This window comes from Lipophrys pholis, assembly GCF_963383615.2.
Source record: "Lipophrys pholis genome assembly, chromosome: 21".
In the NCBI taxonomy this organism is placed as follows: domain Eukaryota; kingdom Metazoa; phylum Chordata; class Actinopteri; order Blenniiformes; family Blenniidae; genus Lipophrys; species Lipophrys pholis.
Window position 1 is genome coordinate 24,197,480 of NC_137649.1, and position 68,491 is coordinate 24,265,970.

General features: G+C 50.9%; 5 protein-coding genes across 7 annotated transcripts in view; 2 read left to right on the forward strand and 3 right to left on the reverse strand.

Moving 5' to 3' along the window:
- Positions 1-11,339, reverse strand: part of gpr31 (G protein-coupled receptor 31) — an 11,970-nt gene extending 631 nt beyond the window's left edge. Inside the window, exons 1-5 of the mRNA XM_080490171.1 lie at positions 10,177-11,339; positions 6,608-7,060; positions 2,614-2,843; positions 1,667-2,072; positions 1-1,241 (exon numbers count right to left, since the gene is read on the reverse strand). The exon at positions 1-1,241 is cut by the window's left edge and continues 631 nt beyond it. Of these exons, the coding sequence (XP_080346297.1) occupies positions 792-1,241; positions 1,667-2,072; positions 2,614-2,843; positions 6,608-7,060; positions 10,177-10,725 (2,088 nt within the window). The 5' untranslated portion in view covers positions 10,726-11,339 and the 3' untranslated portion in view covers positions 1-791. The remainder of the gene's footprint in view (positions 1,242-1,666; positions 2,073-2,613; positions 2,844-6,607; positions 7,061-10,176) is intronic.
- A 2,932-nt stretch (positions 11,340-14,271) lies between these two features.
- LOC308126406 (astacin-like metalloprotease toxin 5) lies at positions 14,272-17,391 on the reverse strand. The gene is made up of 13 exons (XM_080490790.1): positions 17,029-17,391; positions 16,381-16,429; positions 16,008-16,058; positions 15,886-15,936; positions 15,735-15,782; positions 15,614-15,664; positions 15,502-15,548; positions 15,358-15,427; positions 15,175-15,289; positions 14,820-14,992; positions 14,655-14,736; positions 14,405-14,526; positions 14,272-14,323 (listed from the first exon to the last, which is right to left on the reverse strand). The coding sequence occupies exons 2-13, from the start codon at positions 16,424-16,426 to the stop codon at positions 14,277-14,279; spliced, it is 903 nt and encodes a 300-aa protein (XP_080346916.1). The 5' UTR covers positions 16,427-16,429; positions 17,029-17,391; the 3' UTR covers positions 14,272-14,276.
- igf2r (insulin-like growth factor 2 receptor) lies at positions 17,107-45,107 on the forward strand (the record flags this gene model as incomplete). 3 transcript variants are annotated; one of them, XR_013936440.1, is made up of 52 exons in its annotated part: positions 17,107-17,240; positions 18,941-19,080; positions 19,288-19,406; positions 20,166-20,264; positions 20,389-20,521; positions 20,759-20,870; positions 21,096-21,204; positions 21,629-21,788; positions 21,983-22,172; positions 22,257-22,360; positions 22,790-22,954; positions 23,214-23,354; positions 23,437-23,592; positions 23,671-23,808; positions 24,284-24,434; positions 24,510-24,678; positions 24,768-24,883; positions 25,093-25,252; positions 25,479-25,655; positions 25,757-25,852; positions 25,934-26,035; positions 26,362-26,524; positions 26,598-26,774; positions 26,871-27,017; positions 27,297-27,475; positions 27,774-27,861; positions 28,397-28,612; positions 28,843-28,973; positions 29,057-29,160; positions 29,494-29,627; positions 29,736-29,932; positions 30,083-30,209; positions 30,340-30,468; positions 31,000-31,162; positions 31,295-31,403; positions 31,599-31,680; positions 31,779-31,912; positions 31,998-32,147; positions 32,668-32,826; positions 33,124-33,334; positions 33,717-33,869; positions 34,426-34,660; positions 34,745-34,884; positions 39,071-39,188; positions 39,295-39,441; positions 40,244-40,428; positions 40,644-40,830; positions 40,931-41,077; positions 41,147-41,216; positions 41,642-41,914; positions 42,007-43,912; positions 44,017-45,105. XR_013936440.1 is itself a non-coding variant. In XM_080490788.1 (51 exons), 51 exons carry the CDS (start codon positions 17,107-17,109, stop codon positions 42,166-42,168), a joined length of 7,488 nt encoding a protein of 2,495 aa, XP_080346914.1. In that variant the 3' UTR covers positions 42,169-45,107. The 3 variants fall into 3 exon arrangements, 2 of the variants coding, with proteins under 2 accessions (XP_080346914.1, XP_080346915.1); XM_080490788.1 differs by having other exon boundaries at positions 42,007-45,107; XM_080490789.1 differs by lacking the exon at positions 44,017-45,105 and having other exon boundaries at positions 41,642-41,918; positions 42,013-42,139.
- A 639-nt stretch (positions 45,108-45,746) lies between these two features.
- Positions 45,747-53,920, forward strand: slc22a2 (solute carrier family 22 member 2). The gene is made up of 11 exons (XM_080491186.1): positions 45,747-46,184; positions 46,317-46,420; positions 46,950-47,104; positions 47,856-48,024; positions 48,112-48,226; positions 48,300-48,400; positions 49,335-49,549; positions 50,559-50,667; positions 50,903-51,015; positions 51,107-51,206; positions 53,725-53,920. Exons 1-11 carry the CDS (start codon positions 45,777-45,779, stop codon positions 53,831-53,833), a joined length of 1,698 nt encoding a protein of 565 aa, XP_080347312.1. The 5' UTR covers positions 45,747-45,776; the 3' UTR covers positions 53,834-53,920.
- A 1,594-nt stretch (positions 53,921-55,514) lies between these two features.
- plg (plasminogen) overlaps positions 55,515-68,491 on the reverse strand; it is a 13,718-nt gene continuing 741 nt past the window's right edge. Inside the window, exons 2-19 of the mRNA XM_080490049.1 lie at positions 67,046-67,181; positions 66,867-66,973; positions 66,114-66,228; positions 65,889-66,028; positions 65,434-65,554; positions 65,220-65,338; positions 64,822-64,984; positions 64,632-64,756; positions 63,474-63,636; positions 62,882-63,063; positions 62,586-62,734; positions 61,250-61,343; positions 60,724-60,850; positions 59,252-59,326; positions 59,032-59,172; positions 57,121-57,227; positions 56,902-57,047; positions 55,515-55,854 (exon numbers count right to left, since the gene is read on the reverse strand). Coding sequence (XP_080346175.1) covers positions 55,693-55,854; positions 56,902-57,047; positions 57,121-57,227; positions 59,032-59,172; positions 59,252-59,326; positions 60,724-60,850; positions 61,250-61,343; positions 62,586-62,734; positions 62,882-63,063; positions 63,474-63,636; positions 64,632-64,756; positions 64,822-64,984; positions 65,220-65,338; positions 65,434-65,554; positions 65,889-66,028; positions 66,114-66,228; positions 66,867-66,973; positions 67,046-67,181 — 2,372 coding nt within the window. The 3' untranslated portion in view covers positions 55,515-55,692. The remainder of the gene's footprint in view (positions 55,855-56,901; positions 57,048-57,120; positions 57,228-59,031; positions 59,173-59,251; positions 59,327-60,723; positions 60,851-61,249; positions 61,344-62,585; positions 62,735-62,881; positions 63,064-63,473; positions 63,637-64,631; positions 64,757-64,821; positions 64,985-65,219; positions 65,339-65,433; positions 65,555-65,888; positions 66,029-66,113; positions 66,229-66,866; positions 66,974-67,045; positions 67,182-68,491) is intronic.

Consider the following 68,491-nt stretch of genomic DNA (forward strand, 5'->3'; position numbering starts at 1 on the left):
TCACGTCGCATCTCGACATACATCGTCTCACGCCAATGCTTAGCATCTTAGCAAACATGCTAACGACCTTAGCAAGTGAGTTAGCGTGCATGTTGTCGCTTGTCAACGGTCTCGAACTGTAATCAGAGTACTTTCAGGCCGTATTTATAATGTCATTACTTTGGCATGTTTGCTAACAAAAAGCTAAACTGAATCGGAGTCGGGTACGGTTAGTACGGTTAGTACGGTTAGTACGGCTAGTACGGTTAGTACGGTTAGCATTTTCCCAAACACGCGACCATAACGGGAACTTCTGCGTCCGTCAAAAGTGACGTATATTATGAAATGAAACCATCGACATAAAATAAGTAAAGTTCTGTGTTTCCCAGCTAACGCGCATGCTAACTGACTAGCGTTGTCTCCGTTGGCGGACTTGAAGACGCTGCAGCTACCTCAGAACAAAGTTTAGAATTTTGTTAGCTAACAAGTTTGCTGCGCGAGTCAAAGATTTCACTCGCGTTGGGAATTAATCCCGCCGGTGGTTATCTGGGCACGTACAGAGCATGTTAGCGGTCCGCTCTGAAAACGCTCAACTTGAGGGGGTTAGCATGAGAAAGAGGATTTGTAGATCATTTCTACAGCCGTGAAATGAGATAAGATCTGTGTCTGTGAAGCGGCGAAGGACGTGTGGCGGCGTGTGGCGGCGTGTGTCCGCCGGCTTCAGGCGTCATTTCCTGGAGTCGTTATCAGATGTTCGCCTGGGCGCAGCGGCCGCTGTGACACAGGTGATGCTATCAGGCTTCTAGAGAAAGTCATTTTTCCACAAAGGGCAGCGAGGCCGTCCTGGCACCAGACGTGGTGGTGGCGGTGGCGGTTGCGGTGGCGGTCAGCCGCCGGTGGAGGAAGGCGGGGCAGAAGGTGGACAGGTATGCGTCTTTGAAGCCCGAGTTGCAGAAGCAGTAGACGAGCGGGTCGAGGAGGCAGTCGGTGTAGGACAGCACCATGAGGCCGTCGTACACCTGCACCGCCACCACCTCCACCCCCTCGCAGCCGCCCAGCCGCACGCCCAGCAGCGCCGCACGCGCCACCGCACACGGCAGGAAGCAGACGGAGAACACCACCACCACCGAGGTGACGGCGCACATGGCACGCCGCAGCTTGGTCTTGTCGCCCACCGTCTTCCTCCGGAGCCGGCCCACGATGTGCACAGTGACGTAGACCAGGACCACGAACGGAACCACGATCTGGGTGAAGAACACCGCCTGGAACCACACACACACCGAGTCGTCATGCTCAACTCTGAGCTAATGCTAACAGTGACTAGCTGTAGCAACTTCATTGTTCACCTGTGACACAAAACAACTGTTAGCATTAGCAAGAGCTGTGAAAGCTAATGCTAATGTGAAAGCTGATGTAAAAGGAAATGCTACTGTGAATATGCTAATGTGACAGCTAGTGCTAATGTGAAAACTAATGCTAATGTGAAAACTAATGCCAATGTGACAGTGAGTGCCACATGTCTAAAAGTAGAATGAGCCAAAAAACCTATCTGCATTTTCAGTTAACGCTAATGCTAACGCTAAGGCTAACGGTCAAGGTGAGCTCTGGGAGTAGTCCAGGTCCAGGTCCAGGTCCAGGTCCAGGTCCAGGTCCTGTGCAGTGTGGTGAGGACTCAAAGCGTGGTTACCTCTCTGAAGGTGTCGGTGACGTCGTGGTAGTACGTCTCGTTGTCTCGCCCGTGGCTGTTGCAGCACTCGAAGGTGGTGACCATGGTGGGGACGGTGAGCGGCAGCAGCAGCAGCCAGATGAGCACGGAGATCTGCGGTGTCTTCTTCAGGACGCGTACGAAGTTGCGGCGGCCAAGGTGCACCACGTTGAAGTAGCGGTCCAGGGACAGCATGATGAGGAAGGCGATGCTGGCGCCGCGGTTCAGGAACAGCATGAAGTGCAGCGCGCGGCACACCAGGTGGTTGCTGCTTCGCCGCACGGCGTGCTGGTAGTGAAAGATCTTGATGGGCAGGCAGGCCACCAGCATGAAGTCGGCCACCACGATGTTGAACAGGAAGACGCTGTTGTTCCTCCAGAACTTGAATCTGGAAGCAGAGAAAACGTCATTCAAGAAAGTTCGTCTTTGTCTTCTGTGCAACAGCTGTGTGGCAGCTGTGTGGCCAGTGTGTGGCAGCTGTGCAACAGCTGTGTGGCAGCTGTGCAACAGCTGTGTGGCAGCTGTGTGGCCAGTGTGTGGCAGCTGTGTGACAGCTGTGTGGCAGCTGTATGGCAGCTGTGTGGCTGGTGTGTGGCTGGTGTGTGGCCAGTGTGTGGCAGCTGTATGGCAGCTGTATGGCAGCTGTGTGGCAGGTGTGTGGCTGGTGTGTGGCAGCTGTGTGGCAGCTGTGTGGCCAGTGTGTGGCAGCTGTGTGGCTGGTGTGTGGCAGCTGTATGGCAGCTGTGTGGCAGGTGTGTGGCAGCTGTGTGACAGCTGTGTGGCAGGTGTGTGGCTGGTGTGTGGCCAGTGTGTGGCAGCTGTGTGGCAGCTGTGTGGCCAGTGTGTGGCAGCTGTGTGGCAGCTGTATGGCAGCTGTGTGGCCAGTGTGTGGCAGCTGTGTGGCCAGTGTGTGGCAGCTGGAGTCTCACCTGAAGATGAAGACGTAGAGGACGGACAGGTTGAGCGGCAGACCCAGAGTAAACTCCAGCACCATGATCCAGGACAGAGCCTGGTAGGTCACCTGGTTAGGGGTTCGGCAGTGGTCCGGGTTTTCCAGGGTCCCCAGGGTCACCGGGGTCACCGGGGTCAGCAGGGTCATCATGTTGGCTTCCATTGGCAGCTCGTCAGGACGAGCATCACCCTGCTCACTCTCCTCACTCTGCAGAGAGACAGCCGCCGGCGGCGAGGCTGTGAGGGGGTTTATAGTGAGGAGGAGGAGGAGGAGGGGGCGGGGCCTCAGCTCTTCCTCTCCCACTCTCACTCTGATTTACAGCAACTCGTAAACATTTGAAAAGCCTCTTCACACATTTCACCTCATTACAAATATATTTTATTGGATTTGACGCAGCAACACAAGCAGAACGATTCAGCCCAGCTGTTCTATGACGGGCTCCCGTTTCCACGGCAACATGCTGTCAACGTTGTGGAAAGGGGACATGAGTCTTTCTCCCTTGAACTCTCGTCACGTCAACACCAAACTCTGGAACGAAAACGTAAAAAAATGTCGCGCTTGTTGTATGAACAGAAACTTTTTCTGGAATTTAAATACGTTCTTTCACTTTAAGGGTTTCCGAGGAAACGGACAAAGTTTTTCAAAACGTGGTGTGAATACGGAACATGTCAGAAACAAAAACCTAAAAACACTGAGTTTAAATCTCTGGATAGTCAGAGTCTCTCTGGACAGTCGGAGTCTCTCTGGACAGTTGGAGTCTCTCTGGACAGTCGGAGTCTCTCTGGACAGTTGGAGTCTCTCTGGACAGTTGGAGTCTCTCTGGACAGTCAGAGTCTCTCTGGACAGTCGGAGTCTCTCTGGACAGTCTGAGTCTCCCTGGACAGTCGGAGTCTCTGGACAGTCAGAGTCTCTCTGGACAGTCGGAGTCTCTGGACAGTCAGAGTCTCTCTGGACAGTCGGAGTCTCTCTGGACAGTCTGAGTCTCCCTGGACAGTCGGAGTCTCTCTGGACAGTCGGAGTCTCTGGACAGTCGGAGTCTCTCTGGACAGTCGGAGTCTCTCTGGACAGTCGGAGTCTCTGGACAGTTGGAGTCTCTCTGGACAGTCAGAGTCTCTCTGGACAGTCTGAGTCTCTCTGGACAGTCGGAGTCTCTGGAAGCCTCAGCTCTTCCAGCTGTGCTGGATGTTGTGAAATTCCTCCACATGAAGCCGTCATGTCTGCACACGTCCAGTGTTTTGCTGGGAACACGTCCAGAACCCCCCCCCCCCCCCCCCCCCCCCCCCCCCCCCCCCCCCCCCCACACACACACACACACACACACACACACACACACGGTGAAAGTCCAAACTGAAGATGGTACATTAAAGACGAAACTTGTCAGTCATCAACGTTTAGAAAAAAAAAATAAAAACACTTTTAAAAACATTCCTGTGGCGTTTTGAGGATTTTAGATAAATATTATCTCAGAATGTCGAAGGTTTATTACTTCTAACCTAAACTCCTCCTCTGAGTGTCAGTGAGTCCTGTTCTAACTCTGTGTGTGTGTGTGTGTGTGTGTGTGTGTGTGTGTGTGTGTGTGTGTGTGTGTGTGTGTGTGTGTCCAAGCTGTTATCTCGATGGAGGTGAAGCTGCTTCCTCTTTCACACTCCTACATTTCAGAGAAACTCAGATTACAACATTGATTTAATGAACTGCATCCTCTGTGTGTGTGTGTGTGTGTGTGTGTGTGTGTGTGTGTGTGTGTGTGTGTGTGTGTGTGTGTGTGTTGGTTACATACATTTCATTACTTTCTCCCTAACCCCACAAAGTAATGAAGTATCCTGTGACGTGTGTGGTCCAGCAGGGGGAGCCAGAGTTCCCTGCTGTTCATTACATCATCATTTGAAGTAACTGTAACTTAATAAACTCCTGAGAAATTACTTTGCTCGTTACTTAAAATAGAAAGTAACTTGCGACTTTGTGAAGTATCTCCTACTACTGGTGGTTACAGGGTTAGAGCTACAAGGTTAGAGTAACTAGTGGTTACAAGGTTAGAGCTACAGGGTTAGAGCTACTAGTGGTTACAGGGTTAGAGCTACAAGGTTAGAGCTACAGGCTTATAGCTACAAGTTTAGAGCTACAGGGTTAGAGCTACTAGTGGTTACAAGGTTAGAGCTACAGGGTTATAGCTACTAGTGGTTACAGGGTTAGAGCTACAAGGTTAGAGCTACTAGTGGTTACAAGGTTAGAGCTACTAGTGGTTACAGGGTTAGAGCTACAGGGTTAGAGCTACAGGCTTAGAGCTACAAGGTTAGAGCTACTAGTGGTTACAGGGTTAGAGCTAAAGGGTTAGAGCTACTGGTGGTTACAGAGTTAGAGCTACAGGGGTAGAGTTAGAAGGTTAGAGCTACAGGGTAGAGTTAGAAGGTTAGAGCTACAGGGGTAGAGTTAGAAGGTTAGAGCTACAGGGGTAGAGTTAGAAGGTTAGAGCTACAGGGGTAGAGTAAGGTTAGCCCTACATGAGGAAAAGTCAGACACTGTTGTTACGTTCAGAATATTTTGGTTTTTGGTCTGAATGAAAACAAGTTTGTACAAAACCTGTTTATCTCTGTGACGATCGCTCAACCTGCCATGTCAGGAATGTAGGAGCAGGAGGAGGAGGAGGAGCAGGAGGAGGAGAGGGAGGAAGAGGAGGAGGAGGAGCAGGAGGAGGAGGAGGAGGAGAGGGAGGAGGAGGAAGAGGAGGAGAGGGAGGAGGAGGAGGAGCAGGAGGAGGAGAGGGAGGAGGAGAGGGAGGAAGAGGAGGAGGAGGAGCAGGAGGAGGAGGAGGAGGAGAGGGAGGAGGAGGAAGAGGAGGAGGAGGAGTAGAGGAAGGAGGAGGAGGAGAGGGAGGAGCAGGAGGAGTAGAGGGAGGAGCAGGAGGAGGAGGAGGAGGAGCAGGAGGAGTAGAGGGAGGAGGAGGAGGAGAGGGAGGAGAGGTAGGAGCAGGAGGAGGAGAGGGAGGAGCAGGAGTAGAGGGAGGAGGAGGAGGAGAGGGAGGAGAGGGAGGAGCAGGAGGAGGAGAGGGAGGAGCAGGAGGAGGAGAGGGGGAGGAGCAGGAGGAGTAGAGGGAGGAGCAGGAGGAGTAGAGGGAGGAGGAGGAGGAGAGGGAGGAGCAGGAGGAGTAGAGGGAGGAGCAGGAGGAGGAGAAAGAAGAGGAGGAGGAGAGACACACACACACACACACACAGTGATTTTGAACTTTGACCTCTGTGAGGAATTTTTACTCCAAAGTGAAAAACAGATGTTCTTCAGCTTTTCCTGCAGGGAAAATATCTCCGCTAAAAATAATCTGGTTATTGTTCGTCTCGTCTTCATCTCCGGCTCGCAGCTCGGACTCATACCGCCGCCGCCGCCGCCGCTCCCACAGACGGTCCATGTTAGCTAACCAAAACAAGCCCTCCTCAAACGTGCTGAGTCACCAAAAGTTTTAGGATTTACTCGATGAACTGAAATTAAGTTGGTTTAATTTTCAAATTCTTTTAAATATGTATGAGTCATTTCATTATTTACAGATATTTGACAACTTTTTTTAAATGAAAGGTTTGTAAAATTTACAATGAACGCTGAGTCATGTTATCCTGTACGAACTGTTGTCGTCAAGAAATGACGAAACAAAACATTTTGAGTTCTTCTCGGCAAACCCCCAAAAAGTGCTGCGTCATGTTTTCTCCTGGACAAACTAATGACGTAACAAATGAACCACAAAACATTTAGAGTTCCACTTTAGCAAAAAAAAGTGCTGAGTCATGTATTCCTGTCTGTGATCGTCACAACTTAAAAGCAGAACAAAAAGGATTTGGAGTTATTTGAAGAATCAAGATTTGATGGAGTTTCACTTTAAATGTGCAGAGTCATGTTTTCCCAGGGCCTTGGAGGTTCTTAGGGGGTCTGAACGGTTCTCAGGGGGTCTCAGAGGGTTTTGGCCTGCCCTCCCGCTGTCCTCAGATGACGGCGTTGCGCGTTGCCGGTTGAGTGTTCCCCGTGGAGCTGTCGAGCGGCGCCGGCTCGCCCTTGGCCAGGAAGGGGAAGTAGTTGGAGATGTAGAGCCCCTTGAACTTGGTGCTGCAGAAGCAGTAGACCAGCGGGTCCAGCAGGCAGTCCACGTAGGACAGGACCATGAGGCCGTCGAAGGCCACCGCCGCCTTGTCCTGGCTTGGCTCGCTCAGCTCCTGCACCCGCACCACCAGCAGCACCACCCGGGCCACGGTGCACGGCAGGAAGCAGAAGGAGAAGACCACCATGACGGAGGTGACCAGGAAGACGGCCCGCCGCAGCTTGGTCTTGTCGCCGACGCTCTTCTGCTTGAGCCGCTTCACGATGTGGACCGTGCAGTAGACCAGGACCACGAAGGGGATGATGATCTGCGTGAAGAAGACCGCCTCCCGCATACTGTCCACCACATCCTGCAAAACACACCACCACACCGGCTCGGTTACAACCTGCTCCGGGACGCCGTGACTCAGCAGTTTTCACGTCACCGGACATTTCTGTACGGTGAAAACTGCCGAGTCGTGGTGTCCAGAACACCACGACTCGGCTGTTCACATATCACCTGTGACTTTTCTGCAGAATAAAAACTACCGAGTCGTGGTGTCAGGGAGCGTCTCCATGGCAACACAGGCTGATCTCCTCCAGGAGGCGCCCGTCTCATCCACTATGTATGGGACATTTTTTCGTAGTTTTACGGGATTTATTCGGAAGCGGTTCACCGTTAACGTCTCAAAATGGAATGGCTTTGTCCTTGAACGTTGACACATCATCCTGAGAGTAGTTTTTGCGAAAAGTTGGTGAAATACATACATAGAAACCAATAACAACAGCACCAACTAGTGGACCAACAGGTAAACTACGTAGTTTTCACTGTTCCTACAGTTGCCATGGAAACGTGAAACTTTTCTGGAATGAAAACACAGAGACGAGGTGTTTCGACTTGAATGGTTGCCATGTGAACCGGCTCAGTGGTTCTGGAAGCTGCTAGAACCTCTCAGGAGGGGAAACGCGGATCACGTGTTCTGGATATTTCTGGTCTCTACCCTCATAGTTCTGTCTCAGCAGATTGAAATGAGCTGGAATGTAATCTCACACTACAAATATGCTAAATATGTGAAAGAAGAAAACAAAGTGAGACTGGTGAGAGGAACCGGTGAGAAGAACCGGTGAGAGGAACCGGTGAGAGGAACCGGTGAGAGGAACCGGTGAGAGGAACCGCTGCAACTGGAGCAGAAACTCCAGAAAAGAGAGAGGAAAGGGAGAAAAGTGTCAAACTGGTGCAGAGCAGCTGAAACGAAATCAGGAATGTAAAGTCTGGGGAACAAGCAAACCCTGAAGCTCGGAGCCTGAAGGGAACATGGGTACTCGAGTATCTGGAGGAACTGCAGAATGTGTCCTGGATGTGATATCTGGTCCAACATCCAGTGGATTTAAAATCCAAAGAAAACAAAACCGGTAGAAGCTGCAAATGTTCACGTTTCCTTCAGAATAAACAGTTTCCAGGCGAGAGGCGGAGCCACAAATCAAATCCCACAAAACCTTCCGTTGTTCCTTCAGGGAGGAAAAATTCTGCAGCAAGAAGCGAAATACTGAGCAAATAATCCCAACTGACGAGTCTCAGGACCACCAGGGCCTCACAAGACCACCAGGGCCCCACAAGACCACCAGGGCCTCACAAGACCCGTCTGGTCCAGTTGGGTCCTCTCACTTTCTGGCAGGTCCTGATTGGTCCCCCTTGTAAACGAGATGTGTCATCTCAAGGAGCTTTCCTTACAATAAATTCAAATTCAAACAGGATGCTAAATGCTAAATGCTAGATGCTAGATGCTAAATTAGATGCTAGATGCTTGATAGTGGATGCCAGATGCTGAATTCTAACTGCTAGATGCTAGATGCTAAATGCTAACTGCTAAATTCTAACTGCTAGATGCTAAATGCTAGATGCTTGATACCAGATGCTAAATGCTAACTGCTAGATGCTAAATGCTAAATGCTAGATGCTTGATAGTGGATGCCAGATGCTGAATTCTAACTGCTAGATGCTAAATGCTAAATGCTAGATGCTTGATAGTGGATGCCAGATGCTGAATTCTAACTGCTAGATGCTAAATGCTAAATGCTAGATGCTTGATAGTGGATGCCAGATGCTGAATTCTAACTGCTAAATTCTAACTGCTAGATGCTAAATGCTAACTGCTAAATTCTAACTGCTAGATGCTAAATGCTAGATGCTTGATACCAGATGCTAAATGCTAACTGCTAGATGCTAAATGCTAAATGCTAGATGCTTGATAGTGGATGCCAGATGCTGAATTCTAACTGCTAGATGCTAAATGCTAAATGCTAGATGCTTGATAGTGGATGCCAGATGCTGAATTCTAACTGCTAGATGCTAAATGCTAAATGCTAGATGCTTGATAGTGGATGCCAGATGCTGAATTCTAACTGCTAAATTCTAACTGCTAGATGCTAAATGCTAGATGCTTGATACCAGATGCTATATGCTAACTGCTAGATGCTAGATGCTCCTGCAGCAGCAGCCGATACGCCGGCGGTATCAGGAGGATGGTAACGGCAGGTCATTCATACCTGCGGCAGTAAAACTGTAGAACACCAGAACAACCTGAAAGTGTTGTGTGTCTTTGTACTTTGCTGGTTGTGTATTGTTGTACTGATGTTCGCGGTGGAGTATTCATCTCTTCGGTCAGGTGTTTTCTAGATTTGGCTTCGTGGTGTTTTGAACGTTTTTGCTCCCAGAGTGTTCGATGTTTTACTTCCTGAGTTTGGTTTTATTCTGCACCTTTTGTCTCGCTGCTGCTGCAACAATGTGAATTCCTCCGATGTGAGATGAAGAAAGTAAAGTAGAGTAGAGTAGAGTAGAGTAGAGTAGAGTAAAGTAGAGTAAAGTAGAGTAGAGTAAAGTAGAGTAAATCTTGACTGAGGAGCAGCAGCAGTGTTGGAGGAAGTGTTGTTATCGGTGTTTCGACTGATAAACTCTCTTCTATTTTTAGTGTTTTTGCTTCAGCGTCTCCCTCCGACACTCTGATCCAGACCAGACCCTAACCTTCAGAATCAGAACCTCAGACACTCGGTACCTTCAGAATCAGAACCTCAGACGCACGGTACCTTCAGAATCAGAACCTCAGACACGCGGTACCTTCAGAATCAGAACCTCAGACACGCGGTACCTTCAGAATCAGAACCTCAGACACTCTGTACCTTCAGAATCAGAACCTCAGACGCGCGGTACCTTCAGAATCAGAACCTCAGACACGCGCTACCTTCAGAATCAGAACCTCAGACGCACGGTACCTTCAGAATCAGAACCTCAGACACTCGGTACCTTCAGAATCAAAACATCAGACACTCGGTACCTTCAGAATCAGAACCTCAGACACTCGGTACCTTCAGAATCAAAACAACAGACACTCGGTACCTTCAGAATCAGAACCTCAGACACTCGGTACCTTCAGAATCAAAACATCAGACACTCGGTACCTTCAGAATCAGAACCTCAGACGCGCGCTACCTTGATGAGCGTGTCGTCCTTGGCGTCGCTCTTGTGGCTGTTGCAGCAGTCGAAGTTCTTGAGCATGGTCGGGATGGTGAGCGGCAGCAGCAGCAGCCAGATGAGGATGGAGATGTGCGGCGACTTCTTGAGCGCCTTCAGCAGGTTCTTCCTGCCGGGGTGAACCACATTGAAGTAGCGGTCGATGGAGGTGACGGTGAGGAAGGCGATGCTGGCGCCGCGGTTCAGGAACAGCATGAAGAGCATGGCCTTGCACACGATCTCGTTGCCGCTGCGCCGCTCGCCCTGGATGAAGTTGTGCGCCTTGATGGGCAGGCAGAAGAGCAGCAGGATGTCGGCCAGAACCAGGTTGAAGAGGAACACGTTGTTGGTGTTGGACTTCCAGAACTTGAGCTTGAAGATGAAGAGGTGCAGGACGGAGGCGTTGAGAGGCAGCGCCAGGATGAAGATCATGATCATCACCGCTGCGTAGAACTTGTACAGAGCCTTGTGCGTGGCCTCGCAGTCCTCAATCAGCTGGTAGCCCGAGGAGGAACTGAGGTTCGCCATGTGGGGAGACGTTTCCACCAGCAGGAGGAGAAAACAGGAGGAACCTGGAGGAACCAGGAGGAGGAACCAGGAGGAAGAAACAGGAGGAAGAAACAGGAGGAAGAAACAGGAGGAACCTGGAGGAACCAGGAGGAAGAAACAGGAGGAACCTGGAGGAGGAACCAGCAGGAGGAGAAAACAGGAGGAACCTGGAGGAGGAACCAGCAGGAGGAGAAAACAGGAGGAACCTGGAGGAACCAGGAGGAAGAACCAGGAGGAACCTGGAGGAACCAGGAGGAAGAAACAGGAGGAACCTGGAGGAGGAACCAGCAGGAGGAGAAAACAGGAGGAACCTGGAGGAACCAGGAGGAAGAACCAGGAGGAACCAGGAGGAAGAACCAGGAGGAACCAGGAGGAAGAACCAGGAGGAACCAGGAGGAAGAACCAGGAGGAAACCAAAGCCGTTTCCCAGAGAAGGCGGAGGAATCCCTCCACAGATGAAGTCTCACCCACAAACACAGAAAGAATCCAGTCAGACCAGTTCCACTGCTCAGAATCAGTCGTCTCTTCCTCTCTGCTGCTCCTTCTTCTCTTTCTCCTCCTTCTTCTCCTCCTTCTTCTCCTCCTTCTTCTCCTCCTTCTTCTCCTCTTTCAGAGTTTCTGGTTGAACGTTCTGTTCCCACAGTTGTTGTGATCGGTGACTGAAGAGCTCAAACTCTTTCTGACAGTTTCTTCCCCCGAGTCTCTCTGGAGCTCCTCCTTTCTGCCCCACCTCTCCCCTTTCTGCCCCACCTCTCCCCTTTCTGCCCCACCTCTCCCCTTTCCCCCTCCTTTCTGCCCCCGGTTTTCCCTGTAGTTCCTCCTCTTCATCCCTGTAGCCCCTCCTCTTTATCCATATTGCCCCTCCTCTTTATCCCCGTAGATAAAACAGATGTTAAAAAACTTTAAAATTAAAAATAAAACAAGAGTTTAAATCTGTAAAAGTCCCAAAGGTAAAACCTCCGACTTGGTGCGACTCGTCAGGAGAGAAGATTGTTTTTTTCTGTGACAAGAAACTGACTCACTGATCGTTGTGACATTCTGGACAGGATGTGGAGTCATGTGACCAGGTCCACTCACCGGGACCGTCACTCACCGGAACCTTTTCCCAAGAATGGAAGTTTTACCGAATTTGAGCAATTTGGGGAAACCGACTCGACGAGGTGAAGAGGAGAGAACGGTTCTCCTTCCACAACAACACGAGAAACGATCTGAGATCCGTTCAGTTGTTCTAGATACTTGGACCCGTCCAGCTCCACGGAATTCCCTGCCTTAGTTAATATTTAACGTGTCCAGACACGACTTCTTAAAAAACGAAACTATGAGTCACACAAATCAACAATCGTAAGAGAATCTGGAACGAGCGACTTGTTGGGAACGTTTTGGTCTCCAACTAGAACGATGCCGAGAGACGGAACCTCCGGGACCAGGGTCGCCGTTCTGGATGTTCAGAATCATCACAGCGGGAAGTTAAGAGTCGTTCTATGCTGAAGGTTTTCCACTCAAACAATTATCTTCACACAAGTGTAGGATTGAAGGACACACACACACACACACACACACACACACACACACACACACACACACACACACACACACACACACACACACACACACACACACACACACACACACACACACACACACACACTTTCTTTTAATTACTTAATTACAGAAGGTTTTCTAGCTTTCGAACGAGCTGCAACCTGCGGAACATCAGCTGGTGCACGCGCACACACACACGCACACACACAGAACTTCAGCTGGAGGAGCTCATGAAGCAGTGCTGCCCCCTGCTGGTGGTCAGTGTTGGCCCCTTTGTGAAACCTCATGAGAAAAAGCAGTAGTCATCAAGTAACTAACTCAGTAACCGATTACTATCATGTCCAGATCGTACAGGTTTTCGTCTCATTTGAGAGAAACGAACCCCGGTTCTGGAGTCCCTCAGGGATCCACCCTGGGTCCTCGCTGCTGGTTGCAAACTTCTTGATTCAGCAACAATGAAATGGAAAATCAACATCTAAAGTGAAAAATCTGTTTTGATTGTTCGTTTAAAACGTTTCATTTTTAAACACTGAAACAGATGTGGTTTCCTTTTACCACTAGTGGGAGCCGTTTTTAAAACGCAATACAACCGCAGTGGCGAATACTTAGCTGTAAATGTCGACGCTACTTTTGTCGCCCCAGTATTCGTTTTCATCCTCTCGGTATCTCCAGGAAATGAAAGGTTCTCCATGTATGCAGATGACGCCGTCAATGTCACTGAAATCCATGAGCAGCAGTAGCAGCTCAGATTTTCCCCATTTCCAGGGAAACTGAGGCAGATATTTTCTAAAAGTTCCACGTTGGAAGCAGTTTTGAAAACTGTTTTCAGTGGGTCCAAAGGCCTTGGAGTCCCTCAGGGAGCGACTCTGGGTCCTCTTCACATTTTAAGCTCCACCCTTCCATGCAGTGACGTGCGGTGAGGTTCCTGGCTGGTGAGGTGAGGTTCCTGGCTGGTGAGGTGAGGTTCCTGGCTGGTGCGGTGAGGTTCCTGGCTGGTGAGGTTCCTGGCTGGTGAGGCACCGACTTCATCACAGTCAGATTCACTAACATATGAACCCTAAAGAGGATCTGATTCACCATTTGATTGGCAGCAGTTAACGGGTTCTGTTTAAAAGCTCATCCCAGCGTTCTTTACACAAACTGGAGCACACAAAAAGCACATTTAATAAAAAAACGTTATTATGGTCTAACCTTTACTTAGAAATGATTTTAGTTATGTAATCCTCCGTGTTAACAGGAAGTCCAGGCGAGAGGAAAATATAAACGATCGCCGCCGCTGCACTTGACTTGCTAACTGTCGCTTGTTGTCACTTATTCTGCAGCCGAGGAGTCGCAGGAAGGATCCCTGGGATCACTAGCGCCCTCTACCATGAGGCAGGAGAACTGCGTGCCTCACCCAGCCGCTCAGCACAAGAAACACGTTACACACATGCAGTTGTTGACTAAATACACTGTACATTATATACCTCAGGTAACTAAACTATGGAAATTTATAATCTAATTCATATAGCAAAAGTGTTTGAACATTTTAACAGCGACATACAGAGAGATAGCAATACGGTCTCACTGCACAGCAGTTAGCCGAGTCATTAGCAATCCATGGTGAGGCTCAGCTGGCTGCTGCCTCACCACAAGTCTCTTCTCAGTATTTGAACGGTAAATGTGAAAATTCAGCGATTTTGAATAAAAATTATCTAAAACTGGTGAAGTTAAATGGAAAATAACTTTATAGTATAATAACTGGATACATATAACAATTTAATTAAGTTTTTTTCTTTTTACATTTTTTTTCTTTCCATGATGGCAGGTGAGGCACTGCCTCCCCTGACTGCACGTCACTGCTTCCATTACTCCATGGGTTGTTTTTTTTTTTTTTTGGTATTTTGGACTCTTGTCTGCACGTTGTGTTCTACAGACTAAATCTAGAGCTTGTGTTCCGTGTTCCGTGTCAAACCAAAGAGAAGCCAGCACCGAGTCGGCGGCGAGGATCAGAAGGTTTTTATTGAAGCGTTCAGCCGTTCCTTCGTCCGCTGGTCTGAAAGAGGGAAGGTGAGCAGCGTTAGCAGCTTGGCGCCGGTTCGGTTTTCACCACGAAGGACGAAGGGTTTGGTTTTACCGCAGCGGTACAGTCTGTTGAGTTTCTGTACGTCCAGCCGGCTGAGGCCTTTCCTCTGACCGATCCGCACGCCGCTCTGCCGCGCCGACACCGTCGGATTTCCGTCCGCGCTGAAGAAATATCTACAAAGTCCAAACGTTCAGTTTTTACTCAAAGTAGAGCGACTGGAGGTTCTTTTACTTTTGAGGGGCAGAAAAACCGCCCCTCCTGATCAGTACCTGCCCCGGTGAGGGTGGAAGAGGAGACTTACGGTCCGTAGTGCATGATGGAGTCCAGATCGTACGGCAGGTTCAGGGTGTCGCCGGCCATCACCTTAAAGTTTGTTCGTTTCCCTTCGAAGGAAGCAAACAAAGTTGGGACCTCTCGGCTCGGTTCCCTGAAAAGATTCGGTTCCGTCGGAGGTCTGGTTCTTCACCTGGTTTGATGCTGTTCCAGTGGATGGTGATGTAGCGCTCGCGGTCCACGCGGGCGTGTTCATGGTACAGTCCCAAGGCGTGGATCAACTCATGGGCCAGGTTCCCCGCCGTGCACGGCGGGCCGAAATACACCGGCTGGACTCCTCCCCGACACCCGACGGGCGACGCACAGCTGAGGAGGGCAAGAAGAACCGGAAGACGGAACCACCAACACTGACCACGTCACCCTCGCTGATCACTTCAGTCGTGATATTAAAATCTACACAGCAGACGGTCACGTCCCCCCCAGAGGAGGACTGTCCCCCCCCCTCCCTGTGGCGGACCGTCACGTCCCACGGGGAACTGGTCTCTCACCCTTTGCCATTGCGGATGTGGACGTAGTTAAGCTGGTTGCTGCGCCTCTTGAAGCGGATGCAGGTGGCGTCAGCGATCATGTTGAAGGCAGCGAGGACGTCGTTCTGCCGGTGAGCTGAAAGGCAAGAACATCACGACCGGGTCCCTTTGTTCTTCTCAGCAACAAAGTACACGAGTACAAACCCAGATCGTCGCTGATGGAGTAGAAGACGACGGCGTCCTGCCACAGAGTCTGGACGGCGTTCCGGTCCTCCTGCACGGACCCACACCTTCAGTTTTAGAACAACTTTCATTTCATTAAGAGTTCCCTTTGGGTTCTGTCTTTACTGGAATAAGAATGTCTCCTTCCAGGACCATGGCAGAGTTCTCCAGTTCTGTGGAAGAAGCAGCAGATCAGTTCTGTGGTTCCATTGATGGATCGAAGGAGCAGAACCGGTACCTTCCAGAGTCTCGGCACTGTCGTTCCGTCCCACGTCGATCCCCGGAGATCCTGCAGAACCCACAGAGCGTCAGAACAACGCCTCACTCAAAAAGCCTGACCGTAAGAGCTGAGCGCCTACCTGCCACGAGAACGCTTTGGTTCTGGGCGTCGGTCAAAGAACCTCCAGCTGAGAGCAGGAAGAGGAGGGGCGGTCAGGAACACTGGTTCTCCTACCTCACCTGATCCGTGCTGACTTTGTCCTCCTGCCTCACGTTGTTCTCCCGACTCACCTGTGATGTTCTCTGCAGCAGCTGACTGGAGAACCACAGCAGTGCCGTTACCTGCACACAGTCCTTCAATTAGCCGCCAAGCGACAGAGAAAACGTGGTTGACGAGTGCAGCGAGTACCGACCTGACCCAGAGGCCGAGGTTCCCCAGGATGGACTGAAGGCGGCACCAGCAGCTGCACACAGAACATGTGGCGGTTCAGGTTTAGGGAGACCAAGAAAGATTGAGAGTAGTATTTGTATCGGTACCCGGTATTGGCTAGTAGCTGAAGGTTAGTACTTTAGAAAACTAGCATCGGTGTATCACTCATTTTATTTTGGAGATTTTATGTAGGATGGTTGAACCTTTCCAGGTTTAATCAAAGCAAGTAAGATACTTGATTACTTCCTCGGTTCTCTGCGTTCTAATCGTGATATTGTTGGTGGAGCAGTGACACAGCTGGAGGTTCAGAACCCTTCAGGTGCGTTTGTCTCTGAGCCGGGTTGTTCGGGTCGTACCTGCTGAGATGAGGAAGAGGAGCCACATGTTGCTGCTGCACGGCATCACCTGAACAGACAAACACACACCTGATACCTGCTGTGGCGTCACACAGGTGCCTTCACTTTCTGTGATTACCAGCTGTGATAGGCTGAGCTGAGGTCATGTGATCAGATCAGGCAAGGCTTCATGGTAAAGAGCAGAAATTCATCTGGGGTTCCTCCAGGCTGTTATTAATTCATTAATTAGTATTATATATATATATATATATTATATATATATATATATAATTATAATTAATGAATATATATATATATGAAAGTTCATTTGAGACAGTGGGAAAAATAAAACGTTCATGAGACGAACCACTGGGGTCCCTGAACGCCTCTTGTGTAACCTTTTTCCCCACGGCCCCTGAACACCTCTAATGTAAGTTGTTTTTCCCCACGGCCCCTGAACACCTCTAATGTAAGTTGTTTTTCCCCACGGCCCCTGAACACCTCTAATGTAAGTTGTTTTTCCCCACGGCCCCTGAACACCTCTAATGTAAGTTGTTTTTCCCCACGGCCCCTGAACGCCTCTAATGTAAATTTGTTTTTCCCCACGGCCCCTGAACGCCTCTGGCCGTCACGCGGGTCATGTGACCAGGTGTCACATGCCTCCCTCACTTCCTCTGCTGCATCATGTCGTCGTAGCCGCTCGTCTGGCTTCTTTTTCCGCAGCCTGCCGCTCTCCACCGGCTTCCTATGTCGCTTCCGGTTCTCCCGGGGCCCCGCGCCCCTCCGTGGCCGCTGGTCCTTGCCCTCTTCCTGGGCTGCCTGTCGATTCGCTACGCGGCGGCGGAGGACGGAGGTCCGCCGTGGTACCAGGATCTGTGCAGGTAAACACGGAGCGCCCCCCCCCCCCCCCGAAAGTCATGCTCTCGCTCCCTCTCCCTCTCTCTGCCCCTCTCTGCCCCTCTCTCTGCCCCTCTCTCTGCCCCTCTCTCTTTCTCTCTGCCCCTCTCTCTCCCTCTCTCTGCCTCTCTCTCTGCGGTGTTCAGAGGCTGAAGATCCCGCCACAGGGGCCGCGAGGAGTCGCTGCTGAGAACCAGCCTCACTGCCGGTTCTCTGGAAGACACACAGACAAAAACAACCACACACAGAACACCAAATAAACAGACACACGCCCACGACAATATGAACTTTTCTGGAGGAACCGGTTTGTGTCGGTGTCAGAGTGAGACCGGAAGCAACAGGAGTTAGCCCTGAAGCTAAACAGGAAGTGACTGTAGTCCAAGCTAATGCTAATGTTAATGCTATTCACGGCTAACTCCCTGCACTTGACAAGAGCTCAGGACTGGTTCTGTGATTCTGTGGTTCTCTGGTTCTGTGGTTCTCTAGTTCTGTGGTTTTCTGGTGCGCTAGTTCCTTATTCTAGTTCTGTTGCTCAGAGCTTTCTAGTATTGGTTCTCCACTGACTGGAGCTGAAAGTGACGTTCTACTAAGACTTTACATACTTTGTTGATTCCTGGACACTCTCTACACCATGACGGTCCCTGGTCCTAACGTCACGGTCCCTGGTCCTAACGTCACGGTCCCTGGTCGTAAGGTTCCTCTAACGTCACAGTCCCTGGTCCTAACGTTCCTCTAACGTCACGGCCCCTGGTCCTAACGTCACGGCCCCTGGTCGTAACGTTCCTCTAACGTCACGGTCCCTGGTCCTAACGTTCCTCTAACGTCACGGCCCCTGGTCCTAACGTCACGGCCCCTGGTCCTAAGGTTCCTCTAACGTCACGGCCCCTGGTCCTAAGGTTCCTCTAACGTCACGGCCCCTGGTCCTAAGGTTCCTCTAACGTCACGGCCCCTGGTCCAAACGTTCCTCTAACGTCACGGTCCCTGGTCCTAACGTCATGGTCCCTGGTCCTAACGTCATGGTCCCTGGTCCTAACGTTCCTCTAACGTCACGGCCCCTGGTCCTAACGTCACGGCCCCTGGTCGTAAGGTTCCTCTAACGTCACAGTCCCTGGTCCTAACGTTCCTCTAACGTCACGGCCCCTGGTCCTAACGTCACGGCCCCTGGTCGTAACGTTCCTCTAACGTCACGGTCCCTGGTCCTAACGTTCCTCTAACGTCACGGCCCCTGGTCCTAACGTCACGGCCCCTGGTCCTAAGGTTCCTCTAACGTCACGGCCCCTGGTCCTAAGGTTCCTCTAACGTCACGGCCCCTGGTCCTAAGGTTCCTCTAACGTCACGGCCCCTGGTCCAAACGTTCCTCTAACGTCACGGTCCCTGGTCCTAACGTCACGGTCCCTGGTCCTAACGTTCCTCTAACGTCACGGTCCCTGGTCCTAACGTCACGGTCCCTGGTCCTAACGTCACGGTCCCTGGTCCTAACGTTCCTCTAACGTCACGGTCCCTGGTCCTAACGTTCCTCTAACGTCACGGCCCTTCATCTTTTGATGTTTTGGTTCTGAACTCAAATGAGAACGTGTGATAATGTTAAGCTTTTTGAAGAACTCTTTCATGAAAAGCCAAACTCGCGGTGCATAGAGGTGTGGAACTGTTCTGGACCTGACGTAGGTTCTGCTCTGTGTTCCAGTTACAAATGGGAGGCCATGGATCACGAGAACCGGGTCAAGTACACACTGAGGCTCTGTGCCTCCTCTCCGCCCGCCGGGTGCGGGTCCGACGCCGCCGCCTGCGCTAGAGAACTCGACAGTGGCGTGGAAGAGTCTGTCGGTGAGTGTGGATCCTCGTAGCTTTGAGAACAGCGGAGGAACGACTTTCTGCTGCTGCATCGAATGAGATCCACCAGGGGGCGCCACTTAGTGTGTGTGTGTGTGTGTGTGTGTGTGTGTGTGTGTGTGTGTGTGTGTGTGTGTGTGTGTGTGTGTGTGTGTGTGTGTGTGTGTGTGTGTGTGTGTGTGTGTGTGTGTGTGTGTGTAGGTGAGCTGAACCTACAGAAGCTCTCCGATTCGGTGCTCGACTTCAACAGTACCAAGAAATGTCCTGAAAGTTCAAACACAATCCAGACCAGCATCAGTTTCCAGTGTGGAAAGACCATGGTAACACACACACACACACACACACACACACACACACACACACACACACACACACACACACACACACACACACACACACACACACACACACACACACACACACAGAGTTGGGAGGGTGAAACTTTCATAGAATGAAAGAGGAAACAAACGGAGACACTTTGAATGTTTTTCTGCTTCATCGTCACGAGACGACGATCAAAGTCCAGCTTGACTTTCTGAAGGACACGTGACTCGATCCTAAAGACACACGACACGCAGCAGTGAAACTCTGGAACACAGGAGGGTGATCAGGAACATAACCACACTAAGTAGTCTTATGACTCATTGGCCTGGTTTATAGACTAGTTACACTGGATTATAGACTAGTTAGAATGGGTTTCAGACTAGTTGGACTGGGTTAGAGACTGGTGGGACTTGGTTATAGACTGGTCACACTGGGTTATAGACTAGTTTGACTTGGTTATAGACTAGTCACACTGAATTATAGACTAGTTTGACTTGGTTATAGACTAGTTTGACTTGGTTATAGACTAGTCACACTGAATTATAGACTAGTTTGACTTGGTTATAGACTAGTCACACTGAATTATAGACTAGTTTGACTTGGTTATAGACTAGTTTGACTTAGTTATAAACTAGTTGGATTACACATACACACCCACTAGTCGCACTGGGTTATAGACTAGTCAGTCTGGGCTATAAACCAGTCACACTGGGTCTGACATTGTGTGACCTGTGTCCCCTGGCGTGTCTCTTCAGGGGACTCCAGAGTTCGTGGCCGTGTCTCAGTGTGTGCACTACTTTGAGTGGAAGAGCTACACCGCCTGCAAGAAGGGCACCTTCAAACCACACAAGGAGGTAGGCGGAGCCACAAAGACCCAGGGTCTGGTCCAGGGTCTGGGCCAGGGTCTGGTCCAGAGTTTAAAGTTACGGTTGACGGTGATGATGATGATGATGATGAAGCTGATGCTGCTCTCAACAGGTCCCCTGCGCCGTGTTTGACTCGGACGGGAAGAAACACGACCTGAGTCCTCTGATCAGACTCGGGGATGGATATCTGGTGGACGACGGAGACGACGCCGTGGACTTCTACATCAACGTCTGCCGCAGCCTCAGTGAGTCTCTGAGGGACCACGAGTCCAACAAGTCACCCATGTCCAACAAGTCTAAATGTCCAACAGGTTCCAAATAGTCTTTGCAGAAGTGTTGGATCTTTTTGAAATGTAACTTGAAAACATTTTAAAGTTTTTGTTGAATTTTAAGATAAAACGAGCAGATTGGATGTTGTGTCAAAATGCTAATGGTGCTAACGTGGCTAACGGTGCTAACCCCAGCTCCTCTACCTACGCCAGACGCTCCAGAGAAGTCGTGTCCAGATGGATCGGCCGCCTGCCTTGTCTCCGCTCAGGGCTCCTTTGGGATGGGAGCCCCCACCACGCCGCTGGAGCTTCTATCTGGGGACAGGTTAGCTGATAGCTTAGCATTGCTTAGCATCGGTCGTCACTTTGACAGCCATCCACTTGTTCCTGGAACGTAGAATGAATGTTCTAGAACAGAAATCTTCAACCTGCAGCTCTGGAAAAAAGGGAGAAACAAGAAAACATGACAGTCTGGACTCTGGTCTCTGTTCTGGTCCCTGATCTGGTCCCTGGTCTCTGTTCTGGTCTCTGCTCTGGTCTCTGGTCTCAGTCTCAGGTTACAGTACGAGGTTTCCTCAGACGCTCCTCGTCCAGAACGTTGTAACAACCACCAGCCGGCCGTCACCGTTACATTGGTCTGTCCTTCCAGCAGACGTCCGGTGAGTCCCTGTCTCACTCTACTGTTTCACTCTCCTGTCTCACACTACTGTCTCACACTTTGTCTCACTCTGTCTCACACTTGGTAACTCTACTGTCTCACACGTTGTCTCACTCTCCTGTCTCACGCTCTGCCTCACTCTACGGTCTCACGCTCTTCCTCACTCTACTGTCTCACTCTCCTGGTCTCTACTGTCTCACACGTTGTCTCACGCTCTGCCTCACTCTACGGTCTCACGCTCTGCCTCACTCTACGGTCTCACGCTCTTCCTCACTCTACTGTCTCACTCTACTGTCTCACATGTTGTCTCACGCTCTGCCTCAATCTACTGTCTCACGCTCTTCCTCACTCTACTGTCTCACTCTCTTCCTCACTCTACTGTCTCACTCTCCTGGTCTCTCCTGTCTCACTCTCTGGTGTGGCAGGGCAGCGCCCCGAAGATGACGGCGGACTCAAACTGTCGGTTCGAGGTTTTGTGGGTGACGGAGTTCGCGTGTCACCGAGATTATCTGGAGAGTCACAGCTGCAAGCTGAGCAGCGAGCAACACGACGTCGCCATCGACCTGACGCCGCTGATGCTGAGCTGTGAGTCCCTCTGGAACATGAGGAACATCTCCGGACATCTGGAACATCTCCACATGTTCCAAACGTTTCCTCATGTTCCAAACATCTCCACACGTCTGGAACATCTCCCTGTCTAGGACATCTCCAGACTGGAACATCTTGAGAGTTTGTGGAACATCTTCAGGTGTTTGGAACATCTTGAAATGTCTTTGCAGCCACAGACCATCCGTACTACGCCCACTCGGGGCCGAGTGACGGACCTGACAGCTACGTGTTCTACCTGAACGTGTGCGGCAGGATCCCGTCGTCCGAGTGTGGAGAAGATCCCTTCGTGTCGTCCTGCCAGGTGAAGAAATCTAAAGACATGAAGAAAATTGCTGGAAAGTTCCAGAACCAGACTCTCCGGTAAGCCTCTAGAGAACGCCACAGGGAGACGTTCCACGGCTCTGTCTGCTCGCGACACGTCACATGTTCTCCGCTCCTCTGCAGGTACTCGGACGGAGATCTGATGCTCATCTATCCAGATGGGAGCACATGTTCCTCAGGGTTCCAGAGGATGACCATCATCAACTTCAAGTGCAACAAGACTGCAGGTCAGTGGACATTCCTCTGGAGGTTCCTCTGGTTACCCTGATGTTCCTCTGGTTCCACTGTAGACGTTCCTTTAGTTTCTCTGTCGGCATTTCTCTGGTTCCTCTAAGGATGTTTTTCTGGTTCCTCAGGAGGTTCCTCTGGTTCCTCTGAGGATGTTTCTCTGGTTCTTCTGGTTCCACTGTAGGCGTTCTTCTAGTTTCTGTTTTGAGGTTCCTCTGAGGATATTTCTCTGGTTCCTCTGAGGACGTTCCACTGTAGAGGTTCCTCTGTTTCTTCTGAGGACGTTTCTCTGGTTCCACTGTAGAGGTTCCTCTGGTTTCTCTGTTGGGATTCGTCTGGTTCCTCTGTGGAGGTTCCCCTCTGGAGGTTGTTGGCATTAACCCCTTGGTGGCAGCAGACTCATGGAGATGTTCTCCGGTGTTCTGTAGATAACGGTGGACGGGGGAGTCCGGTGTTCTCGGGCGAGACGGACTGCACTTACCTGTTCGACTGGGAGACGTCGTTCGCCTGCGTGAAGGAGAAGGAGGATCTGCTGTGTCTCCTGAGAGACGGAACTCGACGCTACGATCTGTCGGCCCTCACACGGTACCCTGGTGAGACACCCCCCCCACACACACACACACACACACACACACACACACACACACACACACACACACACACACACACACACACACACACACATGCGCGGTACCCTGGTGAGATGTTCAACATCAAAACTTTGTTGTGTGAACGTGAAGCTGTTCTGAAACGAAGACGTAACAACGCTGCGTTTTGACTTGACTTTGTGATGTCATGGAAATGGGCTCTCAGTGTGTTGTGTGTTTCTACCTGTGCCCGGTTCCGGTCCAGGTTCCGACCTTTCGGAGAACTGGGAGGTTGTGGACTCCAGCAAGAATTCGGACTTCCGTTACTTCATGAACGTCTGCCACAAAGTTCTCCTGACGGGGGGGGCCGCCGGCTGCCCGCCGGACGCCGCTATCTGTGGCGTGGGTAAGACTGAGGGGGGTCTGTGGAGGGCTGAGGGGGGGCTCTGTGGAGGTCTGTGATGTTCTGACAGTGTTCTGTGTTCTAGATGAGAAGAACGTGTCCCTCAGCCTGGGCAGCTTCCTGACCCCCCCCCAGCACAGTGGGGGGGCCACAGACCTCCGCCTTGTGTACTCGGAGGGAAGTCTCTGTCCAGACCGGAAGAACCGGATCTCCAGCATCCTCACACTCCGATGTAGACCAGGTCAGGTTCCCCTCAACATGTCCTCCTCTGGTCCAACATGTCCTCTTCTGGTCCAACATGTCCTCCTCTGATCCTCAGGAGATGTGGACAGCGCTCCAGTCCTCCGGAGAGTCTCCTCCGATCGTTGTCTCTACGAGCTGGACTGGTTCACTTCGGCCGCCTGTGTCTTGACCAGAGTCCAAGGACACGACTGCAGGGTGGAGGATGCCACTGCTGGTAGAGAGACACTGAGACAGAGAGAGAGAGAGAGAGAGAGAACGAGAACATATGCCAGGCATTTAGAGGCACTGTGACACGAAAGAACATGGTTATATAGAAGCAGACCCCTGGTACTCCAGAAATCCAACATCACCTTATTAAAGCTGCTAGCATCAGTAGCTTCTATAGCGCCACCTGGAGCATGGAGTCTGCCATTGTTGTGGTTATTAGGACAACATTTAAAAAAATTATATACAAAATTTGTGGCTCCGAAAACGCCGCCTCATGTGGATGGTTGGACAAAATGGTGTGTTTACATAAATTAGCGTTCTGGTGTGGACGGCCCTGAGACAGACTGACAGACATTCTCACACACACACACACACACACACACACACACACACAGACAGATGTGTGTGGGGTTTCTAACTGGGTGCTTTTTATCCCCGCCCCCCTGTGGTCTCTCTTGTCCCCCCCCCCCCCCCCCCCCCAGGCCTGTCCTTTGACCTGTCCCCGCTCTCCAAACCTCTCGGCGATTACTACAAGGTGACGAGCAGCAGCTACGACTTCTACATCAACGTGTGCGCTCCACTGAGCGCTGCCTCGTGTCCCTCCGGCGCCGGCGCCTGTCAGGTGGCGTCCAGGTGAGGACCCGCCCCCTCGGACCGCCGCGGACTCGACCGGGGCCCGGACTTGACTCTGTGGTCTCTCCTCTGCAGCTCGTGGAGTCTCGGCCAGGCAAACTCGTACCTGACATACTACGACGGCCTGATCCAGCTGAGCTATGCTAACGGCTCGCGCTACAACAACCAGCAGCACACACTGCGCTCCACACTCATCTCCTTCCTCTGCGACCCCGACGCCGGACCTGGAGTGCCCCAGTTCCAGGTAAGACACCTCCCTGAGCCCCCTCATCCACCCACTCACCCTCGAGGGTCCCCCGGCAGGCAGACTCTCACCGTGTCGTCCCGCCGCAGGAGGAAGACGACTACACCTACAACTTCCGCTGGTACACGACCTACGCCTGTCCACAGAGACCACACGAGTGTCTGGTGACCGACCCCGAGACCCGCGACCAGTACGATCTGTCCAGGTGAGACAGGAAGTGGATCCTCCTCACTTCCTGGTTAACACAGGAAGTGACACCAGTTCACTTCCTGCTAAGACAGGAAGTGGATCCGCTTCACTTCCTGGACCAGTCCCATCTATCCAAGTGAAAGGGGAAGTGACACTGGGATGTGGACGCCAGGTGTTCCTCAGGGTCCTGTCCTCAGACCTCATCTGTTGTCTCGCCCCCTCCAGCCTGTCTCGCCCCACGTCCAGCAGCAACTGGCAGGCCATGGACCTATCGGACGGCTCGGACCTGAAGAAGTTCTACATTAACGTGTGCCGACCGCTCAGTCCTGTGCTGGGCTGTGACGCGAACGCGTCGGTGTGCCAGATGAAGTACGTCACGGACAAGGTGCGGTTCTGCAATCCACAAACTGTGGCTAATGCTAATGCTAAAGACAACTGTCTTCCTATTGGCATGTATTAAATTAAATTTTTATTAATTCAAATTTATTAAATCAAGTGCTGCAGTTAGCAATATCCTGTATCTGCTGGTAGCATTAGCTTAGCAATAGCCCGTGAGGAGCTGAGGCATCCTCTCAGAGGGTTCTAACCACTGTCCCGGACTCGGTGCTCAGGGTTTTCCACAGGAAGTGGTCTCCATCAAGAACCTGGGCGTCTCCAAGCGCGGTCCCATCATCGAGTCCCGAGACAGAGTTCTGCTGGAATTCTCCGATGGGTCCGAGTGCACGACGGACGGACAGAAGCTGTCATACAGTACACGCCTGCACCTGGTGTGCTCCAGAGGAGGCGTGGTCAGTGTGTGTGTGTTTTACTGTGTGTGTGTGTGTGTGTGTCTGTTACTCACCCCCCCCCCCACCGGGCTCACTGTGATTCTTGGCTCTGCCCCCTCCAGTCTTCAGGTCCCCGGTTTCTGATGTTCCAGAATTGCACCGCAACCCTCATGTGGGAGACCCGAGCGGCGTGCGCCATCACAACCTCCAAGAACAAAGTGAGTACCCCTCCACCTTTCTCTTCCAGAGTATCCCACTACTCTACTGCAGGTAATAGATTACTTTGATTCCTGTGTCAGAGCTGCACCGTGGTGGACCCGAACACCGGCTTCGAGTACGACCTGAACCGCCTAGCCTCCAGAACCGGCTACAAGGCGTCTGGGAACAACAAGGATTTCCTGGTAGGAACAGATGGCCAGTTAGCTTTAGCATTAGCGATAGCTGTCATCTGAAGAGGAAAGCAAATGGAGCTCATGATAATGCTAACAGCTTATTGTTTTCAAGTTTAACGAGCGCAATGATTAACTAATTGAGCATCACGTAGCGTTAGCATTAGCCAGAACAGATGTAGGTCATGCTAATGCTAAAGGCAACTGAGGGTTTATTGTGTTCACCGGCGACAAAACCAAAGTTAAATACACTTGGCGTCAGTTTGCATTAGCATCAGCCAGAGCTTTTCCGAGTCGCGATGATGCTAATGCTAAGCTAAGGCGGTTACTGGCCTCAGGTGAACATCTGCGGCGAGGTGGCGCAGTGCGGAGCCGGGGTGGCGGGCTGTGAGCTGGAGAACGGCGTTCCTTTGAGCCCAGTGGGCGTGGAGCGAAGCCTGCAGTACTCCACCGATGGCGTCCTGAAGCTGACCTACAAGGGTCCGCTGGACGACCCCACAGGTACCACACGCCGCTATCCGTTAGCCACGTTCCACACGTTCTGTCCTGTTTGACACACTGCCTCCGTCCTCAGCCACCCGGGACACCTTCACCGTCGACTTTGTGTGCGACACGAACGCTCACCCGGGTTCCCTGAAGCTGGTGCGAGAAGACATGAGCACGCTGTCGACGCACGTGGTCCATGACGTTCTGTTTGAGTTCTCCACGGCTCTGGTCTGCACGCCGGCGACGGTAGACTGCAGGATCTCAGGTGAAGAACCACAGAGAAATCCACAAGAATGCTCAAAGTTCTCATGCTTCTCAACCTTCCTCTTGTAATGACCTTTGTTTGTCCTACGATCTCCAGATTCCCACGGTAACGAGTACGACCTGAGCCACCTGACGCGGAACGCCGATGACAGCCCGTGGATTCCCATCGACACCGATGCGGTCTCACGGCGCAAGTTTTATATCAACGTCTGCAAACCACTGCCGACCCTGAAGGACTGTCCAGGTATGAGAAGTTCTCCTCGTAGAACCGTCATCTGACAAGCTGGTCTTCTGTCCCTTTGTTGGATGTTTGTTCCTTCAATCTGACACTGAGCTGAATTTAGCTCGAAGAAGGAACACGTGTGTTCGGTTCCTCTGTGAACCAGCTCTAGAAAAACATCATTTGACGAAGCCACTTTAAAATGTTGACTTGTTGTGAAGATACAGTTGCGTATCATCTGAGTGAAGCCGCTCGAGAACGTTTCCAGTTCACTTCTGAACAGGTTCTGTGTGTGTTCTTCAGTGGGTCCGCTGGGTGCCTGCGGTCTCATCGATGGGAAGAGTTCCAACCTGGGCTACGTCCAGTCGGGCCCGCAGATCGCGGAGGACGGTTCAGTTAGCATCGTGTACCTCAATGGAGACCCTTGTGGAACCTCGTCACGCTACACCACACGCATCATCTTCCAGTGTGACGACACGCCGGTTAGTCAACGTGGAACATCCACAGAACACTGTGGCACCTTGACATAGAACACTGCGGAATCTTTACACAGAACACTGCAGAACCTTGACACAAAACACTGTGGAACCTTAACGCTGAACTTATAGGAACCTTAACACCGAACATAGCAGAACCTTAACACTGAACAACGTGGAACCATATCACGGAACACGGTGGAACATTAACACAGAGCAAAGATGTCGTTGCATGGACTCTTTTTTTCCCACAATAATCTGGAATGTTGTAGCGCACACGCTGAGTGTTCTGTGTGATTTCCAGGGTTCTCCCATGTTAGACCGGCAGGACGGCTGTGAATTCGTCTTCGTCTGGAGAACGTCTGAGGCCTGTCCAATCAGGAAGGCTCGAGGTAGTAACCCGTGCACCAACAGAACCAACCCAAAGGAGATGAACCTATGGTTCCGTCTCTTTAACCCTTCATCTCATTGTTTTATCGAGATTAGCCAGTTAGCGTTATGATAAGCAACGTTTGGTCACATCTCTTTGATTTTATGTCGTGTTCCCACGACAACGTTTCAAGTGAAAACGCATCGTTTGTGTGTTTTTGTTTCACAGTAGTTTCACTTTTACACAACAGCTGAAGTGCTGAAAACAATGCAGTTTTCATGTTGGGCCACAAGATGGTGCTGTTGTTTCTGCCGTGAGACCAAATACACACATGCAGCAGAGAACATGAAGCTCTAAACATGAACACTGGGAGAACACAGACATTCTAGGGGACAGACCATCAAGTTGGATTGTTATTATGGTGACTGTCAAAATAAAAGTACCAAGTCCCAGGAGAACATGGACTGGGAGGTTGTAAACGTCAGACTGGTTCTAAGCGTCGGATCGGTTCTAAATGCGGCCCCGGTTCCAAACGTGGTCCTGTCTCATCTCTGCAGGTGACAACTGTCGCGTCCGCGACCCGAAGAGCGGTTACGAGCTGGACCTGAGTCCCCTGAAGGGGCACGACTACCCCGTCACCCCCCCGGGCCAGAAGTACACCTACCACCTGTCGGTGTGCGGTGCGCTGCAGAGCCGCGTGTGCACGCATAAAGACACAGGCGTCGAGTCGGTGGCGTCCTGCCAGGTGGAAGGAGACAGCCACAAGATTGCAGGTACGCTACTCCTGAAACTGGAACCCCGAAACCAATATGGAACCCAGTCTAATAACCCCCCCCCCATCGTTCCCCCTGCCCCCCCATGTTCCCTACGCCCCCCTATGTTCCCTGCGTTCCCTAAATCCCCCTATGTTCCCCACGTTCCATCCGTCTCCCTATGTTTCCCCTCGTCCGCCATGTTCCCTCCATCCCCCCACGTTCCCCCCCACCCCGCCGTCTCTCTGCAGGAATGTCCTCACAGGTCCTGGACTACGTCGGAGACCAGATCATCCTGAACTACACTGGAGGAGAAACGTGTCACCGAGTCTACCAGAGATCCACACAGATCCACTTCTCCTGCCACCCAGACCAGAACCCTGTGAGAACCCCCCCCACAAGGACACACACACACATGCACCATGCATACACACACACACAGTTCTGAGTGTGTCTCTGTTCTAGGGAGAACCTGAGTTCATCAAGGAGACAGCAGACTGCACCTACCTGTTCAGCTGGAGCACCGCCCTCGCCTGTCTGCCTGTCAGAACCTCCAGCTGCTCCTACAAGTAAGTCCTCCTCTTGGGTCAGGGGTCTAGAGGGGGTCCAGGGGTCCAGATGGGGTCAGGGCTCTAGAGGGGGTCATGGTTCTAGAGAGGGTTCTGAACTCTGGTGCTGAAGACATCCTGAACAGAACCTCCAGCACTGAGATGTTCCTCTGTTGAACTTTGTCTCCTTGAGGGGGCGCCAGAGGTCACAGTCCAGACAAGCCCAGACTAAGCAGATCCTGCTCAGTTGGGTTGAAGCAGCCTGGAGTCTCCAGAGAACCTTTGAAAGGTTCTAGATGGACGGGTATGGACTGTGATTGGACTGAAGCGTGACTCTGGGTTCTGTGTCCTCAGCGACGGTCAGGGACTCTCCTACGACCTGTCCCCCCTGGCTCTGGAATCCAACAACTGGGAGGTGGAGGTCTCCACACAAAGCTCCTCCAGGCGCTTCTACATCAACGTGTGCCGGTCTCTGGTCCCACAGGGAGGTCAGTACCTGAGCTTCCGGGTCCCTGGATCTGCTGGTCCAGCTGGACTCCCACCAGGTAACTGCCTGGTTTTGACCCCGACTGACTCGAGTTCCTGGCCCCCTCCAGGTTCCTGGGCGTGTCCATCCAGCGCGGCGTCCTGCATGAACGATGGCAAGGACTATGTGAGTCTAGGCCAGGTGAAGTCTGGACCCTCTTGGGAAGGAACCGTCCTGAAGCTGCAGTACAGCAGTGGACAGACGTGTCCTGACGGCAGCCGCAACAAGACCAGCATCGTCCGCTTCAAGTGCGACAAGGACAAAGTGGTGAGAGACCCGACGAGACGAGACGTGTAGAGACTAGACGAGGAGTGTAGCGATGGGATGGGACATGTAGGTTCTGTGTTTTCTGTCCTCACATGGTTCGTTCAGTGAGGACCTTTGGTTCCGGCAGTGAAGACTCTCTCTGTCTTCCAGGATTCTCGTCCCACTCTGATCTCAGAGATCGAGGACTGTGTCTTCACCTTCCTGTGGTTAACAGCTGCTGCCTGTCCTCTGAACACCACGGAACAGGACCAGTGCCGAGTCCAGAACCCGGCCACAGGTACACACAGTACACTCAGTACTACACGCTATGGAACAGGGCGACTGATGGTTCTGATGTTCCAGGTGGTTCTTTTTCTGATGTTTTAGCTGCTTCTGGTTCTGATGTTCCAGCTGGTTCTGTTCCTCAGGTCGTCTCTTCGACCTCAACGCCCTCTTCAAAGATGGCGGCTACAGCGTGATGGACCAGAACCTGAAAAGAAGGTTCTACCTCAACGTTTGCGGAGAAACGAAGGAGGGAGGCTGCAGCCCCGGAACCGGTACCACACACACACACACACACACACACACACACACACACACACACACACACACACACACACACACACACACACACACAGTCTTAATGAGTTAGTGTATTACAGCAGTGGGAGCTCGCGGTCCTCCGTCAATCATTGGACGAAGTGAAACTCGTCTGACGCACAAACTACGTTTCATCGCCAAACAGTAACAAACGTCTCAGGTTTTGTTGAACTAAATGCTAACTGATGTGAAACGAGGAGCCGCTCCGTCTGGAAGTCGTCCGGACGGAAACAAACGTGGAGCTTAGCTAGCGCACTTGTTAGCCTGTTAGCTTGTTAGCTAAACACTGGAGTTCTGAGGAGAAAAGTTCAAACTGTGTGTGTGTGTGTGTGTGTGTGTGTGTGTGTGTGTGTGTGTGTGTGTGTGTGTGTGTGTGTGTGTGTGTGTGTGTGTGTGTGTGTGTGTGTGTGTGTGTGTGTGTGTGTGTGTGTGTGTGTGTGTGTGTGTGTGTGTGTGTGTGTGTGTGTGTGTGTGTGTGTGTGTGTCAGCGGTGTGTATCAGTGACTCGTCCTCGCTCCCGGTGAGCGGCGGTCAGGTGAACAGGAAGTTGTCGTACCGAGACCAGGTGGTGGAGCTGACCTACGAAGGAGGAAGTCCCTGCGCTGCAAACCCCGCCCTCAAACACAAGACCATCATGCACTTCATCTGCAGGTAGGAGCTCAACACACACGGACACACACCTGTCGCATCTCTACACACATCTGAGTACACACATCTGAGTACACACATCAACACACCGGTGAACTCACCGCAACACACATCTGTGTGTGTGTGTGTGTTTAGGCCTCCCAGCATGAGCTCGGCCCCCCCTCAGCCGGTCCTGATCCACTCCAGCGCTGAGACCTGCACACACTTCTTCTCTGTGCACACGGCGCTGGTCTGTGAGCATCCGGTGAGTCTGAACCACGTAGAACCATGAAGAACCACCATGACCCCTGATGTGGGACGACCGAGACACACGAGACGACATACTATCTGACCTCCACTTGTTTTTATTTGTCTTATGTAATAACTTTCTGCGTTCTCCGAACGTCGTCTTTGAGAACGTGTGTGAGGTTCTCAGCTTTGACTCCGCCTCTTTCTGCAGGTCACATGTTCAGTGCAGAACGGCTCCGCCCTCATCGACCTGACACCCCTCATCCACGTCAACGGGTTCTACTCTGCCACAGGTGGGTGGAGAACACACACACACACTCACACTCACACTCACACTCACACTCACACTCACACACACACTCACACACACTCTCTCTCTCCGGTGTTCCAGATGACTCTGTGGAGGACGGTAATGCATCTCCAGACTTCTTCATCAACGTGTGTCAGCCTCTGAACCCGATCCCCGGCGTGGCCTGTCCTCCTGGAGCCGCCGTTTGCATGGACCCTGAGCAGGGACCCCCCGTGGTGAGGAGTACACACACACTACACACTCTGAGTTACACATTGTAGACACTTTATGAACACTGTGTGTGTGTGTGTGTGTGTTCAGGACATCGGGCGGACCACCAGTGGTCCAGAAATCAGTGGAACCAGCGGTCTGGTGTCCATCAGCTACCGCAGCACCACACCATGTTCTGAAGACCCGTCACAGAACTACACCTCCACCATCGTGTTCGTGTGTCAGAGAGGCCTGCAGCTGGTCAGTTCCTCTTCCCAGGATCCAACTGGGTTCTACCCAGGGTTCTTCTCAGGGTTCCTCCCAGCAGGGTTCCTCCCAGGGTTCCTCCCAGCAGGGTTCCTCTCAGGGTTCCTCCCAGCAGGGTTCCTCCCAGCAGGGTTCCTCTTAGGGTTCCTCCCAGCAGGGTCCAACAGGGTTCTATCCTCGTTTCCCCTCAGGGTACCTCACAGCAGGGTCTAACAGGGTTTCCCAGGGTTCCTCTGAGGGTACATTACAGCGTTTCCAACTGGGTTCCACCCAAGTTCTCTTTGAGTTTTATAAAACCAGCAATGCCGCTAGCGTCGGAGCATGAGACTCGTTCTAATCATTCCCCCATGAATCATCACGAGTGTAGAGTCCAAGTCAGTTCCTGGTTCTATCGAGCAGAACGCTGTAGGTTACATAGAAAAGTTTTCCTTGTATGAAAACTGAGTGATGTTGTTGATGTTCCACAATAATCTGATCTGTGTTCTCTGTCCCGGTGGGGGGTCTGGGTCTGCAGGGGTCTCCTCGGATGTTGTCGGGGACGGCGTGTCACTTCCTGTTTGAGTGGGCGACGCCACTGGTGTGTTCGGACGCGACACAGACCAGCGGCTGCACACTGAGCGACTCGCAGCTGCAGTTCACCTTCAACCTGACGGCGCTGTCAGGGCAGGAGCAGGTGAGGGGCGGGGCAGGGAGGGGGCAGGAGCAGGTGAGGGGGCGGGGCAGGGAGGGGGCAGGAGCAGGTGAGGGGGCGGGGGGGGTGGGATCCAGGCGGGGGTCAAGGTGCCATTAAGGTGTGGCTCTTGGCCGGAGTGTGATCCTGGTTTGAGTCCAGCATGGTTTTGGGTTCGGATCTTGTTTCAGGCTCTGGTTTGGCTCCAGGTTGGGGTCTGATCCTGGTTCGGGTCCGTTCTGGGATTAGGTCCTGGTTCGGGTCCTGGCGCTCCACTGAACTAGCAATCCTGTGTTCCAGGTGCAGACTGGTTCCGGCTCGTACCTCATCAATGTGTGTGGCTCGGTGTCCGATCCAGCCTGCAAGCAGAGCGCCGTGTGCCGGATCCAGGGGACCGGAACGGACCGGAATGCCTCGTCCTTCGGCCTCAGCTCCGCCATGGTCATGGACTTCAAACACGAGGAGCAGGCGGTTCTGATGCAGTACAGCGGAGGAGACCCATGTCCACCAGGTATTCAATGTCCACCAGGTACCCCCCTGTCCACCAGGTACCCCCCCATCCACCAGGTACCCCCCCGTCCACCAGGTACCTCCCCGTCCACCAGGTACCCCCCCATCCACCAGGTACCCCCCTGTCCACCAGGTACCTCCCTGTCCACCAGGTACCTCCCCACCCACAAACGTGGCTCATGAGCCAAAACGGGAACTCAAACACATGTTCTACACATGGGTTCTACTTTACGAGGACTTTAACTCCTGTGTGTGTGTGTGTGTGTGTGTGTGTGTGTGTGTGTGTGTGTGTGTGTGTGTGTGTGTGTGTGTGTGTGTGTGTGTGTGTGTGTGTGTGTGTGTGTGTGTGTGTGTGTGTGTGTGTGTGTGTGTGTGTGTTGCAGTGACCACTGAGGGGGTGGAGTGTGTGTTTCCCTTCACCTTCTTGAAGAAGTCGTACTCCTCGTGCACCTCAGACGGTCGGACCGACGGTCGCAGCTGGTGCGCTACCACCGCCGACTACGACTCGGACCAGCGCTGGGGCTTCTGCAGCTCAGGTGTGTGTTCTGTTCCCCACTCATTACACTGTCCCCCCTTCATCGTACCGTCCCTCCTTCATCGTACCGTCCCTCCTTCATCGTACCGTCCCTCCTTCATCGTACCGTCCCTCCTTCATCGTACCGTCCCCCCTTCATCGTACCGTCCCCCCTTCATCGTACCGTCCCTCCTTCATCGTACCGTCCCTCCTTCATCGTACCGTCCCTCCTTCATTGTACCGTCCCCTGTTCATCGTACCGTCCCTCCTTCATCGTACCGTCCCTCCTTCATTGTACCGTCCCCTGTTCATCGTACCGTCCCTCCTTCATCGTACCGTCCCTCCTTCATCGTACCGTCCCTCCTTCATCGTACCGTCCCTCCTTCATTGTACCGTCCCCTGTTCATTGTACCGTCCCTCCTTCATTGTACCATCCCCTGTTCATCGTACCGTCCCCTGTTCATCGTACCGTCCCCCCTTCATCGTACCATCCCCCCTTCATTGTACCACCCACCGTTCATCGTACCGTACCCCCTTTGTTAAACCTCTCCCCCTTCATCATGTTCTGTCCTCCTCAGCCTTAGGACAGCGTCGGTCCTCCATCCTGTTCAGCTGCGATGAGTCGGCGGGTCGAGGTTCTCCGGTTCTACTATCAGAGACGTCCGGCTGCTCGACCATGTTCCAGTGGCGGACGGCGTCGGCGTGCCCCCCAAAGAAGATGCTGTGCGAGCTGGTGAGCCGACACATGACCTTCAACCTGCGGCCGCTGTCCTCGCTCACCGAGCCGTGGAAGTTCAGCCACAGAGGAGACGCGTGAGTTCCTTCAGGTCTCGACAGCGGTTCCCCGCTATCCAGCCATTGTCTCGCCCCCCCTCACGTCCCCCGTTCTGTCTGTAGGTACTACATCAACCTGTGTCAGGGGGTCCACGGGGGGCTGAACGGCTGCCCGAAAGGCGCCACCGTGTGCCGGCGCTCTGCGTCCGGAGGGAGGACCCACACTCTGGGACGGGTCTACACCCAGACCCTGAGCTACGCTGGTGAGGGAATGCGGTTCTACACTGGTTCTACATGGGTTCTACACACAGGTTCTAAACAGGTTCTGCACAGGTTCTACACACAGATTGTACACAGCTTCTACATAGATGTTCTGCCGTTCTACACACAGGTTCTGAACAGGTTCTGCACAGGTTCTACACACAGTTTCTACAGGTGTTGTAGTTTTATTTTGACAGTCATCGTAATAACAATTCAATTCAGTTTTATTTGTAAAGCTCTAAATCACATCAACAAACATCTCAGAGCCTCTTACAATGATAGAGAACAACAGAACCCAACTAAACCTTCCAGAGTCTCTTACAATGATGGAGAACAACAGAACCCTACTAAACCTTCCAGAACCTCTTACAATGATAGAGAACAACAGAACCCAACTAAACCTTCCAGAGTCTCTTACAATGATGGAGAACAGAACCCAACTAAACCTTCCAGAACCTCTTACAATGATAGAGAACAACAGAACCCAACTAAACCTTCCAGAACCTCTTACAATGATAGAGAACAACAGAACCCAACTAAACCTTCCAGAACCTCTTACAATGATAGAGAACAACAGAACCCAACTAAACCTTCCAGAGCAGCAGATGGAACAAGCAACAGTGGAAACCAGGAAGAACTCCCTCTCAGGAAGAACAGTTCATAAGAAGTCCCTCTTCAGGAAGAAAGGGGGCGGAGCCTAGACTCTGGAAGGGGGGGGGGGCATCCACCTTGACCGGTTGGGGGGAGAAGTACATGGGATAGGACAGGGAGAGAGAGGAATAGAAGAGGGAGAGAGAGGAATAGAAGAGGGAGAGAGAGAGGAATAGAAGAGGGAGAGAGAGGAATAGAAGAGGGAGAGAGAGAGGAATAGAAGAGAGAGAGAGAGAGGAATAGAAGAGGGAGAGAGAGGAATAGAAGAGGGAGAGAGAGAGGAATAGAAGAGGGAGAGAGAGGAATAGAAGAGGGAGAGAGAGAGGAATAGAAGAGAGAGAGAGAGGAATAGAAGAGGGAGAGAGAGAGGAATAGAAGAGAGAGAGAGAGGAATAGAAGAGAGAGAGAGGAATAGAAGAGGGAGAGAGAGAGGAATAGAAGAGGGAGAGAGAGAGAGGGATAGAAGAGGGAGAGAGAGAGGAATAGAAGAGGGAGAGAGAGAGGAATAGAAGAGAGAGAGAGGAATAGAAGAGAGAGAGAGAGAGGAATAGAAGAGGGAGAGAGAGAGAGGGATAGAAGAGGGAGAGAGAGAGGAATAGAAGAGGGAGAGAGAGAGGAATAGAAGAGAGAGAGAGAGGAATAGAAGAGGGAGAGAGAGAGGAATAGAAGAGAGAGAGAGAGAGGAATAGAAGAGGGAGAGAGAGAGAGGGATAGAAGAGGGAGAGAGAGAGGAATAGAAGAGGGAGAGAGAGAGGAATAGAAGAGAGAGAGAGAGGAATAGAAGAGAGAGAGAGAGAGAGAGGCAGACAGGACAGAGAAGTACAAATACTAAGAAAAGTCTATGATGAGCGTTGGTCTGATGAAGAACCAATCTCAGTCTGGAGTTTAAGGGCCGTGCCGTTGCGGTGGGGTCCCGGTGCTGTGGGGGGGTCCCGGTGTTGTGGGGGGGTCCCGGTGCTGTGGGGGGGTCCCGGTGCTGTGGGGGGGTCCCGGTGCTGTGGGGGGTCGGGTAGTAGGACCGTGGTAACTCCACTCTGGGAGTCTTGGGTCTGATCCCCTGGATCCTGCTCCCCTCCTGTCAGGATCTGGTGGCTCCAGTAATGTTGTTACACAGAGAGAAAGAAAGAAAGACAAGAAACAGAAGCTCCAAATGTAGAGTTCCTCCCTTTAACGGGAGAGAGGAAATCCCCTCAGCAGTCTAGGCCTAGAGCAGCTCAACTTAGTGCTCCTATTTTATTCCTAATGAGAAGCTCTATCAAAGAGGAAGCTTTTTAGTCTCCTCTTAAATAAACTAATGGTGTGGGCCCTTCGGACCGAGGCTGCTAGTTGATTCCAGAGTAAAGGAGCCATATGGCTGAAACTCCTGCCTCCTCTTTTACTTTGAAGGACTTTAGGGATTACCAACAGTCCTGCATCCTCAGAGCCAAGGGCTCGTGGAGGGTGAGACCCTTCTAGAAGTTTCTCCATATAGGACGGAGCCTGGTGATGAAGAGTTTTAGATGTGATCAGAAGGATGTTGAATTCTATTCTAGATTTGATGTGAAGCCAGTGTAAGGATGCTAAGACTGGGGAGATGTGCTCTCTTCTTCCAGTTCTGGTTAGTAAACCTGCAGCAGCGTTCTGCTCTAGCTGGAAGATCCTAACAGAGGAGTTTGGACATCCTGACATTAGGGAGTTACAATCATCTCATCTTCAAGTCACAAAGGCAGGAAGCATTTGTTCTGCATCTTTGAAGGACAAGAAGTTTCTCATTTTTGCAATATTCCTTAGATGGAAGAAGGCTGTCCTGGAGACATGTTTAACATGGGACATAAAGGACAGATCCTGATCAGAAATAACACCCAGGTTCCTAATATCACTGTTAGAGGTTAAGGTAATATTATCTAAGGTAATCAGACTATCTGAAAAGTAATCCCTGAGCTTTTTAGGACCTAGGATTAGAACCTCAGTCTTGGATGTGTTGAGCATTAAGAAGTTGATAGACATCCAGGACTTAACGTCCCTGAGGCAGGACTCTAGTTTAACAAGTTGGTCGGCCTGATTGGCTTTAACTGATAAATAGAGCTGAGTATCATCTGCATAACAATGAAAGTTAATGTTGTGTTTCCTAATTATATTTCCGAGTGGTAACATCTAGAGATTAAACAATATGGGTCCGAGGACGGAGCCTTGTGGTACTCCACACAGGACCCCTTCATGCATTGAAGATTTGTTATTTACATGAACAAATTGAAAGCGGTCAGATAAATATGATTTAAACCAGTTTAAGGCTAAGTTTTTAATGCCGACGGCATCTTCTAATCTCCTTAAGAGTATATTATGATGGACAGTATCAAATGGAGTACTAAGGTCCAGAAGAAGTAAAGCAGATAGAAGAGCTCTATCTGAGGCCATTAGAAGGTCATTAGTAACTTTTAGCAGTGCAGTCTCTGTACTGTGGTTCATTCTGAAGCTGGACTGAAGGTCCTCTAACAGATTATTCTCCTGCAGATAATCCTGGAGTTGTTTAGCCACTACTTGCTCCAGAACCTTTGACAGGAAAGGAAGGTTGGAGATGGGCCTGTAGTTTGAGAGAAGGCTTGTGTCTAAGTTTGGCTTCTTAATGAGAGGTTTAATAACTGCTAGTTTAAAGGATTGGGGCACATAGCCTATTGATAGAGACTGGTTAATAATTACCAGTATAGAATTATTAATTAGTGGCAGTGCCTCTTTCAGAATTCTAGTTGGAATTGGGTCCAACAGGCTAGTAGTTGGTTTAGCAGAAGAAATAAGGGAGTTTAGTTGGACTAGTTGTATTTGCTGAAAGCATTCCAGATGACTGTTAGGTTTAACCAGTTCCTCAGACTCGGCCTCGCCTCTAGTGCTACAGTAAAGCTCCAGGTCACAGGTCCCCGAGTCAGGAACTGAGGTGGAGGTGGAGCTAAACATCTGACATCTGGAGGAGAGGAGGGGGACGCCACGACGAGACGGGAGCTAATAGGAGCTAATAGGAGCTAATAGGAGCTAAAACAGAGAGAAACTGGAAGGGAGTCTCCTTTTGGGTTTAGGGATCCGGTTCTTTCCGTCCAGTAGTTGGTTGTAGCCGCTCACCTGCTCTGGGCACCGCTCACCTGCTCTGGGCACCGCTCACCTGCTCTGGGCACCGCTCACCTGCTCTGGGCACCGCTCACCTGCTCTGGGCACCGCTCACCTGCTCTGGGCACCGCTCACCTGCTCTGGGCACCAATCCAACTTGGTGGTTTTATTTTGACAGTCACTGTAATAACAATCCAACTTGGTGGTTTTATTTTGACAGTCACCGTAATAACAATCCAACGGTGTGTGTGCTTTCAGTACTAAAACAGCACCAACTAGTGGACCAACATGGTAACTGCATCACAGTTTTTGCCGTTTCCAGTGAATCGGACATTGTTTTCAAAACTTTCCTGAATGGAAAAAGGCCAAACGATGTGTTTTTACTAGAAAGGTCGTCGTGTGAACGTGACGGAGCAGAAGGCGATTCTAGCCTCGTAGCTCTAACGTCTTTCTCACACGCAGATGGAAACATTTTGGTGAGCTACTCGGCCGGAGACGAAGTCTGCGGGAACGGCGTGAAGGCGAAGACGGTGATCCAGCTGAGCTGCGGCACCACGATGGGACACCCGGCACTCCTCAGGTAACACACACACACACACACACACACACACACACACACACACACACACATTGAAACACTAACGCCATTTTGTATCGATTTTCTCACTTTGTGCGTGTTTGTGCAGAGTGGACGAGTCTTCCTGTGAGTTCCTGATTGGCTGGTCGACTCGTTTTGCGTGTGCGGTGAAGCAGCGCGAGGTGGAGATGGTGAATGGAACCATCCAGGTTCCTCAGACCGGGAGGAACCTGAGTCTGGGAGCGCTGTACTTCAGGTAACCCAGAGTTGACCTCGTGACTCGTTACTTCAGGTAAACCAGAGACTCGCAAGTGACTCGTTACTTCAGGTAACCCAGAGACTCGCAAGTGACTCGTTACTTCAGGTAACTCAGAGACTCGCAAGTGACTCGTTACTTCAGGTAACCCAGTTGACCTCGTGACTCGTTACTTCAGGTAACCCAGAGACTCGCTAGTGACTCGTTACTTCAGGTAACCCAGTTGACCTCGTGACTCGTTACTTCAGGTAACTCAGAGACTCGCAAGTGACTCGTTACTTCAGGTAACCCAGTTGACCTCGTGACTCGTTACTTCAGGTAACTCAGAGACTCGCAAGTGACTCGTTACTTCAGGTAACCCAGTTGACCTCGTGACTCGTTACTTCAGGTAACCCAGAGACTCGCTAGTGACTCGTTACTTCAGGTAACCCAGCGTTGACCTCGTGACTCGTTACTTCAGGTAACCCAGAGACTCGCAAGTGACTCGTTACTTCAGGTAACCCAGAGACTCGCAAGTGACTCGTTACTTCAGGTAACCCAGAGACTCCCCTAGTGACTCGTTACTTCAGGTAACCCAGAGACTCGCAAGTGACTCGTTACTTCAGGTAACTCAGAGATGAGCTAGTGACTCGTTACTTCAGGTAACTTAAACTTGTTTGTGAATCGGGGACTCGCTACTTCAAGTGACTTAGAAACTCGCTTGTGACTCGGGGACTCGTTACTTCAGGTAACTCAGAGACTCGCTAGACTCCACAGCCTCTTCAGGTTGTCCATCAGCCAATCAGAGTGTGTCATTGCCCAGCTACCACCAGGCCTCCGGCGACATCCGTTCAAACGGCGACCGCTACGTCTACCACATCCAGCTGTCAGGCATCAACAACCGCTCGCTGACCAGCTGCCAGGGCGCCAACATCTGCCAGGACAAGGTCAACGAGCCGTACCGCCGCCGCATCGGCTCGTCCAGCCGCGCCACGTACTACGTCAGGGGTCAGTCTGCACACACTACACACATTACGCTCTACACACACACTACACTACACACTTTACACACACTTTACACACACTACACATGTTCTTCACATGTTCTAATGAGGTCTTTAATGAGACTCTGAGGACTTCGGGAGGGTCACTGAAGCTCGTGTCAGGTCTAGACCGTCATGTGGACTGTATCGTGTCTCTGTTCTGGTCCCTCGTGTCTCCAGGAGCGAACCTGGACGTTCTGGTTCCGTCCGAGTCGCGGTGCGGCCGCCAGGAGAACAAGACCGTCTCGTCCACCATCACCTTCCGCTGCAACCCGTCAGGCGGCGTCGGCATCCCGGAGTTCCGGCGGGAGACAGACGAGTGTCAGTATCTGTTCGTGTGGCACACGGACGCCGTCTGCGCCCTGATGTGAGTCTGAACCCGGGTCTGGACCGGACCTAGAACCCGATAAAAACCAGTAACGACACCAGATTGGTGAACGTGTCCTCAAGCTTGTGGTTTGTTGCAGAACGATGGACACGCAGACCGACGAGGACAACGGCGAGTCCTCGTCCCCGTTGAGACGGAGCCGGGCAGCGGCGGCGCTGCTGGTCCTGCTGCTGGTGGGCGTGTCCGTGTGTCTCCTGGGACTCCTCCTCCACAAGCGGGAACGCAGGTGAGGCCTCGGCTTCCTGTTCGGTGTCTCCACATTAAGAGCCCGTCCTGACGGTCCGTCTCCCTGCAGGGCTCTGGTTCTGCAGAAGGTCGCCGGCTGCTGTCGCCGCGGAAACCAGGTGTCCTACAAGTACTCCAAGGTGGGTGTGGTTCCGGCACCAGTCAGTCACAGGGAACCCGCCAATCACTGACGAGTTCTTCACCGAGTCCAACAGAACCTCTTGCACGGTGGCTGTTAACGTTGCGTTACTTTCGTATTAATGTCACCTTCCTGACACGTTGACGTCACGTCATTGTTGCGTTAATGCCGCGTCAACGTCACCTTAACATCTCATTAACGTTGCGTTAACGTGACGGAACATCAAAGATTCAAATCGGATTCGGGTGATTCGGGCTCCGTGAAAGTTTTGTGTTGGCACAGAAATGTTTTGAAGATGATGACCGTTTCCGTGTAAACGCGAATCTTTTCTGAAACGAAAACACGATGCGTCTTCACCGTGACGCGTTGCCGTGGAAACGGGTTCTGATCGTGTCGGTTCATCTCACGGCTCCTGGAACGTTTCAGGTCAACATGGACGACGAAGGCGGCGAGGAGGAGATGGAGTGGCTGATGGAGGAGCTGGAAGCCCCTCCCACTGGAGTTGACTCCGCCCCCTCCTCCCGCCGGGGCAGGAGTAACCATAGCAACGGACACATCCGGACCAAGCCAGTGAACACGGAGGGCCTGCACTCGTTCTCGCTGGATGAGCAGGACGACGACAGCGAGGACGAGGTGCTGAGCGTCCCGGGGGTCCGGGTGCTCAAGTCGTCGGGGGCGTCGCGGAGCATCTTCCTGCAGGTTAGTGCGCCGCCGCCGCCGCCGCCGCCGCCGCCGCCGCCGTGTTCTTTCTGTTATAAACAAAGCTGATGCTCACCACTGCTTCTCCTCAGGAGGAGAGTGACGAGGACCTGGTGGGCCTGCTGGACGACCCGGACCGCAGGAGGACCAAGTCCGGGAAGCCTCGCCCCGACGACCGTCGCCATGGCGACAGCACAGCGGCCAGCCGCAGGCGCGACGAGGACGACAGCGACGAGGACCTGCTGCGGGTGTGAACTGGACGTCAGCTTCTTATTTATTACCGTCTTCTTCTGACCCGCCGCCTGGAACCGGCGCCGGGCGCTCGGACCGCCGCCTGCAGAGACACGTCAAACTCCTATTCGCTTCACGGTTCAGACGAGTTCTGATCCGATCTCTGCTCCACTAAATCAGCTCCAATGGGTTTTGGTAAAAATTCCTCCGAACTTGTCAAAGAATCAAAAACTAATTTACAATAAAAAAAGTCGGCTGAAAGTGAAAGTTCCTCCGTGTTTATAGTCCCGAGGTTCTCCAGAACTCTCATGATGCAAAGCGTCACCGCTCCCCAAACCCTCGGACTTCAGGTTCTGAGGTCGATTCTGGATTCAATCAGGAAACGTTTAAACGTTTAAACCCGGTTTAAAGTCGTCAGACTCTTCGATTCTCAGTCAATCCAAACGCAGACGTTTGCCTTCAGATGAATAAGTGTTCTCGAGCTCTGATCGAGATCGCACAAGCTTCGTACGAACTCTGTACGAACTTCCTACGAAATTTGTACGATCTTCGGATGATGTTCCCATTTCTGACTTTCTGACCAGAATCAGATGGACCAAAAAAATCGACATGAATGTGGTTTTCCTTTAAAAGACGACGAAATTCGTTTATATTGATGATCCTTGACTTCCTGTGGGCGTGTGCCATACTTGATTGACAGCTGCAGCAGCCAATGACTGAACATCACAACTGTGACTCTTCGGAACCTGGGGGATGTCGATTGTTAGTGATCCGGCTTGTCGAGAACTCGGCGATCCGGCACCTGCTCGGTTTCGGGGCCCGGTTCCCAGGGCGACGATATCAAGTGAAAACACTAAACATTTTGCAAATGCTCATGCTCTGTCTCCGCGGAAACGGGGGGAAACAACTTTTTTGAAAACATTCGAACTGCATAGAAAGCCATACTTCCTGGGAACACTCTGACTCTGTCTCCATGGAAACGGGGGAAAGCCATACTTCCTGGGAACACTCTGACTCCGTCTCCATGGAAACGGGGGAAAGCCATACTTCCTGGGAACACTCTGACTCCGTCTCCATGGAAACGAATGCTTCAACATTAGCTTCAGTATATTAGCGTCATAAGTTTTCCAAACGTGAAACGTTCCTGACAGGAAAATGCAAAAACGATGTGTTTTCACTTGAAGCGTTGTCATGGAAACGGGGCTTCGTTGTCTTGTGACATTTTGGAGATTCTTCTTTGGTGGAAACGGATCAAACCTGAAGGTCAAAGGTTGTTTTGGATCCGGTTTCAGTGGAGGCTTCGGGTCTGGAGCCTGAACCGCCCTGATTGGGTGCGAGCTTGTTTCTCTGTGTGGAATTTCAGCTGCAGCGTTTTTGTGGCGGTTGTTTTGGTTTGTGCCGGCCGACGGCGAGCAGCTGAGCAAACTCTCACGCTCTGCGCTCGCAGCTGAAACCCTTTCCCGCGCCTCCTGAGGATTCACAACACCGCGCCTCAGTCTGCTGCAACCGTCTCGGGTCCCGTTCTCATGGGGCGTCCGGCCAAAATCAGACTCGCAAGAGTATCCGGATTACTTTTTCATTCCACCGTTATCCTAGAAAGTCAGTGTTTCCTGTTTGTGGTTTTCATAAAGCATCCAAATGTCGACATCTTCCTCCTTTACAGGTCTGAAGCCAGATTAAATCCAGGTGTGAAATCCAATTAAAATCTGGTCTGAAACCAGTTTAGAACCAGGTCTGAAACCAGTTTTAAACCAGGTCTGAAACCGGGTCTGAAACCAATTTTAAACCAGGTGTGAAATCGAATTAAAATCTGGTCTGAAACCAGTTTTAAACCAGATGTGAAATCCAATTAAAATCTGGTCTGAAACCAGTTTAGAACCAGGTCTGAAACCAGTTTAAAACCAGATCTGAAACCAGTTTTAAACCAGATGTGAAATCCAATTAAAATCTGGTCTGAAACCAGTTTAGAACCAGGTCTGAAACCATTTTAAAACCAGATCTGAAACCAGTTTTAAACCAGATGTGAAATCCAATTAAAATCTGGTCTGAAACCAGTTTAGAACCAGGTCTGAAACCAGTTTTAAACCAGGTCTGAAACCGGTTTAGAACCAGGTCTGAAACCAGTTTAAAACCAGATCTGAAACCAATTTTAAAATCTGGTTTAAAACCAAGTGTGAAATCCAATTAAAATCTGGTCTAAAACCAGTTTAAAACTGGGTTTGAAACCAGTTGAGAACCTGTTTCTTCAGGAGGTTTCCGGCTCCTGATCCACTTCCTGTCCGTGTTTGGCCCACAGGAGCTAGCGGTCTCCGAATCCGTGAAGTCGACCTTTCAGGGCGTTTCTAAACCTTTTTACTCTCAAATGTCAACAAGAAGAAAAATATTCAGTGTTTGTGTCAAAAACTTCAGTATTTTATTGGTTTGTGAGGAGAAAATCTGTCCGTTTCAAGTTTTGATCTGAAATCTTGTTTCCTAAAGACTGAAACTTTCTCTGGTCACATGATGAACAAAAGAGGATCCGAGGCCTCGTTTCCTCGACAAAGGGAAACTTTGATAGCGTTTTTATCAGTTGAAGCGTTGTCGTGGAAACCGTGCCTCGGATGACATCAGTGAGTCACAGTAAGAGCGGGTTCCAATAGTCGGGAGCTTTTTTCTTAAAAAAACAAAAACAGGATTAGTTTTCTGAGTCCTGGAGAGGAATCGTTGGTTTGCTTGTCCTGAAGCTTTTCTTTAGCACTCGTTTGTTTTTTTGGGACTTTTTATTGAAGTGGAGGCGGGAGGTGGGAGGTGGGAGGTGGGAGGTGGGAGGTGGCGCCGGTACGACGAGACGAACGTCATCTTTCTGTTCGATGGTACGAATTCTTCTCTTCGCCTGTTTTTTCCTATTTAAGAGAAAAAAAAATGGATGTAAAAATATCACATTCTTTGAATAAATAAGAGTTTGTTTGCTTTTTGTTCACTGTCCTGTCTGACTTAGTCTCTGTCTTGGTCGTGTCTCCCACTCGGTCGTGTCTCTGACTCATGTCGCTGACCCGGTCTTGTCTTTGACTTGTGTCTCTGACTTGGTTGGGTCTCTGACTCGCTCGTGTCTTTGACTTGTGTCTCTGACTCCTGTCTCGGACTCGGTCGTGTCTTTGACTTGTGTCTCAGACTCGGTCGTGTCTTTGACTTGTGTCTCAGACTAGGTTGTGTCTTTGACTTGTGTCTCTGACTCATGTCTCTGACTCGTCTCCGACTTGGTCGTGTCTTTGACTTGTGTCTCAGACTTGGTCGTGTCTCTGACTTGTGTCTCAGACTCCTGTCTCAGACTCGGTCGTGTCTTTGACTTGTGTCTCAGACTTGTGTCTCAGACTCGGTCGTGTCTGACTCGTGTCTGACTCGGTCGTCTCCACACTGATTCCTGGAAGCATCTGTAGATGTTAACTGATTGACAAACGTCCTCCGGCGCGTCGAGGCGGTGGATTCTTCTGACGTGTGTGCGAGCGATAACAAACGTTTCTTCACGCTCGGCTGCCCGGCGGCCCGGGGGAGCTGGCGTGCTGTTGACGACCTTTGCCCCTGCCGGGGCAGTTAAAAGCGCGGCGCGCGGTGCGCGACGCTCACAGCAGCTGTGTGAGGAGACTTGGCCACCATGACTTCCTTCGATGACATCCTGGAAGAAGCCGGGAAGTTCGGCCGCTGCCAGAAGCGGATCTTCGCCCTGTTCTGCCTGGTGTCCATGCCGTGGGCCGGCGTCTACGTGGGCATCGTGTTCCAGGGCTTCACGCCAGAGCACCGCTGCCGCGACCCGGCGGCGGTGCAGCGGGTCGCCGAGTGCGGCTGGAGCCCGGAGGAGGGCCGAGGGCTGACGCTGCCGCCGGTCAACGTGTCCGGAGAGACGCGGCCGAGCGGTTGCCAACGCTACGACGTGGACTGGAACCGCACTGGGCTGACCTGCGACCCCCGGGACCTGGACCTGGACCCGAGCCGGACCCCCACTACCAGCTGCACAGAGGGCTGGGAGTACGACTACAAGGGCCGGCAGTCCTTCGTCACCGAGGTGAGGGGCAGAGCAAACGTTCTGAGGCCAGAGAACCTCTGTCACTGTTATTGTCTGACTGAGGATCCAGTTGGACTGATGTTCTGAGGTTCTGGTTTTACACTGCAGTTCTGACTGTGGTTCTGCTCGCAGTTCGACCTGGTGTGTTCCAACTCCTGGCTGGTGGACATGTACCAGGCCACCCTGAACGTGGGCTTCCTGGTGGGGAGCATCGCCACGGGTTACCTGGCCGACAGGTGAGGCCTTCACTGACTCTGCAGAGCTTTGGTTCAGCGTTGGATTCCTAGTTTGGTTCCACTTTTGGGACCTCATCGGGTTCTATGTTGGTTCCACATTTAGTTCCACGTTGGATCCCACATTAGGTTTCTCATTGGATTCCTCATGTATTTCCTCATTGGGTTCCACACTTGGTTCCACATTAGGTTCCACATTTAGTTTCTCAGTGGATTCTACATTGGGTTCCACATCTGGTTCCTCATCGGGTTCTACGTTTGGTTCCTCGTTGGGTTTTTGGTTGGATTCCACGCTTAGGGGCCTCATTGGGTTCCTCATTGAATTCCATGTTGGGGACCTCATCGGGTTTCACCTTTGGTTCCTCATTGGATTCCGCTTCTGCGTTGAGTTCTGACCTTGGTTCCTCACGTGGTTCCATATTGAGTTCCTTGTTGGGTTCCATGCTGGATCCCAGGTGGGGTATCATGTCAAGTTCCTCGTGAGGTTCTTCATTGGGTTCCACACGCAGTAAAGTCCCTGTGGTTCCTTCAGGTTCGGTAGGAAGATAAGCTTCCTCATGTCCAACGTGATGAACGGGCTCACGGGGATCCTGGTGGCCGTGGCCCCGAACTACGCCTCCCTGCTGGTCTTCAGGACCTTCTTCGGCTTCGGGGTTAAAGGAGGCTGGGTGGTCGGATACGTGCTGAGTAAGCAGTCCCAAACCGGCTAATGCTAATCTCCATGCTAAAGCTAATCTGTGTGAAAATGTTCTGAACCCTGCTGTTAGCTTTAGCATTTGAACTTCTCTAAGCTGTTACTGTTTCGGTGAACTGTTGTTTACCAGAAGACGAGCGTCTCGTTAATCCTCCGAATGCTGAAGCTAAATGTTTCATAACCGTGATTAGCATTAGCAATCCAGATATAGAGCATCTTCCTCCTCTAACATCAGATTATAGAGCATCGTCCTCCTCTAACATCCGAATATAGAGCATCTTCCTCCAACATCAGATTGTAGAGCATCTTCCCCCTCTAACATCAGACTCTAGAGCATCTTCCTCCTCTAACATCAGATTGTAGAGCATCTTCCCCCTCTAACATCAGATTGTAGAGCATCTTCCCCCTTTAACATCAGATTGTAGAGCATCTTCCTCCTTTAACATTAGATTGTAGAGCATCTTCCTCCTCTAACATCAGACTCTAGAGCATCGTCCTCCTCTAACATCCGAACATAGAGCATCTTCCTCCTCTAACATCAGATTATAGAGCATCTTCCTCCTCTAACATCCGAATATAGAGCATCTTCCTCCTCTAACATCAGTTTGTAGAGCATCTTCCTCCTCTAAGATCAGACTCTAGAGCATCGTCCTCCTCTAACATCGGATTGTAGAGCATCTTCCTCCTTTAACATTAGATTGTAGAGCATCTTGAGACGGTTGATGAGTTTGACTTGTGTCTCAGTCACGGAGATCGTCGGTGTGGAGTTCCGCCGTACGGTGGGAGTTCTCTACCAGATGTTCTTCAGCGTTGGGATCCTCTTGCTCCCTCTGCTGGCCTACTTCATCACTGACTGGCGCTGGCTGCAGGTGGCCTTCACGGTTCCCTACATCCTCTTCCTGTCCTACTACTGGTGAGCAGAACCCAGCAGCTCGTAGACGTTCTCCAGATGTTCAGGACAACAGAGACGTACTAATGAGAGTGCTTCTGACACCTCCAGGTTCATTCCAGAGTCTCCAAGGTGGCTCCTTTCTCAGAACAAGAAGTCCAAAGCCGTGAAGATCACCGAGGCCATGGCCAAAGAGAACAACATGACCCTGTCCAAGAACATTGAGGTACCCGCTGGTTCCAACACGGCATCACACCTTTGACCTGTTTTCATGTTCTGATCTGGATCCGCCGTTCCAGACTCTGACGGATGACAACGCCGACTCCACCACCGCCTCCTTCATGGACCTGATCAGAACTCCCAAGATGAGGAAGCACACCTTCATCCTCAGCTACAACTGGTGAGTGTTCTACTGAAGACCCGGATCCTCCGCCTGCAGAACGTCCTCTGTGGTGTTAAGCTTAGACTACCTGACCCAAGTCTGGGCCAAGACCAAGACTAGAGTGTCCTGAGACCAAGACTTCAAGGGCCTGAGGCCAACTCGAGACCAAAAGCATCTAACCAAAGACTGAGTCAAGACCAGAACATCCCAGAACCAGACTAAGAGAACCTGCTAAAGAAAAAAAAACAAAACTTCGATAAATACTTAAGAACATCTTCTTGGTGAAGCGAAAACAACCTCAAATGAACGAAAAACCCAAAACGAACCACAAGAAGTGTGCAGTCCAGCAGAGGCAGGAACGGTTCGTCTCTCTGGACGGAACTTAGCAGATTAATCCAGCAAGGTGAGAAGGTTCTGGAGGAACTCGCTAACGGTAGGCTCAACATTCCCATCGCCTTGTTTAATGTCGTTTCTATACATTCTGGAGAAATTCTAGAACACTGACACATCTAGAACTGCCAAGTTGGATTGTTGTTATGGTGACTTTCAAAATAAAACTGCCAAGTTGGATTGTTATTATGGTGACTTTCAAAATAAAACTGCCAAGTTGGATTGTTATTATGGTGACTTTCAAAATAAAACTGCCAAGTTGGATTGTTATTATGGTGACTTTCAAAATAAAACTGCCATGTTGGATTGTTATTATGGTGACTTTCAAAATAAAACTGCCAAGTCAAGTAAATCTGATTGAAACCAGTTCACCGCTGTTCCTTTCATCCAGATTAAATGTTCTCGTCTCTGCGACGGGTGTTAACTCGTCTGTGTGAGTTCAGACTGAAGGAGAAGAAACACGGTGGAACGTCTAGACGCTCCAGAAGAACCAATATTTCCAGCGCTCTGGGTTTGTAACAACAATGACGGCGTCGACGTGTCGTGTCGTGTCGTGTCTCAGGTTCACCAGCGCCGTCGTCTACCAGGGTCTGATCATGAGACTCGGCATCCTGGGAGGAAACGTCTACATCGACTTCCTCATCTCCGGCCTGGTGGAGTTTCCCGCCGCCTTCCTCATCCTCTTCACCATCGAGCGGATCGGACGCCGCCTCCCGTTCGCCGCCGCTAACATCGTAGCCGGAGCGTCCTGCTTCGTCACCGCCCTCATCCCTGACAGTGAGTCTCAGGAACAGGAAGATGCTCTATAATCTGATGTTAGAGGACTCCCTGACAGTGAGTCTCAGGAACAGGAAGATGCTCTATAATCTGATGTTAGAGGACTCCCTGACAGTGAGTCTCAGGAACAGGAAGATGCTCTATAATCTGACGTTAGAGGACTCCCTGACAGTGAGTCTCAGAGGGAAGACTTGCTGAAGAATCAAAACAGACTTTGAATGTTTACTTTCCAAACATGTTCTCTCAGTGACTCGTTGCTGAGGGTGTAGTGACTCGTAGCAGAGGGTGTAGTGACTCGTAGCTGAGGGTGTAGTGACTCGATGCTGAGGGTGTAGTGAGGGTGTAGTGACTCGATGCTGAGGGTGTAGTGACTCGATGCTGAGGGTGTAGTGACTCGTTGCTGAGGGTGTAGTGAGGGTGTAGTGACTCGTTGCTGAGGGTGTAGTGACTCGTAGCTGAGGGTGTAGTGACTCGTTGCTGAGGATGTAGTGACTCGTAGCTGAGGGTGTAGTGAGGGTGTAGTGACTCGTAGCTGAGGGTGTAGTGAGGGTGTAGTGACTCGTTGCTGAGGGTGTAGTGACTCGTAGCTGAGGGTGTAGTGACTCATGCTGAGGGTGTAGTGACTTGTAGCTGAGGGTGTAGTGACTCATGCTGAGGGTGTAGTGACTTGTAGCTGAGGGTGTAGTGACTCGTAGCTGAGGGTGTAGTGACTCGTAGCTGAGGGTGTAGAGCAGGGGTGTCAAACTCAGATCCTCGTGGGCCGCAGCCCTGCACGTTTTCAATGTCTCCCTCCCCTGAACCTCCTGATGGTTCATCACCACATTCAGCACAAAGCCAGAGAACGAGCTGCTCATTGCAATCAGCTGTGTTGAAGCTGGGAGACATGGAGAACGTGCAGGGCTGCGGCCCTCGAGGCCTGGAGTTCGACACGTGTGGTGTAGTGACTCGTTGCTGAGGGTGTAGTGACTCGTTGCTGAGGGTGTAGTGACTCGTTGCCGTGTCCCTGCAGGTATGTTCTGGTTCAAGACGGTGGTGGCCTGTATTGGACGGCTTGGTATCACCATGGCCTTCGAGATGGTCGTGTTTGTCAACACGGAGCTCTACCCGACCTTCGTCAGGTACCTACAACGTGACACGTTGTTGTTTCTGCGATAATGTTGTTGTTTTTCAGGAACCTGGGCGTCTCGGTGTGTTCCACGCTGTGTTCCACGCTGTGTTCCACGCTGTGTTCCACGCTGTGTGACGTTGTTGTTGTTTTGCAGGAACCTGGGCGTCTCGGTGTGTTCCACGCTGTGTTCCACGCTGTGTTCCACGCTGTGTTCCACGCTGTGTGACGTTGTTGTTGTTTTGCAGGAACCTGGGGGTCTCGGTGTGTTCCACGCTGTGTGACGTCGGCGGCATCGTGGCTCCGTTCCTGCTCTACCGTCTGGCCGTCGTTTGGCTCGAGCTTCCGCTCATCATCTTCGGTGAGATTCGGACGAATCACTTGTGAAGAGAAACCATCCGGATCCAGACTGAAGTTTGAGTTCTGGTTCTGGTTCTGGTTCTGTTCTTCAGGGTCTCTGGCGTTCATAGCCGGCGGTCTGGTTCTGCTGCTCCCTGAAACCAGAGGAGTCCCACTGCCCGACACCATCGACGACATTGAGTTCCCAGAGAAGTGAGTTCCTGATCTACATGATGCAGATCTATGGCGTTTCGATCTGTGTGGTACAGGATTACGTTCCTTAGATCTATGAGGTTCAGATCTACGTAGTTCAGATCTACATTGCTCAGATTTGTGTGCTTCAGGTCTGGGAGCTTCAGGTCTATGGGGTTAAGATCTACATGATGCAGATCTACGAAATTTCCGATCTATGAGGTTCAGGTCTGTGTGGTTCAGGATTATCTTCCTGAGATCTATGTGGTTCAGATGTGTGTATATATTGTGTAGTGTGTGTATATATTGTGTAGTGTGTGTATATATTGTGTAGTGTGTGTGTATATTGTGTAGTGTGCATTCGCAGTAAAGTTCCACGGTGGGTTTTTTCATTAGTCGTCAGTTTCAACCATTGTTGGCCTTTCTTAGATTGTGAGAGCCCCCTAGTGGCGAAAAGTATAGTACTTTTAAACAGCTAGTGAACAGAGAGCCTTTATTAAGACTCTTTTTAACACACTTGTAAAGAAACACAAGCAGAAGCTTCATTGGTCTCTCCTGAAGGCCACACCCCCTCCTGAAGGCCACACCCCCTCCTGAAGGCCACACCTCCTCCTGAAGGCCACACCTCCTCCTGAAGGCCACACCTCCTCCTGAAGGCCACACCCCCTCCTGAAGGCCACACCTCCTCTGGAAGGCCACACCTCCTCCTGAAGGCCACACCCTCATGAAGGCCACACCCCCTCCTGAAGGCCACACCTCCTCATGAAGGCCACACCCTCTCACGAAGGCCACACCTCCTCCTGAAAGCCACACCCCCTCCTGAAGGCCACACCCTCCAGTGTCTGGATGTTTGCTCATGGGCAGTCAGTTCTCAAATATGAAAATCATTTCGGTAAAAAGGCAGATCACTACGCTGCCTTTGGACTAACCGTGCTATGCTAAATGCTAAAGGTGCGTTCACAGTGCATTAGTGAATTGATACAGCGCGGCTCCGCTCTCTAGCTAGTTGGCGGGTTAACAGTCAGGATGGCAGCTCTGGAGACGATGAGGACATTTTCACTACTTTCTTTAGAGGACAAACAGAGCAGCTTTAAAAGATGAGAGACCAACGCCTGAGCTACAGACCTCCAGCAACGGACAGAACATTGTTCTACTTTCATGTCAGACTGGGGAGCAGACGCTCTGCAGGAGTGGTTTCATCACTACAGACGCTCTGCAGGAGTGGTTTCATCACTACAGACGCTCTGCAGGAGTGGTTTCATCACTACAGACGCTCTGCAGGAGTGGTTTCATCACTACAGACGCTCTGCAGGAGAGGTTACAGCACCACAGACGCTCTGCAGGAGTGGTTACAGCACCACAGACACTCTGCAGGAGTGGTTTCGTCACCACAGACGCTCTGCAGGAGTGGTTTCATCACTACAGACGCTCTGCAGGAGTGGTTTCAGCACCACAGACGCTCTGCAGGAGTGGTTACATCACTACAGACGCTCTGCAGGAGTGGTTTCATCACTACAGACGCTCTGCAGGAGAGGTTTCATCACTACAGACGCTCTGCAGGAGAGGTTACAGCACCACAGACGCTCTGCAGGAGTGGTTTCAGCACCACAGACGCTCTGCAGGAGTGGTTTCATCACCACAGACGCTCTGCAGGAGTGGTTTCATCACTACAGACGCTCTGCAGGAGTGGTTTCAGCACCACAGACGCTCTGCAGGAGTGGTTTCATCACTACAGACGCTCTGCAGGAGTGGTTTCAGCACCACAGACGCTCTGCAGGAGTGGTTACATCACTACAGACGCTCTGCAGGAGAGGTTTCATCACTACAGACGCTCTGCAGGAGTGGTTTCATCACTACAGACGCTCTGCAGGAGTGGTTTCAGCACCACAGACGCTCTGCAGGAGAGGTTTCAGCACCACAGACGCTCTGCAGGAGTGGTTACAGCACCACAGACACTCTGCAGGAGTGGTTTCATCACCACAGACGCTCTGCCAGGTCATGAGACTGATCTTGTTGGGAGAGTCTGGAGACTGCTCTAGAATCATTGGTTAAGTTTCTATAATATTGTTTTACCATCTCGATTCATCCGATCACAGAGCTGATGGCTGCAATGCATTATGGGAGTTGGGTTGGCGGTGTGTCACATGTCTTTATTTTGGGTTATATTAGGATTGTTAGTGTTACTAAGGATTGTGGATCTAGTTTAGTTTAGTTTAATATTTGGAAGTTGGCAACCAGGAGTGAATCCTGCCAAGGTGTACCAGTCTGGTGTGTCAAAATAAAAGCCTCTGCTGGTTGTAGCTGGTATCAAGAGGTAAGCTCATTGAATCCTGCACACGCCTCTATATAGAACTAATATAACCAATATTAGTGATCTGCTCATGAAACATGCTGCTGCTCACGGTCTGTCACTGCTGTATACATAGTGTAGTGTATACATGGTGTAGTGTGTGTGTAGTGTATATATAGTGTATACATGGTGTACTGTGTGTGTAGTGTATATATAGTGTATACATGGTGTACTGTGTGTGTTGTGCAGGGCTCAGCAGAGGTTCCATGACCAGAACCAGCAGAACCAGGCCACCCAGATGAGCGCCCTCCTCCCTCCCAGCGAGCAGCCGGCTGTAGCCCCGCCCACTATTTATTGACGTCACCACGTTCGATTCCCCCGTTGTGTTCGGAGCGAATCCCACTTCAAGCAAATGTTCTTAAATTATTCACAATAAAAGTCTTCTAAGAAAACCTGAGCTGCTTTTATTTTGAAGGGGTGAGATGTGTGTTACCGTACCAACGAAGAGCACATTTAACCAGACGGCTGAGGAAACCTGCAGAACCAGAATCAGAGGAGACCCTATAGAACCAGAGTCTGGAGAACCTGAAGAACCAGGGGGTTAGGGTTAGCCCAGGAAGAGAACCTGTAGAACCAGAATCAGAGGAGACCCTATATAACCAGAGTCTGGAGAACCTGAAGAACCAGGGGGTTAGGGTTAGCCCAGGAGGAGAACCTGTAGAACCAGACTGTGTTCCTGTGTCATCCTGATCCTTCAGAGGAACTTTGATCTTTCAGAGTAAAAGAATCTGTTTGATGAAACGTCTCGGTTCAGCGACTCTGTCAAATTGTTTCACACGAAGTATCTAATCAGTTACTTTTTCAAATACACTCAATAAATACCAGTTGTATAACAGTTATATAACTGGTATGTACATGTACATACAGTATATAACAGTTATATAACTGGTATGTACATGTACATACAGTATATATATAAATGATTTAAAATGAGCCTGTTTGTTCTCGTCTAACTTCAGTTTGATTCCTTTGATCTTCTCTGTTTTTAATGTCAGTGGTTGAAGTTCTGGAGGAAACCAGTTTAGAACGGGTCTAAACTGGTTTCAGCAGGACCTGGACCCACTGGCGCTGAGGGTCGGGACACTGTCAGACCTTATCAGGATCTTGCCCTGGTCCAGACCGCCTCCCCTCCGGCAGTTCAACCAGGTTCTGGTCCCTCCTCCGCCGGCCTCTGTTGAACTGGGACTTCTGTTTATTTATGTCTGCTGGGACTCTGGTCTCAGTCCTGATCCGTCCTGGATCTCAGTCCTGATCGGTCCTGGATCTCAGTCCTGGAACAGAGTCTGCTGAATCGGTTCAGATCAATGGTCCAGACACTCGGTCCTGATCAGTCCGGTCCCCGGTCCGGGATGCAGTCTTCGTTGGAGGCGGTCCTGGAGCAGGCGGGTCCGTTCGGCCCGGCCCAGCGCCGGGTGTTCGGGCTGCTGTCGCTGCCCTTCACGGCGATCACCGTGGGCGTGGTGTTCCCGGGCTTCGGCCCGGAGCACCGCTGCCGCGACACGGCGGCAGAGCGGCGGGCGGCGGAGTGTGGCTGGAGCCCGGAGGAGGAGGAGGAGCCCCCGGACCACCTGTCTTGAGAACCCGGCGGCTGCAGGCGGTACCAGGTGGACCGGAACCAGACCGACTGTCACCTCCTGAGTGTCCAGCTGGTTCTGGTCACCACTGTTTCAGTAACCAGCTCCTCTGCACATGCTCAGTAGAACCAATCAGAACAATGGTTCCTCCGTTCGTGTCACGTCATGACAAGAACGTTGTAACATGAAACTTTTTGAAATAAAATCAATGCCTCGCCACTTTAAACTCCGTGGAGGAAACGGGGCTTTAATTTTGAAGATTTGACTTGATTTAAAAAACGATGTCGCAGAATCTTCTGACTGTCTTTGTTTTTCTTTCTCTTCTTCAGGAAACGACTGAGCGACTGTGAGAACCAGCCGATGACAGAACCGTTAAAACCAGAACCGACAGACGAGGACGAAACGGCAGTTTGAACGTTTACTTTGATTTTATGAGAAATAAATGACGACTGAAGTCAAACATTTCCACATTTCATTTCGTTCAGTTTTAATATTTCCGACACTTAAACAGACGCTAGCTCGACGCGCCGCCGTCGAAGCGGCTCCTAGCATGACGCTCGCTTCCCGCCGCTTCCGGGTTTCTTTAGTTGGCTTTGATGGTTTGATCGATCCAGTCGACGAACTTGGACACTCGGGCGTAGACGCCCGGCTTCATGGCGTTGGCGCAGCCCAGACCCCACGAGGTGACGCCCTGCAGGACGAACTTGTTCTGGGAGTTACACACCAGAGGCCCGCCGCTGTCGCCCTGCAGGAGACAGAGGACAGGCTGGGTAACCGTGGTAATGGACCATGTAACCATGGTAACCGAGTCCTAACCCAGAGTAACTGACAGAAGTGGTTTAATAATGCTAATAGTAATGCCAATTATACCTGGCAGCTGCCCCCCCTCTATGTTTCTGTTTATTAATGCTGATGGTACCTGGCAGCTGTTCGTCCCCCCCCCTCTATGTTTCTGTTTATTAATGCTGATGGTACCTGGCAGCTGCCCCCCCCTCTATGTTTCTGTTTATTAATGCTGATGGTACCTGGCAGCTGTTCGTCCCCCCCCTCTATGTTTCTGTTTATTAATGCTGATGGTACCTGGCAGCTGTTCGTCCCCCCCCTCTATGTTTCTGTTTATTAATGCTGATGGTACCTGGCAGCTGCCCCCCCCCCCTCTATGTTTCTGTTTATTAATGCTGATGGTACCTGGCAGCTGTTCGTCCCCCCCCTCTATGTTTCTGTTTATTAATGCTGATGGTACCTGGCAGCTGTTCGTCCCCCCCCTCTATGTTTCTGTTTATTAATGCTGATGGTACCTGGCAGCTGCCCCCCCCCCCCTCTATGTTTCTGTTTATTAATGCTGATGGTACTTGGCAGCTGTCCGTCCCCCCCTCTATGTTTCTGTTTATTAATGCTGATGGTACCTGGCAGCTGTTCGTCCCCCCCTCTATGTTTCTGTTTATTAATGCTGATGGTACCTGGCAGCTGTTCGTCCCCCCCCTCTATGTTTCTGTTTATTAATGCTGATGGTACCTGGCAGCTGTTCGTCCCCCCCCCCTCTATGTTTCTGTTTATTAATGCTGATGGTACCTGGCAGCTGTCCGTCCCCCCCTCTATGTTTCTGTTTATTAATGCTGATGGTACCTGGCAGCTGTTCGTCCCCCCCTCTATGTTTCTGTTTATTAATGCTGATGGTACCTGGCAGCTGTCCGTCCCCCCCCCTCTATGTTTCTGTTTATTAATGCTGATGGTACCTGGCAGCTGTTCGTCCCCCCCCCTCTATGTTTCTGTTTATTAATGCTGATGGTACCTGGCAGCTGTCCGTCCCCCCCTCTATGTTGCCGGCACACATCTCGTGGTCTTTGACTCGTCCGTTCAAGTAGGACGGACGGTTGCAGATCTTGTTCTCGATGACGGGGAAACCAGCTTCCTTCAGGACACCCTCACCTCCCGTACCTGTGAGACTATCAGCATTAACATGGAATAACGCTAATGATGCTAATGCTATCCCCTCCCCCACCCCCCTCACCCTGCGTCTCGCCCCATCCAGTCACGTAGCACTCGGTTCCGCTCGCGACCACAAAGTCTTTCTCCGGGAGACACACAGGCAGAACCTTGTCATTTATGGTGGCGGGTCTGAAACACACACACACACACACACACACACACACACACACACACACACACACACACACACACACACACACACACACACACACACACACACACACACACACACACACACACACACAGGTTAGTTTCCATGGACATAAACATAAAAACATTCTGTTGAACAATTCTTAAACATAAATATATTGATTTAATCTACTTTGTGCTCGACCTTTATTTATTTCTGGAGTTAAGGAGAGGAAATACTTTCAGCTGGCCAGCAGAACTGTAGGGTTCTTATCGCAGTCGAGTAACATCTGGAATAGCACCGTTGTCGTGGAAACAGACCCCCGAAATGCTATGAAAGTTTTCTGCTTTTAACTTGAAAATGGGGAAAAACGCAACTTTTGAAACGCCCCGTCTCCGTGTGAACAGAGAAAAAATCTGTTTTTAAAAAGATGCTGCTACCACGGAGGCACACTGCGGTTGTAGGAACTAGTTCTTCTGCACATGCTCAATAGAGCCAATCAGAACAAAGGTTCCTCCGTGGTGTCATGACTCCCAGTCCAGCCTCCTGGACTTGGTACTTTTATTTTGACAGTCACCGTAATAACAATCCAACTTGGTAGTTTTATTTTGAAAGTCACCGTGATAACAATCTAACTTGGTAGTTTTATTTTGAAAGTCACCGTAATAACAATTCAACTTGGTAGTTTTATTTTGAAAGTCACCGTAATAACAGTCCAACTTGGTAGTTTTATTTTGAAAGTCAGCGTAATAACAATCCAACTTGGTAGTTTTATTTTGAAAGTCACCGTAATAACAGTCCAACTTGGTAGTTTTATTTTGAAAGTCAGCGTAATAACAATCCAACTTGGTAGTTTTATTTTGAAAGTCACCATAATAACAATCTAACTTGGTAGTTTTATTTTGAAAGTCACCGTAATAACAATCTAACTTGGTAGTTTTATTTTGAAAGTCACCGTAATAACAATCTAACTTGGTGGTCTGTCCACTAGAATGTAAACATTGTTAATGTTTAGAGCTCATTGTTCTCTGCTGTGTGTGTGTGTGTGTGTGTATGTGTGTGTGTGTGTGTGTGTGTGTGTGTGTGTGTGTGTGTGTGTGTGTGTGTGTGTGTGTGTGTGTGTGTGTGTGTCAGTACTAAAACTAACTAGAGCTACACTCGGTAGAGCGCATACCTTCACCAATGCCACATTTGTCACCATGGAAACCAGATAACAAGGTTATTTGATCCACCTCTCCTTCATGTTGTCACTATTTGACAAAGATGTAGTGACATTTTACAATATCGGTGTGACCCCCCCCCCCCCCCCCCCCCCCCCCTCAAACCCCTAGTAATGATGTCACTGGATCGGAGGACATGGAATTGAACATTTTGGCGTTGGTTTGACTCGGATTAAGGCTGACTGCTTTAATGTCTTTGACCTTTGACCCAATCGCTCTCAATATTTAATGGAACCGTCCCTGAAGATTTGATGCAATTCGGGTCAATAGTTTTTACAAAAAGTTGGTAACATACAAACAAACCAATCAATAATCAATACATGTGGATAAAAACAACAGCACCAACTAGTGGCCCAACAGTGAAGCTCCATCGCGTTCAGTGTTTCTGCTGTTGCCGTGGAAACGTTTGCAGAACGCTGCCGTGTCAACATGAACGTGGTGCGTTTTGACTTGAGCTGTCGCCCTGGAGGCGGGGCCTGTGTGGAGGCGGGGCCTGTGTGGAGGCGGGGCCTGTGTGGGGGCGGGGCCTGTGTGGAGGCGGGGCCTGTGTGGAGGCGGGGCCTGTGTGGAGGCGGGGCCTAACCTGCTCAGTTTGAGCAGAGCGATGTCGGCGCCGTTGGGTCCGAGCACCAGCTTGTCCAGGTACCTCTCCTGCTTGGACGACTCGGTGGCCCTCTCGCTGTGGGTTCCCAGGACCACCTTGTAGGCCGACGGCCGCTTGGACCTGCGGAGCAGAGCGTCACCGCGTCAAACATGGCGGCCGAACAGCAGCGTTGGCCTCGGCGGCGTTTGGAGGTACCCACCTCTCCAGGCAGTGAGCGGCCGTCACCACCCACTGAGGGTGGATCAGAGTGCCTCCACAGAAGTGGATCCCTGTACTGAAACACACACACACACACACACACACACACACACACACACACACACACACACACACACACACACACACACACACACACACACACACACAGAAAGACATGCATTTCAAAATGTGCAGGTGCTCTCCTAAGCCACGCCCACACGTACCCTGTTGTTTTCTTCTACGTTTACAAAAATAAAATCTTCATTGACTCCTGGTTCACAGCTGCTATGAGCAGCCAGACCTGTAGGGGGCAGTGTAACGAGACGCATGAAGCCATGACAGCCAATCAGAATCGTGGAATAAAACATGACGTCACGATTTGTGACCTAAATCTCCACCTTCCTCTCGTTTTGATGTAATCGAGGACAGAGTTTCTCTGAATCTCCACCGTGGGTGGAGATTCAGAGAAACTCTGTTTGTGGAGCTCGGAGCTGGTTTATGTGTCACAAGAGCTGAAGAGGAATATCACCCAGACCTGGTCCTGGTCTGACAACTCTGACTACCTGCTTGGTTTGTTTGTTTGTTTGTTTGTTTGTTTGTTTGTTTGTTTGTTTGTTTGTTTGTTTGCTGGCTGAGGGCAGCTCACCTTTCGGTGGTTAAAGTGCTGATCACCTCTCTCCACATGAAGGGCGGAGCCTCGGCCTCACAGGCGTGACAGGTAGAGGAAGCTGAGCAGGAGCAGCAGGAGCAGCAGGAGCAAGAGCAGCAGGAGGAGCAGGAGGAGGAGGAGCAGCAGGAGCAGGAGGAGGAGCAGGAGGAGCAGCAGGAGGAGGAGGAGCAGGAGGAGCAGGAGGAGGAGCAGGAGGAGCAGGAGGAGGAGCAGGAGGAGCAGCAGGAGGAGCAGGAGGAGCAGGAGGAGCAGGAGGAGCAGGAGGAGCAGGAGGAGCAGCAAGAGCAGGAGGAGCAGGAGCAGCAGGAGGAGCAGGAGCAGGAGGAGCAGGAGGAGGAGCAGGAGCAGCAGCAGGAGGAGCAGGAGCAGGAGGAGCAGGAGCAGCAGGAGGAGCAGGAGGAGGAGGAGCAGCAGGAGGAGCAGGAGCAGGAGGAGCAGGAGCAGCAGGAGGAGCAGGAGGAGGAGGAGGAGGAGCAGGAGCAGCAGGAGGAGCAGGAGGAGGAGCAGGAGGAGGAGGAGGAGGAGCAGGAGCAGCAGGAGGAGGAGGAGGAGCAGGAGGAGGAGGAGGAGGAGCACCTTCTGGAGAACAATTTGGAGAAAGTTCTGGAGAACGATCTGGAGAACATTCTAGAGAATGTTCTTGAACATTCTGTGGAATATTCTAGAGAACGTTTGTAAGAATGATCTGGAGAACCTTCATGAGAACGAACTGGAGAACTATCTGGAGAACGTTCTGGAGAATGATCCGGAGCACCAGGAGGTTCCTGCAGGCAGAGAGACAGAACCTGTTCTGGAGGACTCACCTGGTCCGCAGGCTGATCTGCCACGGCCAAGAATGAGCTTTGGACACGCAGCCGCCGACGATACGGCCAAAGCAGCGTTTTGGTCGCGTCGCCGGAGTCCCACAGTTTGTCCCGTCTGAAGAGGAACCTGCAGGAGAGGAGAACCTTCAGAACCTTCAGAACCTTCAGGACCTTCAGGACCTTCAGGACCTTCAGGACCTTCAGGACCTTCAGAACCAGACCAGGTACTGAGAATGGAGTCCATATCATGATTTACACTGTTAAAAACACCCACACACACACAGGAAGTGTGTGTGTGTGTGTGTGTGTGTGTGTGTGTGTGTTTGCTGAACAAAGTTCATAGGAGTGTGTAAAGTGAAGTAAACAAAGAGTTGTGAAATGTTCAAAAGCCGATTTAATACGAAAAAAAACCCCTAAGTATCGTTTTCAAATTGTTATTGTGGAAACAAAACGTTTCTCAAACTAAAATACTAAAAGTGTTTCACTTCAATCGTTGTCGTGGAAACGGGGCCCGACGTTGTCGTACCACAGTCGGGGATCCGGCAGTAGTCCCACTTCTTGTCCCGGTCGGTGGTGTAGCACCACGGTCCGTTGACGTCACTGTCGGGGTTCCTGCAGCTCTGAGGTCCGACAACACACACACAGTCAACACACACACAGTCAACAAACACACAGTCAACACACACACAATCAACACACACACAGTCAACACACACACAGTCAACACACACACAGTCAACACACACACAGTCAACAAACACACAATCAACACACACACAGTCAACACACACACAGTCAACACACACACACAGTCAACACACACACAGTCAACACACACACAATCAACACACACACAATCAACACACACACAGTCAACACACACACAATCAACACACACACAGTCAACAAACACACAATCAACACACACACAGTCAACAAACACACAATCAACACACACACAGTCAACACACACACAGTCAACAAACACACAATCAACACACACACAGTCAACACACACACAGTCAACACACACACACAGTCAACACACACACAGTCAACACACACACAATCAACACACACACAATCAACACACACACAGTCAACACACACACAATCAACACACACACAGTCAACACACACACAGTCAACACACACACAGTCAACAAACACACAATCAACACACACACACAGTCAACACACACACAGTCAACAAACACACAATCAACACACACACAATCAACACACACACAGTCAACACACACACAGTCAACACACACACAGTCAACAAACACACAATCAACACACACACAATCAACACACACACAGTCAACACACACACAGTCAACACACACACAGTCAACAAACACACAATCAACACACACACAGTCAACACACACACAGTCAACACACACACAATCAACACACACACAGTCAACACACACACAGTCAACACACACGCAGTCAACAAACACACAATCAACACACACACACAGTCAACACACACACAGTCAACAAACACACAATCAACACACACACAGTCAACAAACACACAATCAACAAACACACAATCAACACACGAAAGCACAAGTTTCCCGTTGCCACAGAAACATCAACGATGTCGTAAATGTTCACTTTGTTAAAGAAACACGTTTTCTCCCGTTTCCATGGAGACAAAGAGTTTCCAGGGTGAAAACTTCACCTTGTAAACCGACGGCCGAAACGCTCCGAAACTTTCGAAGTGAAAATGTTTTTGTTGTGAGGGTCCCTCTACCCCACAAAGTTAAACAGACGCCAACCCTAACCTGGAGCACCCAGGTCTCACTTGGCCATGGCGGCGTGGAGCCTGGAGGACTCAGACTTACGTTTCCGTCCAGGCCCTTGGTGGGGTGGCTCTGCGGCGTGAAGCTGTTGTGCTGGTGAGGACTCTGAGCGCTCCACGCCTGGCAGGTCACGCCCAGAACCGTGATGGACGTCGGACCTCGGTATGTCGCTCCATTTCCCGCCTTACAGTCTGAAACCGCGCAGGGAGAAAAGCGTTTCCACAGTAAATCATCCGGAGCGTTTCACAAAGTTGCTTTTTGACTGAATTGACAGCACCGTTGCCACGGAAACGGACTGCCGCACCTTTCCAGAAGTTTCCCTGAGCATGTGGACTCACCCTGCTGTGTCGGGGCCTGGGTGGCGGTGGACGGCGGTTGGGGTTTCGGTGCAGTGGTGGGTTGGCCTGTGGGGGGGCATTTCTCCAGGTTGCAGTACTCCCAGCGGACCTTGGGGTCCATGGTGTAACACCAGGGGGCCTGGTCTCCGTCAGGGTTCCTGCACAGGTTCCTCTTCAGGTCCCTGTTTCAGGAGGAACAGCAGCTTCAGGAAAGAACCAGATCTGGTTTCACTTCGAAAGGACATAGAGCGACGGCATGAAAGTAACTAGTTACACGGTGATATTCCTGGAAATATCCCACAGCTGTAATACTGTAGTGTTAGCATTAGCATTAGCATTAGCATTAGTATTAACTAGCCTGTGAGCAGCGGGTGCCTAATGATTCACTCATGAAATTACATCATTTGGAAAGAGGAAAATGCTCTATAATCTGGATTAGAGGGGGAATATGCTCTATAATCTGGATTAGAGGAGGGAGATGCTCTATAATCTGGATCAGAGGGGAGATGTGCTATAATCTGATGTCAGAGGAGGAAGATGCTCTATAATCTGGATTAGATTAGGAGGATGCTCTATGTCGCTGGTTACTGACGCCGAGGGGAAGCTCTGAGGCGTCTTGCTGTGTTTGTGAGGCGTCATGGCGCTCCACACTTGGCATTTCTTCCCGCTGATCGTCTCTGACGTGATTCCGCGATAGGTGGCGCCGTTCTCCTCGTAGCAGTCTTCTACGTCGTCGGGGGGGATCACCGGCTCGTCTGCGGAGACAAACGGCAGCTTCTTATCTTCTTATCTCAGAACCATTTGCTCCCAAAGTTAAAATGTTTAAACTGCTAATATTTACGCCCCTTACAGATTATAGAATCCTGATGGAAGATTTCCCCAAAATAATCCCAAAAGTATGAAGGCAACAATGTTCCACGTCCTTGCAAATTATTCCATAACATCGACAGAACAATCTGATTTGATCACCTGAGAGAAGCTTCAGTTTAAGCTCCGCCCACACAAACCTTTACTTGCTTTCTGCCATTTACAATTTTGATCAAAAGTCAGGACATGTCCAAGAACATGTCCACGTATTTCGTCCAAACGTGACACATGGCTACAAAAGCAAACTCCGCCCGTTTCTCACATTTGTGATCCGATTGGTTGCTGCACTTTTGTGGGTGTGGCTAAACCACTTTAAAGCAGATGAAGACTGCAATGTCGAACTCCACCAAAGGTTCCTGTGCTCTGTTAGCGTTTGCTTAAAGCGTCAAAATCTCCTGGAATGTTCTGAAACTGAGTGGGGTTTGGACAGGGTAGGGGTGAGGTTTGGACAGGGTAGGGGTAAGGTTTGGACAGGGTAGGGGTAAGGTTTGGACAGGGTTGGGGTAAGGTTTGGACAGGGTAGGGGTGAGGTTTGGACAGGGTAGGGGTGAGGTTTGGACAGGGTAGGGGTGAGGTGCGGTCAGGGTTCCTGTGGAGTTCGGACTGGGTTCAGACAGGGTAGGGGTAAGGTTTGGACAGGGTAGGGGTGAGGTTTGGACAGGGTAGGGGTAAGGTTTGGACAGGGTAGGGGTGAGGTTTGGACAGGGTAGGGGTGAGGTGCGGTCAGGGTTCCTGTGGAGTTCGGACTGGGTTCAGACAGGGTAGGGGTAAGGTTTGGACAGGGTAGGGGTGAGGTTTGGACAGGGTAGGGGTGAGGTTTGGACAGGGTAGGGGTGAGGTTTGGACAGGGTTCTTGTGGGGTTCAAGGTGGGTTTGGTCATACCTGGTGCAGGTGCGTCCCCACAGCGCGGCACGCTGCAGTACTCCCAGCGAGTCTCGGAGTCGGTGGTGTAGCACCAGGGCATCCTCTCGTTGTCGGGATTTCGGCAGTAGTTGCTCTCCAGACCTCTGGCAGGAAACCACCATTAGGACACGATTCACAGAGTTACCTGTTCGTGGTTAGGGGTTCTTACTTGCAGGGGTAGTTGTCGGGGGTGCGATTGTGTTTGTGTGGCGTCTGACCCGACCACCTCTGACACGTTTTGCCGGACTCGGTCACGGTGGTGGTTCCCCGGTAAGACCCGCCCTCACCGGTGATGCAGGTCATCTCTGGAATGATGGTCGGAGGCTCCGAGGCTGAAACGGCAAAACGGTTCCATTTCACTGAGATCATCAACACAAGTCACTGCAACGCAGTGCTGGATTACAGGAAGACGCTCTATAATCTGATGCTAGAGGAGGAAGATGCTCTATAATCTGATGCTAGAGGAGGAAGATGCTCTATAACCTGATGCTAGAGGAGGAAGATGCTCTATAATCTGATGCTAGAGGAGGAAGATGCTCTATAATCTGGATGTCAGTGTGGACTCACTGCAGCGGGGGATGGAGCAGAAGTCCCAGCGTTTGGACGGGCTGGTGGTGAAGCACCAAGGTCGAGGGTCTCCGTCCGGGTTCCTGCAGTAGTTCTCCTCCAGGAACTTGTCGGGCAGCCTATGGGGAGCAGAGCAGAGCAGAGCAGAGCAGAGCGGTGAGCCTCCGCTTGTCGCTGCTCTGCCAGCACATGGCGCTCCGTTAGCGGCTCTTACGCGTTGGGGTTGTAGCCGTGGTTGTGGGGCTTCTGGGAGTCCCAGCGCTGGCAGGTGAAGCCGTTCTCCGTGGTGGAGACCTTCCCCCGGTAGTCCTCGCCGCTGCAGTGGATGCAGTCCTCTGAGCAGGAACAAACAACGCCTCATCGTCAACAACAAACAAACACGACGACTCAGCTGCACAACATTTACAACTTTGAGAGTTTTTCCAACGGCCCTTTGGCGGTGAACAGAGCTCGGAGCCGCAAAATGTTTGGCTGCTCTTTAAAAACAGCGCTCAAGATGGAACTTTTCAAAAACACCCTGAATTCATCTCCATAGAAACTGAGGGAAAACGCAACCTTTCAAAAAACGCTCAGAGTCCGACACACACACACACACACACACACACACACACACACACACACACACACACACACACACACACACACACACACACACACACACACACACACCAGCGCAGTTGGCCACGTTGCAGTGCTCCCAGCGGGTGTCGGAGTCGGTGGTGTAGCACCAGGGTCCTCCACTGTCTCCGTCCGGGTTCCTGCAGAAGTTGGACTCCAGGTCGGCTCGGGGGTGAGTCTGTGGTGTGATGCTGCAGGAAACACACACACACTGACTGGAAGACACCTGTGTGTGTGTGTGTGTGTGTGTGTGTGTGTGTGTGTGTGTGTACCTACTTGGGTCTGTGGGGGTACTTGGCCTCCCATCGTTGACACACCTTCCCTGATTTACTTTTGGTCTTAGTTCCTCTGTAATCTGTTCCCACTCCGTTCACACACTCCAGGAGATAATCTGGTTCCACACGGGATTACAGAGCGTCACAACCTGCTCACCTCACGTTAGCATTCGAGCTGCTAACTCATTGTTATCAACCATATTCTACCGTTAGCATTAGAGCGGCTAACACGCTATCAATTCTCACCTTAGCATTAGAGCTGCTAACTCAGTTAGCATTAGCGATACTTTTATCACCCTTTTTTACACGTTGGCATTAGAGCTGCTAACCCAGTTAGCATTAGCGTTACTTTTATCACTCTTTTTTACACGTTAGCATTAGAGCTGCTAACCCAGTTAGCATTAGCGATACTTTTATCACCCTTTTTTACACGTTGGCATTAGAGCTGCTAACCCAGTTAGCATTAGCGTTACTTTTATCACTCTTTTTTACACGTTAGCATTAGAGCTGCTAACCCAGTTAGCATTAGCATTTCTTTTATCACTCTTTTTTACACGTTAGCATTAGAGCTGCTAACCCAGTTAGCATTAGCATTTCTTTTATCACTCTTTTTTACACGTTAGCATTAGAGCTGCTGACTCGTTGAGATCGTGTGTTTTCAGGCGTTAGTTTGGGGGTGCTCACCGGCGTTGACCTTTTCTGACATGTCAGCGTGAGCGTTGCTAACGCATTCTGATAGCTGCCCATACTTTACCGTTCTTTTCGTATAACACGGTGCTGGTTCTGCGCAGGACGGACTCCGACTTGGAGTTTGCGGCGGCCGTCCAGCACTCCTGGTCCTTCTCGATGTAGATGAAAGCCCTGCGGTGAGGGAACATGGCTTTAGGCCTCCGCGCGAACACAGCGGTGGAACCGTGACGCGCTCCAGCTCACCTGCACGTGAAGAACGTCTCTACGTCGCACTTGGCGGCGCAGTCGGCCGCCGTGTCGACGGCGTACAGTCGTTTGTTCAGAGACAGGACCCAGGCGCCCTCCGTTTTAGAGTAACCGTCCACATCGAAACCGCCAACTGCAACCAGACGGTCAGTCGTTCACCATCGCCAGCAAACAGGAAGTGGCGCCATTATTGTGTTTACACTTTTTGCACTTTATTGTCCTTTTAGGAACAACTCTGGTTCTCAGTCTGCGGTCAACGGGTGTGAGCGCAAGGTCATGTTGGAGTACTCAAGACCAGAATCCAGACCACATTGTCTAAGTTATGGTCTTGATTCAGTCTCCGCCCCTTAAAGTCTTGGTCTTGTGTTGGTCTCAGGATGTTCTGGTCTTGGTCTTGACTCGGTCTTGAGATGTTCTGGTTTTGGTCTTGACTCAGATGCTCCGGTCTATAACTGCCACGCATTCTAGAACTCTCACATGATCTAGAACTATCAAACAATCCAGAACTCTCAAATATTTTAGAACTGTTACACGTCATAGATCACTTCACATTCTAGAACCCTGACACAGAGTAGAACGCCAACACATTCCAGATGTGTGACACATTCTAGAACTTAGAGTTCTCACAAATGTTTCCGGCTCTCGAACACACGAGAACTGCGACACGATCTCAGCCAGATTCCAGAACTCACACACTTTCTTGAGCTCTCACCACTTCTGGACTTGTGAAACACCAGAGAACCCTCACATGTTGATATTTATCTTTGACATGTTCTCCAACTCTCCTGTTCTAGAACTCTGACAAATTCTAAGACTCTATTTTATGGATCAAAGTATTAAAATGACCAGAACTGAGGCGCGCTGGGAAAAGTTCTGTTTTCTCCAGAGGTTTCAGTTCTGTTAAATGCTGCAGATTGGCCTCTGTCTCCAGAATATAATCCAGATTGTTGTTTTTCTGCTGTCTTGTGTTGATTGCCACGTTCTGGACTGTGAGATCTGGGACTCGAGAGCCCGGGGACTTTCACCGCCTGTAAACAGTGTTTTGTTAGCTCGTTGTTGCATAAATGTACAAACTGATCGGACTCAAACTCTGAACTTCTGCAAGAACATCTGACCGCGAGAGTCCAGAACACAGAAAAACAAGACGATACGGCAAAAAAACGACAGAACGCACACGGAAACCAGACAATAAAAACACAAAACCCTGAAGTAGCGAAACATTCACTGTGATGACCGACAACCGACTCACTCTAGAAGGGTCATTATTCGTGTAGCATTGAAACGTCATTTTCGATAACTGTCGAGTAAACGACCCGTAACGACCCTTAACGTCCCGTAACGTCCCGTAACGTCTACATTTGACGCTGTTGGATCAGGTACGTCTAACGAGGACAAACAAAAGGGGAAACGACCAGAATCTTCGATTACAGTAATGTAATAAAA

Bases quoted from the DNA above. Each gene is read 5' to 3' on its own strand.
- slc22a2 (XM_080491186.1), top strand. From the start codon at position 45,777: ATGACTTCCTTCGATGACATCCTGGAAGAAGCCGGGAAGTTCGGCCGC. The intron at 46,185-46,316 runs GTGAGGGGCAGA...TTCTGCTCGCAG, and splicing joins GGCAGTCCTTCGTCACCGAG to TTCGACCTGGTGTGTTCCAA. The intron at 51,207-53,724 runs GTGAGTTCCTGA...TGTGTTGTGCAG, and splicing joins GACATTGAGTTCCCAGAGAA to GGCTCAGCAGAGGTTCCATG.
- LOC308126406 (XM_080490790.1), bottom strand. From the start codon at position 16,426: ATGCCGTGCAGCAGCAACATGTGGCTCCTCTTCCTCATCTCAGCAG. The intron at 15,937-16,007 runs GTCGGTACTCGC...GACTGTGTGCAG, and splicing joins AACCTCGGCCTCTGGGTCAG to GTAACGGCACTGCTGTGGTT. The intron at 15,428-15,501 runs GTAAAGACAGAA...GGGTCCGTGCAG, and splicing joins AAGGAGACATTCTTATTCCA to GAGGACCGGAACGCCGTCCA.